We start from the raw sequence: 72,089 nt of genomic DNA on the forward strand, positions 1-72,089 counted from the left end.
ATCACCGCTCACACGCCGATATTGTCTGATCCAACCATATGTCAGACTAGAGCGATCAACCCCAAAGCAGATACTCGAACCAACACCCCAAAAGGTAACGACGTGTACACATCGACATTGACTGATCAAGCTAGATTCATCAAGTCTCAAATTAGAGGGAATACAACTGCGATGCCAGTTGTCGTGATTGTCATTCACCACTCTACCAACCTACACACACATATAGCTAGCCAGTCGAAGGAGAAATCGACAGAAGTGAAGGCGCCATCACATCGCTTCAAACCATCTCCTTGCCATCATCTCACTGATGGTTGTCATGCAGGACACAATAGTGCCTCACGGTCATTGCCGCCGATAAACCACTCCGCAAGGGTTCACCAGTTGTGAGGGAGAAGGCGAGATGCCTCACACATCTCCCCGCCAAACCGAGCCAACACCCGATGCATCGCACCATATCTGCATATGATCCCCGTCAGCACACCATATTAGTCTTTTGGTTGCAGAGCATGCACTTCTACAGGGGCGCGTTGCAAAGGCCGGCTGAGGGAGTCCTGGATTAGGGGGTGTTCGGATAGCCGAACTATACCTTCAAGCCGGACTCCTGGACTATGAAGATACAAGATTGAAGACTCCGTCCCGTGTCCGGAAGGGACTTTCCTTGGCGTGGAAGGCAAGCTTGGCAATACGGATGTTCAGATCTCCTACCATTGTAACCGACTCTATGTAACCCTAACCCTCTCCGGTGTCTATATAAACCGGAGGGTTCTAGTCCGTAGGACGACATACACATCAACAATCATACCATAGGCTAGCTTCTAGGGTTTAGCCTCTCTGATCTCATGGTAGATCAACTCTTGTAATACCCATATCATCAATATTAATCAAGCAGGACGTAGGGTTTTACCTCCATCGAGAGGGCCCGAATCTGGGTAAAACTTCGTGTCCCTTGCCTCCTGTTACCATCCGGCCTAGACGCATAGTTCGGGACCCCCTACCCGAGATCCGCCGGTTTTGACACCGACATTGGTGCTTTCATTGAGAGTTCCTCTGTGTCATCGCCGTCAGGCCCGATGGCTCCTACGATCATCAATGGCGATGCAGTCCAGGGTGAGACCTTCCTCCCCGGACAGATCTTCGTCTTTGGCGGCTTTGCACTGCGGGCCGATTCACTCGGCCATCTAGAGCAGATCGAAAGCTATGCCCCTGGCCGTCAGGTCAGATTCGGAAGTTCAAACTACACGGCCGACATCCGCGGGGACTTGATCTTCGACGGATTCGAACCACTACCGAGCGCGCCGCACTGTCACGACGAGCATGATCTAGCTCTACTGCCGAACAGAGCCCTGGAGGCCGCACCTGCATCGGCTCCGACCCCTAGTTCGGAGCCGACCGCGCTGATCGAGGATGGGCGGTTGGACGCCACCTCGGGGGTTGCGATCCCAACGGCGGTTGAGCCGAACACCAGCCCCGTACTCTGCAAGACTCGTGACTCCATGGAGCCGGATTCTTCTCCGGACTCCTAACCCTCCGCGCCCCTGCCGAACGAATCCGATTGGGCGCCGATCATGGAGTTCATGGCCGCGGACGTCTTTCAGCACTCGCCTTTCGGCGATATCCTGAAATCACTGAAGTCTCTCTCTTTGTCAGGAGAGCCCTGGCCGGACTATGGTCAGCAAGGTTGGGGTACGGACGATGAAGAAATTCAAAACCCACCCACCACCCACTTTGTAGCCACTGTCAACAACTTAACCGACATGCTCGACTTCGACTCCGAAGACATCGACGGTATGGACACCGATGAAGGAGATGATGAAGAACCAGCGCCCACTAGGCCCTAGAAAGCCACCTCGTCATATGACATATACATGGTGGACACCCCAAAAGAGGGAGAGGGCGATGCAACAGTGGAGGATGACCCCTCCAAGAAATAGCAAAAGCGCCGGCGTTAGCGGCGCCGCTCAAAATCCCGCCAACACAAAAACGGCGATTCCAGCACGGGAGATAATAATACCCCGAAAAGCGCCGAAGAACATTCCCCCGAGCAAGATTTAGCACAGGAGGATGGAGAAACCAGCCCTCATGAGAGAGCGGCCGACAGAGAGGTCAAGGACAATAATTGTATGCCTCCGTCCGAAGACGAGGCAAGCCTCGACGACGACGAATTCACCGTGCCAGAGGATCCCGTTGAACAAGAGCGTTTTCAACGTAGGCTTATGGCCACGACAAGAAGCCTCAAGAAAAAACAGCAACAGCTTAAAGCTGATCAAGATCGGCTAGTCGATAGATGGACTGAAGTCCTTGCGGCCGAAGAGCATAAACCCGAACGCCCCTCCAAGTGCTACCCGAAGCGCAGGTTGCTACCCCGATTAGAGGAGGAAGCACTCGACGCGGCCGACAGGCCACCTCGTGGCCGCGACAGAGAGGCCTCATGGCCCTCCACCCAAGCCGCACCCTGTACCAAGGCACAGGAATATGCGCCGGACTTACGAGGCATGTTGGAGGACAAGGCAAGGCAAACAAGATCGATCTACGGATAGCGTAGGCACCCCACGGCTCGAGACGACAACCGTCACGCCGGCCACAAATTCGGCAGGGCCGAACACAGTAGACAAAGCTCATTGGAGCTACGTCATGATATCGCCCAGTACAGAGGCGCCGCACACCCATTGTGCTTCACAGACGAAATAATGGATCATCAAATCCCTGAGGGTTTCAAACCCGTAAACATTGAATCATATGATGGCTCAACAGATCCCGCGGTATGGATCGAGGATTATCTCCTTCATATCCACATGGCCCGCGGCGATGATTTCCACGCCATCAAATACCTCCCACTCAAGCTTAAAGGACCAGCCTGGCAGTGGCTTAACAGCCTGCCAACAGGGTCAATCAGCTGTTGGGAGGACCTGGAAGCCGCATTCCTCGACAATTTCCAGGGCACTTATGTGCGACGCCCAGACGCTGACGACCTAAGCCACATAATTCAGCAGCCAGACGAATCGGCCAGGCAATTCTGGACATGGTTCCTATCAAAGAAAAATCAAATACTCGACTGTCCGGATGCAGAGGCCTTAGCAGCCTTCAAGCATAATATCCGTGACGAGTGGCTTGCCCGGCACCTAGGACAGGAGAAGCCGAAATCTATGCCAGCACTCACGGCACTCATGACCCGCTTTTGCGCGGGAGAAGACAGCTGGCTTGCTCATAGCAACAATATGACCAAGAACCCTGGTCGTTCAGACACCAGGGATATTAGTGGCAGGTCGCATCGCAACCAACAGAAGCGCCGCATCAACGGCGACAATGCTAAGGATACGGCAGTTAATGCCGGATTCAGAGGCTCTAAATCCGGTCAGCGGAAAAAGTCATTCAAAAGGAATCCCGGGGGCCCGTCCAGCTTGGACCGAATACTCGACCGCCTATGCCAAATACATGGCACCCCCGAAAAGCCGGCCAATCACACCAACAGGGACTGTTGGGTGTTCAAGCAGGCAGGCAGATTAAGCGCCGACAATGAAGACAAGGGGTTGCATAGCGATGATGACGAGGAGCCCCGGCCGCCGAACAACAATGGACAGAAGGGTTTTCCCCCACAAGTGCGAACGGTGAACATGATATACGCCACCCACGTCCCCAAAAGGGAGCGGAAGCGCGCGTTAAGGGACGTATACGCGGTAGAGTCAGTCGCCCCAAAGTTCAACCCATGGTCCTCCTGCCCGATCACCTTTGATCGAAGAGACCATCCCACTAGCATCCGTCATGGCGGATTCGCCGCATTGGTTCTCGACCCAATTATTGACGGATTTCATCTCACTAGAGTCCTTATGGACGGCGGCAGTAGCCTGAACCTGCTTTACCAGGATACAGTGCGGAAAATGGGCATAGATCCCTTGAGGATCAAGCCCACCAAAACGACCTTTAAAGGCGTAATACCAGGTGTAGAGGCCAGCTGCACAGGCTCAGTCACACTTGAAGTGGTCTTCGGATCTCCGGATAATTTCCAAACCGAGGATTTAATCTTCGACATAGTCCCGTTCCGCAGTGGTTATCATGCACTGCTCGGGCAAACCGCATTCGCCAAGTTCAATGCGGTCCCGCACTACGCATACCTTAAGCTCAAGATGCCAGGCCCTCGAGGAGTAATTACGGTCAATGGAAACACCGAACGCTCCCTCCGAACGGAGGAGCACACGGTGGCCCTTGCAGCGGAAGTACAAAGCAGCCTCTCCAGGCAGTTCTCCAGTCCGGCCATTAACCGTCCGGACACCGTCAAGCGCGCCCGGAGTAACCTACAAGAAGACCGCCTGGCACGTTCCGAGCAGGCGTAGCAATGCAGCCCCAACCCCAACCCTCGCAAAAAGGCGACGCCAGTACTTCGCGTCCATAACTACGCTCTGGATATACCATGGGCATAGGGGGAGGGGCACCATCATGGCACGCCCAAAACACGGCTTAAACCGCACCAGGGGCTGCCGATTTTTTACTTTTCTCTTACTTTCAGGACTCTACTCTTCGGAAGGCCTGTTCGGCAGTTCAACTGCCGCATAAAACGATGCAAGAACCAGAGAAGCAGACAAGCCATGCCGCATTACGGAAATCCTAGGTGGTCTCTATCACGAGCAGTATACCTGTTCCGCATACTATTCCGCAGCTTGCCCCTGGAGCAGACATGTTAAATAGTCCAACTTTTTGTTTATCGCATTACTTGTATCGTTTTGCTTTAATCGCAGCTATTTTAATGAACAATGCATAGCTTTTGTCCATTTTTTGCATTACCTTTATATATATATATATGTTCCTTAATGACATGTTGCACCCGTACACTTTGGTACGGCCAAAATACGCCAGGGGCTTCAGTACCTCTCAACATGGTGTAAGAAGTCCGAACACTTTAACAAGTGTGGCACCCCGAACTTATAGCATTATATGCATCGGCTCCGAATCATGTCTTGGGTCAATAGTTGGGTTTGCCCGGCTCCTATGTTTTGGTGCCTTACGTTCCGCTATATCGGCTAAGGTAGCACTAGGAGAACCACTACGATTGTGCCCCGGTTGAGCTGGGTCAAGCACCTCAGTGGAGAAAGCTAAAACTGACCGTCATGATGAGGCGAGAGCTGGTCGCTGTTCGAGAGGTCTTTTCAAGTCCTTAAAGACTTATGCCACTTAGGGCGAGGAGTCGGATCTGTCCGGCCAAGGCGTGGATAGCGCCCCGAACTCGGTCTTCCGAATACTAGGGGCTTCGCCGAAATTTAAAATTATAGAATTCTATGGCTAAGTGAGAGTGTTCACGCATTATAGTCCGATTGCCTCGTTCGTTGGGCTGAGCGCCTCCCTCGAAGGACCCAAATATGGGAAAAAGAGCGCCCAGGTTTATCCCCGAACACCCCAGCACTAGCGGCAAGGGGGCAGAAGCCGACGACTCGCCATCTCTTAGTATTGATAAACAGCCGCACAGAAGGTAATATTTTAAATTCAAGCAGCATTGCTTAGCGCATATGAACAAGTTTTCAGCGCACAGGATAACACGAGCGGGTTTTACTCAAAAAATACATCCTTGGTACATTCATCCGCAACAAGGCGGGCACCCTTTAGAACATCCATATAATAATTCTCGGGCTTGCGATGCTCTTTCCCCGGCGGTGGCCCGTCCTTCACAAGCTTCTCCGCATCCAGCTTGCCCCAGTGCACCTTAGCACGGGCAAGGGCCCTACGGGCACCTTCAATGCAGATGGAGCGCTTGATGTCTTCAAGCCTCGGACAGGCCTCCACCAGCCGCCGCACCAGCCCGAAGTAGCTCCCAGGCAGAGCCTCTCTAGGCCACAGCCAAACTAGGAGGCCCTTCATGGCCTGTTCGGCCGCCTTGTGGAGCTCGACCAGTTGCTTCAGCTGGTCGCTCAGGGGCACGGGGTGTCCGGCCTCAGCGTACTGAGACCAGAACACCTTCTCCATCGAGCTTCCCTCCTCGGCTCGATAGAATGCGGCGGCATCGGATGCACTCCGGGGAAGATCTGCGAACGCTCCTGGAGAGCTCCGGATTCGGGTAAGTAACAGGTAACTCACGTTTATGTGTTTGCTTTGCATAAAAAATGCCTTACCCGCCGCTATTCTCTTCACCTCATCCAACTCCTGGAGGGTCTTCTAGGATTCGGCCTTGGCAAACTTGGCATTTTCAATAGCCGCCGCGAGCTCGGACGCTCGCGTCTTCGAGTCAAGCTCCAAACTCTCATGTTTCTTCATGAGAACCTGGAGCTCTTGCCGCACCTTGCCAACCTCGTCCTCATACCTCTCCCGCTCGGTGCGCTCCGCGGCCGCACTCTTCTCGGCCTTGAGCAGTGCCTGCTTAAGGGTCGCCACCTCAGATGTGGCCCCTACAAAATAGCCATGTTAATCATGTCATCTCTTGCAATTGCACCTTTTTTATATACACATTCAACCAAGGTATTTCTTACCTTCCTTCTTCTCGAGCTGCTTCTTGGCACGCCCGAGCTCTTGCTCGGACTTCTCGAGGCTCTGCTTCAGCACGTCCACTTCCGTAGTTAGTGCGGCGGACGCTAGCAGAGAAGCCTGCATACGCATATTGACTCCTTTTGTTAGACTCCTGCGAATTCTTTGATCCTCTATTCGGCTTTTCTTCCCGAACGCCCAACAGAGCATCAGGGGCTACTGTCTATGCGGTAATATTATTTGAACATTCTTTACTTACCTTAAAGCCTGTTAAAAGGCTTGTACAAGCTTCAGTCAGTCCGCTTTTGGCGGACTGAACCTTCTGGATCACCGCACTCATAATAGTGTGGTGCCCCTTGTCGATGGAGGCACCTTGGAGCGCCTCCAACATATTGTCCAGCGCCTCCGGTTGGACGGAGGTCACCGGCACAGTAGGCTTGCTCCTCTTGGAAGGAGGTCGCCCGCCGGACTCTGGAACCTTTGAAGATTCTGGAGCTGTGTCCGGCCTTAAGCCGGACTTGGAGCCCTGGGGGGTTTCCTCCCCTTTACTCCTGGAGTCCGGGAGGTCGCCTTGCGGCGCCTCCAGGGCCACCTCCTCCCTGCTTGGGACCTGTTGGGACAACACTTCGGTGTCGCCCATAGGGCGGGGGGGAGCCGTCCGAAGCGAGTTCACCTCCGACGAGTCCAGTGAGCCGCTCGACGACGCGTCGAGCCGGTCTTTGGGTGGGCTGCATAAACACATTCGACATAAGGGAAAGCTGTGCAATAAACAAATACTATGAGTCACTCCGGTATCCGGATACTTACGATTTCGCCAGGGGCTTGGCCCTGGGCTGCCAGTCCTCTTCGTCGTCGGCGGCGTCGGTGGAGTAGTCCGAAGGAAGGGTTTTCCCCTTCTTGGACCCTCCGGCCTCCTCAGAGAGGGCGGCCTTCCTTTTCTTCTCTCCTCCCGCTGGAGGGGGAGAGGACTCTTCTTCTTCCTCCTCGTCTTCACGAGAGGAAGGCGCTTCGGGACCGTCGGATGACGAATCCGACACCTCCTGGCGCCGGGCACTCTTTCGAGTCCCCGTGGCCCTTTTCGTGGCCTTCTTCTCCGGCACCACATAGGGCGCCGGAACCAGCAGCTTCGCCAAGCGAGCGTCCGCTGGGCCTTCGGGCAGAGGATCCGGACAGTTGATCTGTCCGGACGTCACCACCCAATCCTGTCAAAGATAAGGGAACTCAGATCCCGCATAGAGTCAAACTATGAAAAACTGATACACTGCAAAGGGACAAAAGCAGCCTACCGCATGAGCGTGATGCTGATTACTGAATCCGCGATCCTCGGCAGCGGATGCGGGAGCCTCGGCGCCCTTGAAAAGCATCCTCCAGGAATCTTCGTACGTCGTGTCGAAGAGCCTGTTTAGAGTTTGATGCTGCGCTGGATCGAACTCCCACAGATTGAAGGCCCGTCGTTGACACGGGAGGATCAGGCGGATGAGCATAACCTGGACTACGTTGACAAGTTTGAGCTTCTTGTCCACCAGGGTTTGGATGCACGTCTGGAGTCTGGTCGGTTCTCCTTTTTTACCCCACGACAGGCCGGTCTCCTTCCAGGAGGTGAGCCGCGTAGGGGGGCCGGACCGAAACTCGGGGGCTGCGACCCATTCGGGGTCGCATGGTTCGGTGATGTAAAACCACCCTGATTGCCACCCCTTCAGGGTCTCCACAAAGGAGCCCTCAAGCCACAGGACATTGGCCATCTTGCCAACCATGGCACCGCCGCACTCCGCCTGGCTGCCGCACACCACCTTCGGCTTGACGTTGAAGGTCTTTAGCCATAAGCCGAAATGAGGGCGGATGCAGAGGAAAGCCTCGCACACGACGATAAACGCCGAGATGTTAAGGACGAAGTACGGGGCCAGATCATGGAAATCCAGGCCGTAGTAGAACATGAGCCCCCGGACAAATGGATGCAGAGGGAAGCCCAGTCCGTGGAGGAAATGGGGGAGAAATACCACCCTCTCATGGGGCCTAGGAGTGGGGATGAGCTGCCCCTTCTCGGGGAGTCTGTGCACGATGTCGCTGGCCAGATATCCGGCCTTCCTCAGCTTTTTTATGTGTCCCTCCGTGACGGAGGAGACCATCCACTAGCCTCCCGCTCCGGACATGACTGGAGAAGGTCGAGGTGGTCGTGCGGACTTGGGCGCTGGAGCTCGAGTGCGCAAGAATGGATAGGCAGAGGAGGAAGAAGGCGTGGGTGAAAAGGTGGATCCTTATCCCCTTATATGGGTGGACGCGGTTATGTGTCCCCACCAGCCTGGTAAAACTTGCTTATCTCCAAGCGCCGTAATCAAAGGCGCGGTTGGGTTTGTTGGGGATCGTAGCAGAAATTCAAAATTTTCTACGCATCACCAAGATCAATCTATGGAGTAATCTAGCAACGAGGGGAAGGAGAGTGCATCTACATACCCTTGTAGATCGCTAAGCGGAAGCGTTCAAGTGAACGGGGTTGATGGAGTCGTACTCGTCGTGATCCAAATCACCGATGATCCTAGCACCGAACGGACGGCACCTCCGTGTTCAACACACGTACGGTTTGGAGACGTCTCCTCCTTCTTGATCCAGCAAGGTGAGAGGAGAAGTTGAGGGAAAAATCCGACAGCACGACGGCGTGGTGGTGATGGAGCTCGTGGTTCTCCGGCAGGGCTTCGCCAAGCACTACGGAGGAGGATGAGGTGTTGGAGGAGGAAGAGGGCTGCGCCAGGGGAAGGGTGCGGCTGCCCTCTATCTCCCTCACTATATATAGTGGGAAGGGAGGAGGGGGAGGCGCCCTAGGGTTCCCTAGGGGAGGGGCGGCGGCCACAGGGGAAACCCTAGATGGGTTTGAGCGCCCCACCCCTTAGGAAACTTGCCCCCCAAGCCGGGAGGGGCGGCTGCCCTAGGGGTGGCGCCCCCACCTCTCCTGGTTACATGAGATGGGGTGGGAGGGACGCTCAGCCCCTTAGTGGGCTGATGTGCCCTCTCCCCTTGGCCCATAAGGCCCCCCAACGCTTGCCGGGGCCTCCGAAACCCCTTTCGGACACGCTGGTCATCACCTGGTACCCCCGGAACAATTCCGGACTCCAACACCCTTCGTCCAATATACCGATCTTCACCTCCGGACCATTCCGGAGCTCCTCGTCATGTCCGGGATCTCATCCGGGACTCCTAACAACCTTCGGTAACCACATACTATTTCCCATAACAATTCTAGCGTCACCAAACCTTAAGTGTGTAGACCCTACGGGTTCGGGAACCATGCAGACATGACCGATACAACTCTCCGGCCAATAACCAACAGTGGGATCTGGATACCCATGTTGGCTCCCACATGTTCCACGATGATCTCATCGGATGAACCACGATGTCGAGGATTCAATCAATCCCGTATACAATTCCCTTTGTCCAGTGGTATTGTACTTGCCCGAGATTCGATCGTCAGTATCCGTTACCTTGTTCAATCTCGTTACCGGCAAGTCTCTTTACTCGTTCTGTAACACATCATCCCGTGATCAACTCCTTGGTCACATTGTGCACATTATGATGATGTCCTACCGAGTGGGCCCAGAGATACCTCTCCGTTTACACGGAGTGACAAATCCCAGTCTCGATTCGTGCCAACCCAACAGACACTTTCGGAGATACCTGTAGTGAACCTTTATAGCCACCCAGTTACGTTGTGAAGTTTGGCACACCCAAAGCACTCCTATGGTATCCGGGAGTTGCACAATCTCATGGTCTAAGGAAATGATACTTGACATTAGAAAGGCTTTAGCAAACGAACTTCACGATCTTGTGCTAGGCTTAGGATTGGGTCTTGTCCATCACATCATTCTCCTAATGATGTGATCCCGTTATCAATGACATCCAATGTCCATGGTCAGGAAACCGTAACCATCTATTGATCAACGAGCTAGTCAACTAGAGGCTTACTAGGGGCATGGTGTTGTCTATTTATCCACACATGTATCTGAGTTTCCTATCAATACAATTCTAGCATGGATAATAAACGATTATCATGAACAATGAAATATGATATAATAATAACTAATTTATTATTGCCTCTAGGGCATATTTCCAACAGTCTCCCACTTGCACTAGAGTCAATAATCTAGTTCACATCGCCATGTGGTTAACACTCACAGGTCACATCGCCATGTGACCAACATCCAAAGAGTTTACTAGACTCAATAATCTAGTTCACATCACTATGTGATTAACACTCAATGAGTTCTGGGTTTGATCATGTTATGCTTGTGAGAGAGGTTGTAGTCAACGGGTCTTGCCATATTCAGATCCCTATGTATTTCGCAAAACTTTATGTCATATCGTAGATGCTGCTACCATGTTCCACTTGGAGCTATTCCAAATTGTTGCTCCATTATACGTATCCGGTATCTCTACCCAGAGTTATCCGGATAGGTGTTAAGCTTGCATCGACGTAACTCTTTACGTCGAACTCTTTATCACCTCCATAACCGAGAAATATTTCCTTATTCCTCTAAGGACAATTTTGACCGCTATCTGGTGATCCAGTCCTAGATCACCTTTGTACCCTCTTGCCAGACATGTGGCAAGGCACACATCAGGTGTGGTACTTAGCATGGCATACCGTATAGAGCCTATGACAAGAGCATAGGGGACGACCTTCGTCCTTCCTCTTTCTTCCGTCGTGGTCAAGCTTTGAGTCTTACTCAACTTCACACCTTACAACTCAGGTAAGAACCCCCTTCTTTGACTGATCTATTTTGAACTCCTTCAAAAACATGTCAAGGTGTGCGTTCTTTGAAAGTATCATCAGGCGTTTTGATCTATCTCTATAGATCTTGATGCCCAATATGTAAGCAGCTTTATCCAGGTCTTCCTTTGAAAATCACTCTTCAAACAACCGTTTATGCTTTCCAGAAATTCTACATTATTTCGAATCAGAAATATGTCATCCACATATACTTATCAGAAATGTTATAGTGCTCCCACTCACTTTCTTGTAAATACAAGTTTCTAGCAAACATTGTATAAACCTAAAAGCTTGATCAATCCATCAAAACATATATTCCGATTCCGAGATGCTTGCTCTAGTCCATAGAAGGATTGCTGGAGCCAGCATACCTTTTAGCATCATTAGGATCGACAAAACCTTTTATTGTATCACATACAACTTTTCTTACGAAAACTTGGTAAGAAAACTTGTTTTGACATCCATCTGTAAGATTTCATAATCGAAAAATACAGCTAATGCTAACATGATTCCGACGGACTTAAGCATCGCTACGGGTGAGAAATTCTCATCATAGTCAACTCCTTGAACTTGTGAAAAGATTGTTTTCCACAAGTCGAGCTTCATAGACGGTCACATTACCGCCCACGTCCGTCTTCTTCTTAAAGATCCATTTATCTCAATGGCTTGCCGATCATCGGGCAAGTCAACCAAAGTCCATACTTTGTTCTGATACATGGATCCTATCTCGGATTTCATGGCTTCTAACCATTTGTCGGAATACGAGCCCACCATTGCTTCACCATAGCTCGTAGGTTCATTGTTGTCTAACAACATGATATCTAAGACAGGATTACCGTACCACTCAGGAGTAGTACATATCCTTGTCGACCTACGAGGTTCGATAGCAACTTGATCCGAAGCTTCATGATCACTATCATTAACTTCCTATTCAATAGACGTAGGCGCCACAGAAAACATCTTTCTGTGTTGCATCACTCTCTGGTTGAAGTAAAGGTTCGACAACCTCACCAAGTTCTATCTTCCTCCCACTCAATTCTTTCGAGAGAAACTCCTTATCGAGAAAGGACCCATTCCTAGTGACAAACAATTTGCCCTCGGATCTGAGATAGAAGGTATACCCAACTGTCACCTTTGGGTATCCTATGAAGATGTGTTTGTCCGCTTTGGGTTCGAGCTTCTCCGGCTGAAGCCTTAAGCATCGCAGCCCCAAACATTAAGAAACGACAACTTTGGTTTCTTGCCAAACCAATGTTCATATGACGTCATCTCAACGGACTTAGATGGTGTCCTATCTAAAGTGAATGCAGCTGTCTCTAACGCATAACCTCAAAATGAAAACGGTAGATTGATAAGAGACATCATAGATCGCACCATATCTCATAGTGTTCGATTACGACGTCCGGACACACCATTACCTTGTGGTGTTCCAGGTGGCTTCAACTGTGAAACAATTCCACAATGTCTTAAGTGATTGCCAAACTCATAACTCAGAAAATCCCCTTTTGATCAGATCATAGGAACATGATCTCATTGTTATGATGATTCTTAACTTCACTCTGAAATCGCTTGAACTTTTCAAATGTTTCAGACTTGTGCTTCATTAAGTAAATATACCTATATCTACCCAAATCATCAGTGAAGATGAGAAAATAGCGATATCCACTGCACGCTTCAATTCTCATTGGATCACACATATCAGCATGCATGATTTCCAACAAGTCACTTGCCCGTTTCATTGTACCTGAAAACGGGGTCTTAGTCATCCTGCCCATGAGGCATGGCTCGCATGTGTCAAGCGATTCAAAATCAAGTGACTCCAAACATCCATCGACATGGAGTTTCTTCATGCATCTTATGCCAATATGACTTAAGCGGCAGTGCCACGAGAAAGTGGTACTATCATTATTAACTCTACATCTTTTGGCATGAACATGTGTATTACCACGACCGAGATTCAATGAACCATTCACATAGGGTGCATGACCATGAAAGGTATCATTCATGTAAAACAGAATAACCATTATTCTCTAACTTAAATGAATGACCGTATTGCAATGAACATGATCTAATCATATTCATGCTCAACGTAGACACCTGATAACATGTATTTAGGTTCAATACTAATCTCGAAGGCAGATGGAGCGTGCGATGGTGATATCATCAACTTTGGAAACACTTCCAATACACATCGTCACCTCGCCCTTAGCCAGTCTCCGTTTAGTCCATAGCTTTTGCTTCAAGTCACCAGTAATAGCAACTGAACCGGTATCCAATACCCAGGTGCTACCAGGAGTACTAGTGAGGTACACATTAATAACACGTATATACTTTGAAGTTGCCAGCCTTCTTATCTACCATGCATTTGGGGTAATTCCGCTACCAGTGACCGTTCCCCTTACAATAGAAGCACTTAGTCTCGGGTTTGGGTTCAACCATGGGTTCCTTCACTGGAGCAGCAACTGGTTTGCCATCCATGAAGTTTCCCTTCTAGCCCTTGCCCTTCTTGAAACCAATGGTCTTGTTAAACCATCAACACTTGATGCTCCTTCTTGATTTCTACCTTTTGCGGTCTTAAGCACCGTGAACAGCTCCGGGATCAACTCCATCCCTTGCATGTCATAGTTCATCACGAAGATCTAGTAGCTTAGTGATAGTGGCTAGAGAACTCTATCAATCACTATCTTATCTGGAAGTTTAACTCCCACTTGATTTAAGTGATTGTAGCACCCAGACATTCTGAGCACATGCTCACTAGCTGAGCTATTCTCCTCCATCTTGTTGGCAAAAGAACTTGTCAGAGGTCTCACACCTCTCAACACGGGCATGAGCCTGAAATCCCAATTTCAGCTCTTGGAACATCTCATATGTTCTATGGCGTTCAAAACGTCATTGGAATCCCGATTCTAAGCCGTAAAGTATGGTGCACTAAACTATCAAGTAGTCATCAGGATGTGTCTGTCAGGTGTTCACAACATCCACAGACGACGTTGTAGGGGTTTGCACATCGAGCGGTGCATCAAAGACGTAAGCCTTCTGTGTAGCAGTGAGGACACTCCTCGGACTACGGACCTAGTCCGCATCATTGCTTACAATATCTTTCAACTTAATCTTTCTCTAGGAACGTATTGAAACAGGGAGCTACAACGTGAGCTATTTATCTACAACATATTTGCAAAGACAATTTAGACTATGTTCATGATAATTGAGTTCATCTAATCAAATTATTTAATGAACTCCCACTCAGATAGACATCCCTCTAGTCATCTATGTGAAACCTGATCCGAATCGACTAGGTCGTGTCCGATCATCACGTGAGACGGACTAGTCAACATTGATGAACATCTTCATGTTGATCGTATCTTCTATACGACTCATGCTCGACCTTTCGGTCTTCCGTGTTCCGAGGCCATGTCTGTACATGCTAGGCTCGTCAAGTCAACCTAAGTGTATTGCGTGTGTAAATATGGCTTACACCCATTGTATTCGAATGTTAGAATCTATCACACCCGATCATCACGTGGTGCTTCGAAACAACGAACCTTCGCAACGGTGCACAGTTAGGGGGAACACTTTCTTGAAATTATTACGAGGGATCATCTTATTTAAGCTACCGTCATTCTAAGCAAATAAGATGTAAAACATGATAAACATCACATGCAATCAAATAGTGACATGATATGGCCAATATCATTTTGCTCCTTTTGATCTCCATCTTCGGGGCTCCATGATCATCGTTGTCACCAGCATGACACCATGATCTCCATCATCATGATCTCCATCATCGTGTCTTCTTGAAGTTGTCTCGTCATCTATTACTTCTACTACTATGGCTAACGCTTTAGCAATAAAGTAAAGTAATTACATGACGTTTATGTTGACATGCAGGTCATAAATAAATTAAGACAACTCCTATGGCTCCTGCCGGTTGTCATACTCATCGACATGCAAGTCGTGATTCCTATTACAAGAACATGATCAATCTCATACATCACATATATCATTCATCACATCCTTTTGGCCATATCACATCACAAGGTATATGCTGCAAAAGCAAGTTAGACGTCCTCTAATTGTTGTTGCAAGTTTTTACGTGGCTGCTATAGGTTTCTAGCAAGAACGTTTCTTACCTACGTGAAAACCACAACGTGATATGCCAATTTCTATTTACCCTTCATAAGGACCCTTTTCATCGAATCCGATCCGACTAAAGTGGGAGAGACAGACACCCGCTAGCCACCTTATGCAACTAGTGCATGTCAGTCGGTGGAACCAGTCTCACGTAAGAGTATGTGTAAGGTCGGTCCGGGCCGCTTCATCCCACGATGCCGCCGAATCAAGATAAGACTAGTAACGGCAAGTAAATTGACAAAATCGACGCCCACAACTGCTTTGTGTTCTACTCGTGCATAGTAACTACGCATAGACCTAGCTCATGATGCCACTGTTGGGGATCGTAGCAGAAATTCAAAATTTTCTACGCATCACCAAGATCAATCTATGGAGTAATCTAGCAACAAGGGGAAGGAGAATGCATCTAAATGCCCTTGTAGATCGCTAAGCGGAAGCGTTCAAGTGAACGGGGTTGATGGAGTCGTACTCGTCGTGATCCAAATCACCGATGATCCTAGCGCCGAACGGACGGCACCTCCGTGTTCAACACACGTACAGTTTGGAGACGTCTCCTCCTTCTTGATCCAGCAAGGTGAGAGGAGAAGTTGAGGGAAAACTCCGACAGCACGACGGCGTGGTGGTGATGGAGCTCGTGGTTCTCCGGCAGGGCTTCGCCAAGCACTACGGAGGAGGATGAGGTGTTGGAGGAGGAAGAGGGATGTGCCAGGGGAAGGGTGCGGCTGCCCTCTCTCTCCCTCACTATATATAGGGGGAAGGGAGGAGGGGGAGGCGCCCTAGGGTTCCCTAGGGGAGGGGCGGCGGCCACAGGGGAAACCCTAGATGGGTTTGAGCACCCCACCCCTTAGGAAACTTGCCCCCCAAGCCGGGAGGGGCGGCTGCCTAGGGGTGGCGCCCCCACCTCTCCTGGTTACGTGAGATGGGGTGGGAGGGACGCTCAGCCCCTTAGTGGGCTGATCTGTCCTCTCCCCTTGGCCCATAAGGCCCCCCAACGCTTGCCGGGGCCTCCGAAACCCCTTTCGGACACGCTGGTCATCATCTGGTACCCCCGGAACAATTCCGGACTCCAATACCCTTCATCCAATATACCGATCTTCACCTCCGGACCATTCCGGAGTTCCTCGTCATGTCCGGGATCTCATCCGGGACTCCGAACAACCTTCGGTAACCACATACTATTTTCCATAACAACTCTAGCGTCACCGAACCTTAAGTGTGTAGATCCTACGGGTTCGGGAACCATGCAGACATGACCGAGACAACTCTCCAGCCAATAACCAACAGCGGGATCTGGATACCCATGTTGGCTCCCACATGTTCCATGATGATCTCATCGGATGAACCACGATGTCGAGGATTCAATCAATCCCGTATACAATTCTCTTTGTCCAGCGGTATTGTACTTGCCCGAGATTCGATCATCGGTATCCGTTACCTTGTTCAATCTCGTTACCGGCAAGTCTCTTTACTCGTTCCGTAACACATCTGAAGGAAATATGCCCTAGAGGCAATAATAAAGTTATTATTTATTTCCTTATAATCATGATAAATATTTATTATTCATGCTAGAATTGTATTAACCGGAAACATAATACATGTGTGAATACATAGACAAACAAAGTGTCACTAGTATGCCTCTACTTGACTAGCTCGTTAATCAAAGATGGTTATGTTTCCTGACCATGAACAATGAGTTGTTATTTGATTAACGAGGTCACATCATTAGTTGAATGATCTGATTGACATGACCCATTCCATTAGCTTAGCACCCGATCATTTAGTATGTTGCTATTGCTTTCTTCATGACTTATACATGTTCCTATGACTATGAGATTATGCAACTCCCGTTTGCCGGAGGAACACTTTGGGTGCTACCAAACATCACAACGTAACTGGGTGATTATAAAGGAGCATTACAGGTGTCTCCAAAGGTAGATGTTGGGTTGGCGTATTTCGAGATTAGGATTTGTCACTCCGATTGTCGGAGAGGTATCTCTGGGTCCTCTCGGTAATACACATCACATAAGCCTTGCAAGCATTACAACTAATATGTTAGTTGTGAGATGATGTATTACGGAACGAGTAAAGAGACTTGCCGGTAACGAGATTGAACTAGGTATTGGATACCGACGATCGAATCTCGGGCAAGTAACATACCGATGACAAAGGGAACAACGTATGTTGTTATGCGGTCTGACCGATAAAGATCTTCGTAGAATATGTAGGAGCCAATATGGGCATCCAGGTCCCGCTATTGGTTATTGACCGGAGACGTGTCTCGGTCATGTCTACATTGTTCTCGAACCCGTAGGGTCCGCACGCTTAAGGTTACGATGACAGTTATATTATGAGTTTATGCATTTTGATGTACCGAAGGTTGTTCGGAGTCCCGGATGTGATCACGGACATGACGAGGAGTCTCGAAATGGTCGAGACGTAAAGATTGATATATTGGAAGCCTATGTTTGGATATCGGAAGTGTTCCGGGTAAAATCGGGATTTTACCGGAGTACCGGGAGGGTTACCGGAACCCCCCGGGAGCTATATGGGCCATAGTGGGCCTTAGTGGAAAAGAGAAGGGGCTGCCCTAGATGGGCTGCACGCCTCCCCCTTCCCCTAGTCCTATTAGGACTAGGAGAGGTGGCCGGCCCCCTCCTCCTCTTTTCCCCCTCCGCGAATCCTATTCCAACTAGGATTGGGGGGGGGGAATCCTACTCCCAGAGGGAGTAGGACTCTCCTGGCGCGCCAAGCTTGGCCGGCCAGCCTCCCCCCTCTACTCCTTTATATACTGAGGCAGAGGCACCCCAGAAACACACAAGTTGATCCACGTGATCTATTCCTTAGCCGTGTGCGGTGCCCCCTGCCACCATATTCCTCGATAATACTGTAACGGAGTTTAGGCGAAGCCCTGCTGCTGTAGTTCATCAAGATCGTCACCACGCCATCGTGCTGACGGAACTCTTCCCCGACACTTTGCTGGATCGGAGTCCGGGGATCGTCATCGAGCTGAACGTGTGCTCGAACTCGGAGGTGCCGTAGTTTCGGTGCTTGATCGGTTGGATCGTGAAGACGTACGACTACTTCCTCTACGTCGTGTCAGCGCTTCCGCAGTCGGTCTGCGTTGGGTACGTAGACAACACTCTCCCCTCTCGTTGCTATGCATCACATGATCTTGCGTGTGCGTAGGAATTTTTTTGAAATTACTACGAAACCCGACAGTGGCATCCGAGCCTAGGTTATTTATGTTGATGTTATATGCATGAGTAGAACACAAGTGAGTTGTGGACGATACAAGTCATACTGCCTACCAGCATGTCATACTTTGGTTCGGCGGTATTGTTGGACGAGACGACCCAGACCAACCTTACGCGTACGCTTACGCGAGACCGGTTCCCTCGACGTGCTTTGCACATAGATGGCTTGCGGGCGACTGTCTCTCCAACTTTAGTTGAACCAAGTATGGCTACGCCCGGTCCTTGCGAAGGTTAAAACGGAGTCTATTTGACAAACTATTGTTGTGGTTTTGATGCGTAGGTGAGATTGGTTCTTACTTAAGCCCGTAGCAGCCACGTAAAACTTGCAACAACAAAGTAGAGGACGTCTAACTTGTTTTTGCAGGGCATGTTGTGATGTGATATGGTCAAGGCATGATGCTGAATTTTATTGTATGAGATGATCATGTTTTGTAACCGAGTTATCGGCAACTGGCAGGAGCCATATGGTTGTCGCTTTATTGTATGCAATGCAATCGCGATGTAATGCTTTACTTTATTACTAAACGGTAGTGATAGTCGTGGAAGCATAAGATTGGCGAGACGACAACGATGCTACGATGGAGATCAAGGTGTCGCGCCGGTGACGATGGTGATCATGACGGTGCTTCGGAGATGGAGATCACAAGCACAAGATGATGATGGCCATATCATATCACTTAAATTGATTGCATGTGATGTTTATCTTTTTATGCATCTTATCTTGCTTTGATTGACGGTAGCATTATAAGATGATCTCTCACTAAATTATCAAGAAGTGTTCTCCCTGAGTATGCACCGTTGCCAAAGTTCGTCGTGCCCAGACACCACGTGATGATCGGCTGTGATAAGCTCTACGTCCATCTACAACGGGTGCAAGCCAGTTTTTGCACAAGCAGAATACTCAGGTTAAACTTGACGAGCCTAGCATATGCAGATATGGCCTCGGAACACGGAGACCGAAAGGTCGAGCGTGAATCATATAGTAGATATGATCAACATAAACGATGTTCACCATTGAAAACTACTCCATCTCACGTGATGATCGGTTATGGTTTAGTTGATTTGGATCACGTAATCACTTAGAAGATTAGAGGGATGTCTATCTAAGTGGGAGTTCTTTAGTAATATGATTAATTGAACTTAAATTTATCATGAACTTAGTCCCTGATAGTATCTTGCTTGTTTATGTTGATTGTAGATAGATGGCTCGTGCTGTTGTTCCATTGAATTTTAATGCGTTCCTTGAGAAAGCAAAGTTGAAAGATGATGGTAGCAATTACACGGACTGGGTCCGTAACTTGAGGATTATCCTCATTGCTGCTCAGAAGAATTACGTCCTGGAAGCACCGCTGGGTGCCAGGCCTGCTGCTGGAGCAACGCCAGATGTTATGAACGTCTGGCAGAGCAAAGCTGATGACTACTCGATAGTTCAGTGTGCCATGCTTTACGGCTTAGAATCGGGACTTCAACGATGTTTTGAACGTCATGGAGCATATGAGATGTTCCAGGAGTTGAAGTTAATATTTCAAGTAAATGCCCGGATTGAGAGATATGAAGTCTCCAATAAGTTCTATAGCTGCAAGATGGAGGAGAACAGTTCTGTCAGTGAGCATATACTCAAAATGTCTGGGTATAATAATCACTTGATTCAATTGGGAGTTAATCTTCCGGATGATTGCGTCATTGACAGAATTCTCCAATCACTGCCACCAAGCTACAAGAGCTTCGTGATGAACTATAATATGCAAGGGATGAACAAGACTATTCCCGAGCTCTTCGCAATGTTGAAAGCTGCGGAGGTAGAAATCAAGAAGGAGCATCAAGTGTTGATGGTTAACAAGACCACTAGTTTCAAGAAAAAGGGCAAAGGGAAGAAGAAGGGGAACTTCAAGAAGAACGACAAGCAAGTTGCTGCTCAGGAGAAGAAACCCAAGTCTGGACCTAAGCCTGAAATTGAGTGCTTCTACTGCAAGCAGACTGGTCACTGGAAGTGGAACTGCCCCAAGTATTCGGCGGATAAGAAGGATGGCAAGGTGAACAAAGGTATATGTGATATACATGTTATTGATGTGTACCTTACTAGAGCTCGCAGTAGCACCTGGGTATTTGATACTGGTTCTGTTGCTAATATTTGCAACTCAAAACAGGGACTACGGAATAAGCGGGCACTGGCAAAGGACGAGGTGACGATGCGCGTGGGAAACGGTTCCAAAGTCGATGTGATCGCGGTCGGCACGCTACCTCTACATCTACCTTCGGGATTAATATTAGACCTAAATAATTGTTATTTGGTGCCAGCGTTGAGCATGAACATTATATCTGGATCTTGTTTAATGCGAGACGGTTATTCATTTAAATCAGAGAATAATGGTTGTTCTATTTATATGAGTAATATCTTTTATGGTCATGCACCCTTGAAGAGTGGTCTATTTTTATTGAATCTCGATAGTAGTAATACACATATTCATAATCTTGAAGCCAAAAGATGCAGAGTTGATAATGAAAGTGCAACTTATTTGTGGCACTGTCGTTTAGGTCATATCGGTGTAAAGCGCATGAAGAAACTCCATACCGATGGACTTTTGGAACCACTTGATTATGAATCACTTGGTACTTGCGAACCGTGCCTCATGGGCAAGATGACTAAAACACCGTTCTCCGGTACTATGAAGAGAGCAACAGATTTGTTGGAAATCATACATACCGATATATGTGGTCCGATGAGTATTGAGGCTCGTGGCGGATATCGTTATTTTCTCACCTTCACAGATGATTTAAGCAGATATGGATATATCTACTTAATGAAACATAAGTCTGAAACATTTGAAAAGTTCAAAGAATTTCAGAGTGAAGTTGAAAATCATCGTAACAAGAAAATAAAGTTTCTACGATCTGATCGTGGAGGAGAATATTTGAGTTACGAGTTTGGTGTACATTTGAAAAACTGTGGAATAGTTTCGCAACTCACGCCACCCGGAACACCACAGCGTAATGGTGTGTCCGAACGTCGTAATCGTACTTTACTAGATATGGTGCGATCTATGATGTCTCTTACTGATTTACCGCTATCGTTTTGGGGTTATGCTCTAGAGACGGCTGCATTCACGTTAAATAGGGCACCATCAAAATCCGTTGAGACGACGCCTTATGAACTGTGGTTTGGCAAGAAACCAAAGTTGTCGTTTCTTAAAGTTTGGGGCTGCGATGCTTATGTGAAAAAGCTTCAACCTGATAAGCTCGAACCCAAATCAGAGAAATGTGTCTTCATAGGATACCCAAAGGAAACTGTTGGGTACACCTTCTATCACAGATCCGAAGGCAAGACATTCGTTGCCAAGAATGGATCCTTTCTAGAGAAGGAGTTTCTCTCGAAAGAAGTGAGTGGGAGGAAAGTAGAACTTGACGAGGTAACTGTACCTGCTCCCTTACTGGAAAGTAGTTCATCACAGAAAACTGTTTCAGTGACACCTACACCAGTTAGTGAGGAAGCCAATGATAATGATCATGAAACTTCAGATCAAGATACTACTGAACCTCGTAGATCAACCAGAGTAAGATCCGCACCAGAGTGGTACGGTAATCCTGTTCTGGAAGTCATGCTACTAGATCATGATGAACCTACGAACTATGAAGAAGCGATGGTGAGCCCAGATTCCGCAAAGTGGCTTGAAGCCATGAAATCTGAGATGGGATCCATGTATGAGAACAAAGTATGGACTTTGGTTGACTTGCCCGATGATCGGCAAGCAATTGAGAATAAATGGATCTTTAAGAAGAAGACTGACGCTGATGGTAATGTTACTGTCTACAAAGCTTGACTTGTCGCAAAAGGTTTTCGGCAAGTTCAAGGGATTGACTACGATGAGACCTTCTCACCCGTAGCGATGCTCAAGTCCGTCCGAATCATGTTAGCGATTGCCGCATTTTATGATTATGAAATTTGGCAGATGGATGTCAAAACTGCATTCCTGAATGGATTTCTGGAAGAAGAGTTGTATATGATGCAACCGGAAGGTTTTGTCGATCCAAAGGGAGCTAACAAAGTGTGCAAGCTCCAGCGATCCATTTATGGACTGGTGCAAGCCTCTCGGAGTTGGAATAAACATTTTGATAGTGTGATCAAAGCATTTGGTTTTATACAGACTTTTGGAGAAGCCTGTATTTACAAGAAAGTGAGTGGGAGCTCTGTAGCATTTCTAATATTATATGAGGATGGCATATTGCTGATTGGAAATGATATAGAATTTCTGGATAGCATAAAGGGATACTTGAATAAGAGTTTTTCTATGAAATACCTCGGTGAAGCTGCTTACATATTAGGCATTAAGATCTATAGAGATAGATCAAGACGCTTAATTGGACTTTCACAAAGCACATACCTTGATAAAATTTTGAAGAAGTTCAAAATGGATCAAGCAAAGAAAGGGTTCTTGCCTGTGTTACAAGGTGTGAAGTTGAGTAAGACTCAATGCCCGACCACTACAGAAGATAGAGAGAATATGAAAGATGTTCCCTATGCATCAGCCATAGGATCTATCATGTATGCAATGCTGTGTACCAGACCTGATGTGTGCCTTGCTATAAGTTTAGCAGGGAGGTACCAAAGTAATCCAGGAGTGGATCACTGGACAGCGGTCAAGAACATCCTGAAATACCTGAAAAGGACTAAGGATATGTTTATCGTATATGGAGGTGACAAAGAGCTCACCGTAAAAGGTTACGTTGATGCAAGCTTTGACACTGATCCGGACGATTCTAAATCGCAAACCGGATACGTGTTTACATTAAACGGTGGAGCTGTCAGTTGGTGCAATTCTAAACAAAGCGTCGTAGCGGGATCTACATGTGAATCGGAGTACATAGCTGCTTCGGAAGCAGCAAACGAAGGAGTCTGGATGAAGGAGTTCATATCCGATCTAGGTGTCATACCTAATGCATCGGGTCCAATGAAAATCTTTTGTGACAATACTGGTGCAATTGCCTTGGCAAAGGAATTCAGATTTCACAAAAGAACCAAACACATCAAGAGACGCTTCAACTCCATCCGGGATCTAGTCCAGGTGGGAGACATAGAGATTTGCAAGATACATACGGATCTGAATGTTGCAGACCCGTTGACTAAGCCTCTTCCACGAGCAAAACATGATCAGCACCAAGGCTCCATGGGTGTTAGAATCATTACAGTGTAATCTAGATTATTGACTCTAGTGCAAGTGGGAGACTGAAGGAAATATGCCCTAGAGGCAATAATAAAGTTATTATTTATTTCCTTATAATCATGATAAATATTTATTATTCATGCTAGAATTGTATTAACCGGAAACATAATACATGTGTGAATACATAGACAAACAAAGTTCACTAGTATGCCTCTACTTGACCAGCTCGTTAATCAAAGATGGTTATGTTTCCTGACCATGAACAATGAGTTGTTATTTGATTAACGAGGTCACATCATTAGTTGAATGATCTGATTGACATGACCCATTCCATTAGCTTACACCCGATCGTTTAGTATGTTGCTATTGCTTTCTTCATGACTTATACATGTTCCTATGACTATGAGATTATGCAACTCCCGTTTACCGGAGGAACACTTTGGGTGCTACCAAACGTCACAACGTAACTGGGTGATTATAAAGGAGCATTACAGGTGTCTCCAAAGGTAGATGTTGGGTTGGCGTATTTCGAGATTAGGATTTGTCACTCCGATTGTCGGAGAGGTATCTCTGGGCCCTCTCGGTAATACACATCACATAAGCCTTGCAAGCATTACAACTAATATGTTAGTTGTGAGATGATGTATTACGGAACGAGTAAAGAGACTTGCCGGTAATGAGATTGAACTAGGTATTGGATACCGACGATCGAATCTCGGGCAAGTAACATACCGATGACAAAGGGAACAACGTATGTTGTTATGCGGTCTGACCGATAAAGATCTTCGTAGAATATGTAGGAGCCAATATGGGCATCCAGGTCCCGCTATTGGTTATTGACCGGAGACGTGTCTCGGTCATGTCTACATTGTTCTCGAACCCGTAGGGTCCGCACGCTTAAGGTTACGATGACAGTTATATTATGAGTTTATGCATTTTGATGTACCGAAGGTTGTTCGGAGTCCCGGATGTGATCACGGACATGACGAGGAGTCTCGAAATGGTCGAGACGTAAAGATTGATATATTGGAAGCCTATGTTTGGATATCGGAAGTGTTCCGGGTAAAATCGGGATTTTACCGGAGTACCGGGAGGGTTACCGGAACCCCCCCGGGAGCTATATGGGCCATAGTGGGCCTTAGTGGAAAAGAGAAGGGGCTGCCCTAGATGGGCTGCGCGCCTCCCCCTTCCCCTAGTCCTATTAGGACTAGGAGAGGTGGCCGGCCCCCTCCTCCTCTTTTCCCCCTCCGCGAATCCTATTCCAACTAGGATTGGGGGGGGGGGAATCCTACTTCCAGAGGGAGTAGGACTCTCCTGGCGCGCCAAGCTTGGCCGACCAGCCTCCCCCCTCTACTCCTTTATATACTGAGGCAGAGGCACCCCAGAAACACACAAGTTGATCCACGTGATCTATTCCTTAGCCGTGTGCGGTGCCCCCTGCCACCATATTCCTCGATAATACTATAGCGGAGTTTAGGCGAAGCCCTGCTGTTGTAGTTCATCAAGATCGTCACCACGCCGTCGTGCTGACGGAACTCTTCCCCGACACTTTGCTGGATCGGAATCCGGGGATCGTCATCGAGCTGAACGTGTGCTCGAACTCGGAGGTGCCGTAGTTTTGGTGCTTGATCGGTTGGATCATGAAGACGTACGACTACTTCCTCTACGTCGTGTCAGCGCTTCCGCAGTCGGTCTGCGTTGGGTACGTAGACAACACTCTCCCCTCTCGTTGCTATGCATCACATGATCTTGCGTGTGCGTAGGAAATTTTTTGAAATTACTACGAAACCCAACAACATCATCCCGTGATCAACTCCTTGGTCACATTGTGCACATTATGATGATGTCCTACCAAGTGGGCCCAGAGATACCTCTCCGTTTACACGGAGTGACAAATCCCAGTCTCGATTCGTGCCAACCGAACAGACACTTTCAGAGATACCTGTAGTGAACCTTTATAGCCACCCAGTTACGTTGTGACGTTTGGCAAACCCAAAGCACTCATACGGTATCCGGGAGTTGCACAATCTCATGGTCTAAGAAAATGATACTTGACATTAGAAAAGCTTTAGCAAACGAACTACACGATCTTGTGCTAGGCTTAGGATTAGGTCTTGTCCATCACATCATTCTTCTAATGATGTGATCCCGTTATCAATGACATCCAATGTCCATGGTCAGGAAACCGTAACCATCTATTGATCAACGAGCTAGTCAACTAGAGGCTTACTAGGGACATGGTGTTGTCTATTTATCCACACATGTATCTGAGTTTCCTATCAATACAATTCTAGTATGGATAATAAACGATTATCATGAACAATGAAATATGATATAATAATAACTAATTTATTATTGCCTCTAGGGCATATTTCCAACAGGGTTACCCACGTCAGTATTGATGAGAATCCCGAAATGAGGGGACACGATCTCTGCTTCAACAAGACGTGTCAAGGAAACCGTCTCGCACAACGCGCTGAGGTGGGATAATTAAATGGATAAAGGCTTGGCCGTAGCGTGTCGCACCACGGAATACGTCAGCATGTTAGATTTGTGTTAATATTATTATTCTCTCTATGGCAATATGTGAAAACTTATTTTGCAGAGCTGGACACTATCTTTGTGTTCAAAATCTTCTATGAAGTACTTGGAGGAGGAACCCGCCTTGCAATGCCGAAGACAATCTGTGCGCCGGACTTGTCGTCATTGAAGCCTGGTTCAGGGGCTACTGAGGGAGTCCTGGATTAGAGGGTGTTCGGATAGCCGAACTATACCTTCAAGCCGGACTCCTGGACTATGAAGATACAAGATTGAAGACTCCGTCCCATGTCCGGAAGGGACTTTCTTGGCGTGGAAGGCAAGCTTGGCGATACAGATGTTCAGATCTCCTATCATTGTAACCGACTCTATGTAACCTTAACCCTCTCCGGTGTCTATATAAACCGGAGGGTTCTAGTCCGTAGGACGATATACACATCAACAATCATACCATAGGCTAGCTTCTAGGGTTTAGGCTGTCTGATCTCATGGTAGATCAACTCTTATAATACTCATATCATCAATATTAATCAAGCAGGACGTAGGGTTTTACCTCCATCGAGAGGGCCCGAACCTGGGTAAAACTTCGTGTCCCCTGCCTCCTGTTACCATCCGGCCTAAACGCACAGTTCGGGACCCCCTACCCGAGATCCGCCGGTTTTGACACCGACATCGGCAGTAACACCTGCGAGAAGACGAGGGCAAAAAGGGACAAGCTGGGGGGTGCTAGGGTTTCCCCCAGAGTCGCGTAAGCAGCAATCAGATAAGATCTGTTAGAGATGCTCCTGACATCTAACTTGCCCCAAATCTCTTGGCTCCTCCGTGTACCCCTGTCGTGCGTATCCCGTAACGAACCCCAGTGGGACGCCAGCAGTCCAGCACTCGTTCGTGCGTCCTGTTCTCCACGGACCTACACCTGGCTGCCGCTGTGGCTTCCACCAGCCAACATCACGAGTTCACGACGACCTCGACGTGCCATGCCATGAGTACACCACACATGGAGGCCCTCTCCTCACCAGCAACGAGTTGACAAAAGGCCACGCCCAGCCTGGCGCAGCATCCTTGCCGTACTCAACGGATTCAAAAATCAAAACGACCACTCGCGATCGTCTTAATCGAGCGATCGGAACGGAGAGAAACACCAATCAACCGGCCCAGATGATGAAGGCGCGGCATCAATGCGGAGCAAAGCAAGAGGCCAAACCCGACCGAGCCTCCTCTCCCCGTGCGCCGGCCCACCCCGCTGTCCTACTCTACGCTACGGTGGGATGGAGATACGGAGGGGCCATGAATACGCCTCGCTCGCGAAATGGCGTATTCCGAAAGTTAATCGCGGGTTTAATTAGTAATCCATCTCTCACCGCTCCCCGTTCTCTCTCTCTAGTCGCCTCCCACCTCGCCCCCCGTTGCGTCCCTCCCCTCCTGCCTTCTCGCTCCGCCCTCCAATCCCCTACACGCCAGGCGAGGCGAGGCCAGCTCCCCCGCATCCCCGCCCGCCGCGCGAGAATCCCGAGGAGGGATCGGAGGACGGCCGCCTGCCCCTCCGCCAGCCAGCCAGCCACCCGGACTCGCCGCTCCCTCCCTCCCTCCCAGGTGAGCGACGCCGACGCCGACACCCCTTCCCCTCGGCCCGAGCTCCGGCGGGCGTCGGGCGCTAATGCTCCCAACGCTTCTTCCGCGTGCCGTGGTTTCTCCCCTCCCCTCCCCTCCGCTTTCTAGTACGAGTTTTGGATTTCTCTCCGTAATTTCGACGCGTTTTTTTCCTCTCTTCGTTTCGTGTTGCTGTTCGTACCTGACGGTGGATGAATTCGGCGGGTACTCATGCGTGACGCGGAATGCGGTTCGCCGGATTCCAGGGAGAAAAAATTGGGGGCACGGATTTCCTCGTCGTTTTTTTGGATTTATTTACTATTGATCTTATTTCGCTCGCGAGATCACGGCCTCTGATCCCTCACCCCCCCGCAATTCGCAGGTCGAATTCGCCCCGGCGGCGTAGGAATCCCCGCAGGAATTCGCCCGAGATTTGATCGGGAGGAGACTCCAATGCGGGCCTCCGCGTAGCCGGAACCGGACCCCGCGCGTCGACAGGGCAGCAGGCCGCCGAGATGGCCCGTGCGCGGAAGCGCGACCGCCTGCGATGGAGCAAGCTCTACACCTTCTCCTGCTTCGGCCACCCACACACCGACGAGGCCGCCGGCCCCGCCGCCGTCAGCGGCAGCCCCGTCGGCGGCCCGGGCTTCTCGCGCATCGTGCACTGCAACAACTCCATCCTCCACCGCCGGAAGCCGCTCAAGTACCCCACCAACTACATCTCCACCACCAAGTACAACGTCCTCACCTTCCTCCCCAAGGCCATCTTCGAGCAGTTCCGCCGCGTCGCCAACCTCTACTTCCTCCTCACCGCCATCCTCTCGCTCACCCCGGTCTGCCCCTTCTCCCCCGTCAGCATGATCGCCCCCTTGGCCTTTGTGGTAGGGCTCAGTATGATCAAGGAGGCCCTGGAGGACTGGCGAAGGTTCATGCAGGACATGAAGGTGAACAGCCGCAAGGTCAGCGTGCACAAGGGTGAAGGTGAATTTGAGTTCCGGCATTGGGAGGACCTTTGTGTTGGTGATGTGGTCAGGGTTGAGAAGGACCAGTTCTTCCCTGCTGATTTGTTGCTCTTGTCGTCGAGCTATGAGGATGGCATTTGCTACGTTGAGACAATGAACCTGGATGGCGAGACAAACCTGAAGCTCAAGAGGTCGCTGGAGGTTACGCTGCCATTGGAAGAGGATGAGACGTTTAAGGATTTCCGGGGAATCATAAGGTGTGAGGACCCAAACGCAAGCTTGTACACATTCATTGGTAACTTGGAATACGAGAGGCAGGTGTATGCCCTCGATCCGTCACAGATACTTCTCAGGGACTCAAAGCTGAGGAACACAGCCTTTATCTATGCAGTGGTCGTTTTTACAGGGCATGACAGTAAGGTGATGCAGAATTCAACCGAGTCGCCATCAAAGAGGAGCAGGATTGAGAAGAAGATGGATTTGATCATATACATTTTGTTCACTGTTCTGGTTTTAATATCGCTCATCAGTTCGATTGGTTTTGCTGTGAGGATCAAGCTTGATCTGCCCAGGTGGTGGTACTTGCAGCCTCAGAACTCCAACAAATTGGACGATCCAACACGCCCTGCTCTTTCTGGGATTTTCCATCTCATTACAGCACTCATTCTCTACGGGTATTTGATTCCGATCTCGCTCTATGTCTCAATTGAAGTTGTGAAGGTGGCACAGGCACATTTCATTAATCAGGACATTCATATGTTTGATGAGGAGACTGGCAATACTGCTCAGGCCCGAACTTCAAACTTGAATGAGGAGCTTGGCCAAGTTCATACGATTTTGTCAGATAAAACCGGCACTTTGACCTGTAATCAGATGGATTTCTTGAAGTGTTCAATTGCTGGGGTTTCTTATGGTGTGCGTGCGAGTGAAGTTGAAAGGGCTGCTGCAAAGCAGATGGCATCAGGCGCTGCTGACCATGATAATCCTGTGGAAGATGTATGGGAGAGTAATGAGGATGAAATCCAGTTAGTGGAAGGAGTTACCTTCAGCGTGGGAAAGACCCAAAAATCCTCGATAAAAGGCTTTAGTTTTGAGGATGACCGTCTTATGCAAGGGCACTGGACAAATGAACCAAATTCCTCCACGATTCTTCTGTTCTTCCGGATACTTGCTATTTGTCACACTGCAATCCCCGAGGTGAATGAGGCAACAGGTGCTCTTACTTATGAAGCAGAATCACCTGACGAGGGGGCTTTTCTTGTGGCAGCCAGAGAATTTGGATTTGAATTTTTCAAGAGAACACAAGCGAGTGTCTTCCTCAAAGAGAAATACACTTCCTCTAATGGCACAACTGAGAGGTTGTATATGTATTTCAAATTGCTGTTGTCCTTAGCTTTTCTATCTTCAGCTCAGAGTATTTAGCTTTCTGATTGCTATTTATTCATGTATCTTCATCTTCGATTGGGCTTTCTTAGGGAGTTCAAGATTCTCAATTTATTGGAGTTCAACAGCAAAAGAAAGCGAATGACGGTAATTATGAGGGATGAAGATAACCGTATTGTTCTTCTTTGCAAAGGAGCAGATACGTAAGATTCTATTCCAAACCCTGTTCAAGAATTCATCCGATTAACCAGTTAACTTGCCGATTAATCCCTACTCATAGGGTCACCGAGTAGCCGATAAACTGATAAATCGTCCGATTAATTGATTAAATGGCCGATTAACTTGCCGATTAGCCTATTAATCCCCTACTCGCCAGCCAACCGAGCAGTTACCAGTTAATGATTTCCTCAACAATGATTCCAAATATTTTTTGTTTTCTTATGCTTATGTTGTCAGTTAGTACATCAACATGTGCTGTCATCTGTGTTACAGTCTGCTACTTTATTGATCATAGACTAAAAAGATGAAAATAAGAAAATGCTGCCAAAAGAGTAGCGTGTACACTCACACTCTGCTACTTTGTTGATCATAAACTAAAAAGATGAAAAATAAAAAAGTGCCACCAAAAGAGTAGCGTGTACTCTTGATTTCTGATTAGGTATTCTCCACATGGGCTGCTCATGCTTTAACTTGACTATCTTGTGTTGTTTTTTATCCAACCGAGCAGCATTATATTTGATAGACTAGCAAAAAATGGAAGGTTGTATGAGCCAGATACAACCAAGCATCTCAATGAATATGGTGAGGCAGGCTTGCGGACGTTAGCGCTATCATACAGAATGCTTGAGGAATCAGAATATGAATCTTGGAATGCTGAGTTTCTTAAAGCGAAGACATCCATTGGACCTGATAGGGAATTGCAACTTGAGCGAGTCGCAGATTTGATTGAGAAGGAGCTGATCCTTGTTGGTGCAACAGCGGTTGAGGACAAACTACAAACAGGGGTAACGATGATCTGTTGATATGAGTTGTTATGTCGCTGATCCTGCTATCACGCTAGTAGCTGTTTTGACTTGTTGTGTTATTTCTCATATTGTATCAGGTTCCTCAGTGCATTGATCGCTTGGCACAAGCAGGTCTCAAAATCTGGGTTCTGACGGGCGATAAGATGGAAACTGCAATCAACATAGGGTAAGCTCTTTTGTAAAAGAGTTACTCTTAACAGTAATATTTGTAACCCTACGTGTGACAATGCGTCTTTCTTCTGAACATTTTGTTCATTTCTTCTTTGCAGATACGCATGCAGTTTACTTAGGCAAGGAATGAAACAGATATCCTTGTCCACAACCGCTGGTGACCAAGTAGCCCAGGATGCACAAAAGGTACCTTTGCACAGCATTTTCTCATATACTCCCTCTGTCCCTAAATATAAGTCTTTTTAGATATTCCAATGCGGACTACATACGGAGCAAAATGAGTGAATCTGCACTCTAAAATATGTCTATATACATCCGAATGTAGTCCTTATTGAAATCTCCAAAGAGACTTATTTTTAGGAATGGAGGGAGTACTATAGATGGATATGGTCTATATGGTAGTCATCTTTGCTTTGCATTCATCTTTGGAACCTGAGCAGGCTGCGAAAGAGAGTCTTATGTTGCAAATCGCCAATGCTTCACAAATGGTAAAGCTAGAGAAGGATCCTGACGCAGCATTTGCTCTTGTTATTGATGGAAAAGCTCTTACATTTGCTTTGGAAGATGACATGAAGCATATGTTCTTGAATCTAGCAGTAGAGTGTGCTTCTGTCATATGTTGCCGTGTGTCTCCAAGACAGAAAGCACTGGTAACCTCATCTATCACCAATCCATGATCTGGGTTTTATACATAAGCCAATGCTGAGTTTGCTCGTTTTCACGTTGCAGGTGACCCGACTGGTCAAAGAAGGCCTTGGAAAAACCACTTTAGCAGTAGGTGACGGTGCAAATGATGTGGGCATGATTCAAGAAGCTGATATTGGTGTTGGTATTAGTGGGGTCGAAGGCATGCAGGTCTGTCTAGATTATTACTATTCTCTTGGGAACTGGTGCATTGTGAGGAGATGTATTAATAGTTTAATTGTAACTGACGATGGCTTCTTTCTTTTGTCCAGGCTGTGATGGCGAGTGACTTTTCTATTTCCCAATTTCGGTTCCTTGAGCGACTTCTTGTTGTACATGGCCATTGGTGCTACAAGAGAATTGCCCAAATGGTGCCACTCAAAACGCTTCATTTGTTTGTTACATTCTGTTGAACTATATTGTTTCGAATATGTGGTATAATGTTTTCTGAGTCCTCTTCCATTGAATTGCAGATCTGCTACTTCTTTTACAAGAATATTACCTTTGGACTTACAATATTTTACTTCGAGGCATTCGCTGGATTTTCCGGGCAATCAGTCTATGATGATTGGTTTATGCTGCTTTTCAACGTTGTTCTTACCTCTCTACCTGTTATATCACTTGGAGTATTTGAGCAAGATGTTTCTGCTGAAATCTGCTTGCAGGTATGTGACAGAATATTCGACTTAAGCCTGTGACATACTCCCTCCGTCCGGAAATACTTGTCCTAGAAATTGTTGTATCTAGACCTATTTTAGTTATAGATACCATTTTATCCGTTTCTAGGACAAGTATTTTCGGACGGAGGGAGTATATGGCTTATATGAAATATAAACATGCTCGGAAAGGAAACACCATAAAGTGTACTTCTGGGATGTGTTGTAATGGTGTGTTGCATTTTGTTACGCTGTATGTGGTGTGTTTTTTTTGGGTGGGTGGGTGCTAAGAGCCTGTGACTGTTGCAGAAGATTCTCTTTATTTTGTGTATTTGCTTCATCCATATCAGTACGCTTCCGAAGTTGAAGCTAACAAAGGAGATATGAATAGTGTGTCGAACTTTGTTTCATCAGCCACTACAATCGCAATTGATCCCGAATATAGTCCCATTTTGGGGTTAGGTAGTATTGCGCCACTGCCTAGTACCAGAATAACAACATTATGCTCATTACATTGCTATGCATGTTTAAGAGAAGTAACAAAGAAATTGTGAATACTCTAAAATTTACTCCATAAGTACTATCCATGCTTTTTCATGTTTGGGTTACACTTACACATAAGTTTCTATCCTCTTTCAGTATGCTTGTTCATTTAATTCATGTGTGTGAATTTACCTTCCCTTTCCGTTGATATAGAATGTTGGAATTTTAGAAATATAGTTTGGTTTAATGTGCATTGAATTCCATTTCTTCATTCTTTATTCAATAATAACATGAATTCACAGTTCTATGAATATCTACTTCCAAGTATTTATGGATGAGTGATCCTAATGAAAGGCACAAGTCATTCTATGTACTTCCATTTAAATTTCTGTATGTGTTGGCCCTTTGCACCATAGGACTTCATCTGGATATCCACCAACTGATATGGCATAATTTTCACTTTGCAGTTCCCAGCGCTATATCAGCAAGGACCAAATAACCTTTTCTTTGACTGGTACCGGATTTTAGGATGGATGGCAAATGGCCTCTACTCATCTCTGGCGATATTCTTTCTCAACATCTGTATATTCTATGATCAAGCAATCCGCTCTGGTGGACAGACTGCCGACATGGCTTCAGTGGGAACCACCATGTTCTCCTGCATCATCTGGGCTGTCAATATACAGATTGCTCTGACAATGAGCCATTTCACGTGGATTCAACATCTGTTTGTGTGGGGCAGCATAGGGACTTGGTATGTCTTCATTATCACATACGGGATGGCTTTGAAGTCCAGAGACAACTTCCAGATTATGACAGAAGTTCTCGGGCCTGCTCCCATTTACTGGGCAGCGACCCTTCTGGTGACTGCTGCTTGCAACATCCCCTACCTGATTCACATATCCTACCAGAGATCATGCAATCCACTTGATCACCATGTGATTCAGGAGATCAAGTACCTACGGAAAGACGTCGAAGACGAAACAATGTGGAAGAGGGAACGGTCTAAGGCGAGACAGAGGACCAAGATTGGTTTCACCGCAAGGGTAGACGCAAAGATTAAGCAGCTCAAGGGGAGGTTGCATAAGAAAAGCCCGTCGTTAACCATCCATACTGTAGCGTAGAACACCTCTGAGTCATCTGGTAGTCTCGTCGACAGTAGTTGTCGTCTTACTTGCTCCTGCAAGGCAGCGGTTTTTGGCTTCACCGAGTGATAAGGCGATTTTTTCTCTTTGTCCAGCCTAATTTTTTCTTTCAATTTGTTGCTGTTCTTTTTCTTGTCCATTTGTGTAAGAAATGTTGGGTTGTAATTGGTGGCCTTACCCCCCAAGTAGAAGTTCTGAAGCCAGCCGTGTAAAAAGTATAGCTCCTTTCAGTTGGAAGAGACAAACCTACCGAGATAGCTGACAGTATATGTATATCTGCAATTTTGACTATCCTTGTGACTGTTATCTGCAATGCTATCCTACCGAGATAGCATTGCCCCTCCGTACTGAACAGAACCGAGCATTGTATTCTTCTTCTTTTTTTGACTTGCGAGCACTGTATTCTTGGTTGTTCATTGTACTAGACTTTCCTATACGACAGTGTTAGTTAGCATTCATACAAATAGCAGAAATCGTATCTAACATGGTGCGGAAAATCACTACGCGCAGCATAATTTGGAAAAAGACAGTCTTCTCTCTTCCACATCGAGTTGCTGATGCAGTTTGCTTCCATTGCTAATGATCCATTTACATTATCTATCCATAATGTTGGCCAGTGATAACATATTTAGCGGCTACAGTATGTGCGTGTGTCATTTGTGTATATATATGTATCATATACAATAATCATCCTAAGAGTGGAAGTAGTGCGGTTGTGTGGATCGGCACATAATTGGAGACACTCTCTACTTACATGCAGTATGGCGAGGAGTGTTTGGGCACTTTCTAAAGGGATTTAAAAGATGACATGGTAGAGTACATGAGCCTCAACCAAGACAGGAACGCGAAGCAGTGGCTGTTTGCGGTGAATGAGACACTTCAGATGATTTCCTCTGGCTAATTGTGACTCTATGGGCCATCTGGGCGGCTAGACAGAAGGTAGTCCGTGAAAATATTTTTCAAGGCGAGTCAGTAAAAAAGCAAACTCGCTCCCGTGCGGCTCCTGCGGCCGCACCGGGGCGCCCAGATCCAGCCGCCGGGGGACCTCCCCTGCCTCCCCACCTCCCCTCGCCGCCGCCGGAGGTCGTCGCCGGGCAAAGCCCGGTGGCGACGGCGGCGGTGGGGCTGTTTCTGTGGCGCGGTAGCTGCGGGCGTGGAGGGGGCTCGGCTGCGAGCTTCGGCGGCGGGGTCGCGTCTTGGCGTGCCGGGGGTGCGCGGTCCTGCAGGGGCCGCTCAAGGTGTGAGACGATGCAGGCGAGGTGGCGGACGAGGAGCTGGACGCGACGGTGCTGACTGGTGGTGGTTGCGGTCTGCAGAGCTGGGCGGCGACGGATCTGGGAGTTCTTTGCCCAGATTTGGCACTGGTGGTGCTCGGGGCTGTGAATCGGGGCAGAGGCCCAGCTAGGCATGTTCACGGATGCGCGTTAGGAGGTACGTGGACGCCGGGGCGGCGGCCCCGGGATGGCGGCAATGGCATGGAGCTCGTCGTGGCTTGAGGTGCTACGTTCAGGTTCGTGCAGTGGTGGTGGTTGGCGGCAGCTGGTGGTGGAGGTGTGTTCTCCAGTGATCCCGACGCCATCCGGTGCTCTGGATCCGCAAGTTCTGTTATATGGCGAGGAGCTCCGGCGAAAGCACTGCCTTGACCAAGGTCAGGCCGACGACGGCGGCGCTACTGGCGTCGTCTACCTTCTTGGAGGCGTCGTTGTGGAGCTCCGTCGACATCATGACGGATTTGGCTCTCCGGATGAAATTTTTTGCCTCGGTCTTCCGAAGCGGGCGGCGGCGGCGTCTACGTCGTGACCTCCTTGGAGGCGTCGTTTGGGAGAGACTGTCGCGAGCGATCTCTTCACCACCAAGGTTAGTGGATGTTGGGGCAGCGGCCATGAATTTGTGCGTCGAGACGGCGGTCTCGGAAACCAATGCGGTGCCAACTCCATGAGGTAGGGTTGCTGCTCAGCATGGCTTGGGTGGCGATCTTGAGCGGCGAGGGCGGCAGGGTCGTCGGCTCGGTTGACGCGTTCAAGAGTGGACGGTTGGACGATATGTCGGGGCAGCGGCCCCGGAAGTGGTGCGACGGCTGTGGTCTGCGGGCAGTCACCCTGTGCAGCGTGGGTTGCGGGTGGCTGCGTCGTGCGGCGTTGTAGCTCAAGGGTGAGCGGTGGTATGTCGGGGCAGCGGCCCCGGAAGTGGTGCGACGGCCGTGGTCTACGGGCAGTCACCCTGTGCAGCGTGGGTTGCGGGTGGCTGCATCATGCAACGTTGTAGCTCGAGGGTGAGGGGTGGTATGTCGGGGCAGCGGCCCCGGAAGGTGGTGTCGGTGGACCGCACAGGGTGCAACGGAGCGGTGGATGTCGGGGCGGCGGCTCCGAGACTTTGCAGCATTGAGAACTTCAGCTTCGTGTTGTCTGGGCGACGAGGTTGCCTTCGATGTTGCTCGTTGTCATATCAGGGAAGCGGGTCATGTGGAGTGCATGCTCTTCATTTCTACGGGAGGGTCTCGTGGCTGCTCCTCTCATAGTAGTCATGGATTCTTCTCTCCGGCAGCGGTGGAAGTTGTGTGTTCGACATGTTGTTGGCAAAAGTAGGCTTAGTCATGTGTGCGTGATTGTGTGGGAGTGGGCTTGGCCCTTGTTGTATCGGTTTTCGCCCAGTTTTTCACTAATTAACTAAGCAATTCTCTTGTGCTTAATTAATAGACGAGGCAAAGCTTTTGCCTTCGTTTCAAAAAAAATATTTTTCAAACGCTATATGGAACACACTGTTTCATCAACTCTTACATCGACGAGATCAAGGTCCTCCAGAAACCAACCACTACAGCCGCTGGCTCTTCAGAAACCCCGAGGCCACGGCATTGGCTTTCTCCTGCGGTTGGGCACTCCAAAGCGAACATCGACGCAGCTGTATCAAGGGCCGGTGGCAAAGGAGCCGTGGCTGCAATCTGTAGAAGCCATTCAGGAGTGTATGAGAGGGCGTCGGCGTGATTTTCAACTACATTGATGAACCAACAGTACTCAAGACACTGGCGATCAGAGAAGCGTTGGCCTTGGCAAATGACTTGTACATCACGGCGATTTGGTGCCCGAGCCCAGATGATCCTGAAATCTTCGGCGCCAGTTCCAGGCTCGGGATCCGAATAATTCGTTCTGACGCGTCTGACATCGAGCGTGGAAAAAAGGACGTACGGTGAAATACGGTACGAAAGAGTGGCTATTTCTGGGCCCAAAGCGTATGGTTCGGACGGCGCTCGCGCACGGGAACTCTGGTCCGTGGACCAGATCGTTACTAGTCCAACCGAGCCAGGGATCAGATAGGTGTGCTGCGACGGAAGTGGACGACTGAGTCGTTTGTCCCTCTCCCCCCACCTCTGTCTCCGTTCTGAGTAGGTCCTTGCGGCGGCGCTCGTTCTGCACCGGCGGGCACGGGGAAATGGAAGATGGTGGGGTTGAGTTCCTGCTTGATGTCATTGGCAGGTAAGTGGCCTCAGATCTGCAAATAGTTTTTTGAGGATTTGCTCTTCAGGCTGTTTTTCCTTGAAGAAGAGACCTAACGAACGGGCCTTAGTGGCGGCCATTGATATCTTCTTGCAGGTTCCCATTACGAGAGGAGTTCGCGGACAACCTCGAGCACCCAGATCCGGTTCCCCTGGTCTTGTTGCCAAACAGCGGAGCCGGCCTTGCCGTTCCTGCGGACTCAAATACTGGGTCTGTTTGCGCTCAACAGCTCGGCGGCGATGGGAATGATATGGCAGGAGTTGGAGTCCGCCGTCGTGCGGATGCATCACCGACGAGGTTGACTCAGTCTACTGACAGAGTCAATCCAGAGGCACCTGGGAGGACAAAAAGGTGTGAACCCAAATCCTCCCGCTGTTGGTCTGTCACTGTATGTTCGTCACAACTGCACAGGATTTTGTCGGAATTTGTTTACTTCTGTAATCGTTAGAAAAAAAGTCCATATACACCAGAAAGTAAGCTTGGCCATTGCATCCCATCCTTAGTAGTGCCTTGTTTAACAGTCAGAACCACATTCATAGTACTGTTAGTATTCTTGTAGTACAACTATTAGACTGAATATTGTTTTAGTGGTAGAACTCGTAGACTGAATGTGTACGTTGCCAAATTACAGGTTATGGCTGGGCAGTGAGCCACCAGATGACGATGGACTCTAAAGTCATGGGCTATAGAGTTGATTGGCTAAAGAAGGTAAACGGAATAACTGGAACAAGTCGAGCATCGGTTATCCACATGCTCCTAATTTTCTGATTTTCTCTGTGTTGTTGAAAATCAACTTTCAGTTCATGTTCCCGGTGCATTTCATGGATTGCTGGTCATTATATATCTTGGATACCGATAAGAAGATTGTGATGGTGCTTGACCCAAAGGAGACAAATCTGTCGGATGAGATGAAAATCAAACATGGGCCTCTAGCAAGGAAGTTTCAGCAAAAGTTATGCACCCTATTCAGTGACATGTTCGGAGCCGGTTTGGTTGAGACCACTGGATGGTCGTTTGTGTACCCTTTGGTGGCGCAGCACGAGCCATGCAGTAGGCGTGTCTGAGTACCCTAGCTAGAACATACCTAGGCATTTCAGGTTGATAAAAGAAAATTGCCTGCAAAATTCCTAAGTTCAATGTTGTTTCCTCGCAGGGAAGACAGTGGCGTATATGTTGCTCACTACGTCCTGGAGTTCACCGGTCTATACCTTAGATCAACTATAACCCAGGTATGGAACCGCCTAACCTATTTCTTGACTAGCTGAAACTGATAGGCATGTTTGATGAAAGTAATTAATAGTTTTCTCCCATTTTTGCTTCATCACAGGGTCAGATCGAGCACCTGCGCAAGAAGATTGCATACGAGATAGTGATCATGAAGGGAAACTAGGGAGATATCCCGGAGTTCCTGTACGAGGAGATCATTGACTGACGAGAAAGACATTAGCAATTCCAGTTTGCATGCAGCCCAGCAATATCTTTTGGCTATGCGTGTACTCATCGTTAGATGGGCACGTTTAAGTTCTAGTGTCATTTCGCATTAGAAAACCCTACGAGCATTGTGCATCTGGAAAGCTATGGGCATGGGATGTATCCTAATGGAGATCTAATTAGAGTAATTTGAACTATGTAGTACGTGTTAGAGATTATGTGAACAGATGACTGATCTGTCTGAATTTAAATACAGTATGCTGCAACTACTTGTGGTTATTTGATTCACTGCTTAACATACCTGAAGTGGCTGATTGTGACCAGATGACACGGAAAAGAGAATAATGGGTGAGTTCCAGAGATATACTGTACTCCTCTCATCCCATAATGTAGTGTCAAAAATGTTCTTATATTATGGGACTAGTGTCAAAAACGTTCTTATATTATGGGACGGAGGGAGTAGTATTTAACACGGGCTCGTCTGGTAGCGGTCTGTGAGTCCGGCATGGTGAACGGCTCAGGCTGGCTCAGAAATATGGCTGAACCGGTGCCTCAACTGCCTGTTCCGTGTGTACAGTGTGACATGCGGTTGCATTCATTGCGCTAGTGAGCAGGGCTAAATATGGAGATATACAGTGGTGAAATACAGCAGTGGGCGCAGACCCACATGACAGCCTGCGGTATAGATTTTGGGAGCATCTGAGCTCGAGCTCAGAAACCAATATTCGTTAGATCTAGTAGTTTTATTTTCTGTTTATTTAAATATGAGTTTAGGACCTCAAATATCAAGGTTCACAATCTCTCTAAGCATGCACTGACATTGGGGGAGGACCGCCATACTTGGTTAGGCCACCCCGGTGACCTTTTGTTCGTCCCAGTTTCTATGGTGACGGAGTAATAAAGCTAGCGAGTTTACCTAAAAAACAAATGAATCTTTGCAGGAGGTTTGATTAGAGGGAAAAAAATCCTATGAAATATAGTGTGAATGACTCCTTAAAAAAATCCTATAAGATTCAATCATACAATTAAAAAATTCACATAGGAAAAAATTCTAATGATTCTGGTTCTCGAGTTTTTTTGTGAAAATCCTTTTAATCAAAGAGGCTTGCATAGAGCCACGGGAGAACAAAGATCACCACGTGAACCAAATGAAGCAATCCACTAGCACGACAGTTCATGGTTACATGTGTTGACACTGCATGCAATTTGCTTTTCAAACTTGTTCCATTGTGTTTCAACTATATATTATATTTGTTCAATTTTGGTTATATATTTTTTGACATTTTTGTTAGTTTGCTTTATAATTTCCTTTCAAATTTATTGTGATTTGATTTCAAATATGTTCAATTTGAACTAAATATCATGTTTGCTTTCTATTCTCATTTTCTCTCCTTTAAGTTTAGCATTTTACCGTCAGTGCAAGATTAATTTATTTGTTCCTCTGTCTTCTATCTATAATTGTGAATGTTGGAAATGGAAGGGAAGTATGTGGCCTGGTTAGCAAAATCAAAACTCATATAAGTATGTGGCCTCATAAAAAATGCAAAAGAAAATTAGGTCGATCGAGACACAATGTAATATATGGGCGGTTTTTGTGATCCCTCGGACATCAACATTATTGTTAGAATGTGAGAAGTGTTTGTCTTGCACATGCCTAACCATTTCGGACCTTTTGTCATCCGTTCAAATGTATTTAACCGACTCCATGTTACTGTTGCAACTTTATTGGGGTCAGTTGCTACACCTTCAGCATAAATGATGTGTCCCCTCAATAGTAGGTGAACCAAAGGTGCATTCAGACTTCTTGAGAAAAAGTCGTCAAATAATTTCCATAACATTTATCAGGCAATATTGTTTATGATCTTCAAGAGTTTTACAGTATATGAAAATGTCACAAAAAATACTAGTACAAGCTTCATGAGATATGGAGGGAAAATCTTGTTCATTGATACTTGAAATACTGCAGGGGCATTAGTAAGACCAAATGACATTACCAGGTATTCAAAATGCCCAAGATATGTCTTGTGCACACCATCGGGACCCATTCTAATTTGGTGATATACACAAATAGGGATTTGTTCTTGACTGATTGTGAACCTCGGCGTACCCCCCCTCCCCCCCCCACACACACATTGGACCTTTATATTCCACGTTTTTTCTAACCAACATAGGGGGGAGGTATAAGGACTTTTAGTAGGCCGTAGAACTGCATACTTTAATAATGCCAAGAGAAATTTGATGATCACTATCCCTAGCACCGTTTGTACTATTGCAAATCTGTTTATTCCAAAGCAAGGTCAACTTTACCTTCTTCGGGAGCTTGAGCTAGTTGGAACTTTTTGTTCACTTGTGAAAGGATCGATATAGTTGACTAGAGGGGGGGGGGGTGAATAGGCAACTAACAATTTTAGCTTTTCTTTACCAATTTAAGCTTTGCATCAAAGTAGGTTGTCTAGATATGCAACTAGGTGAGCAACCTATATGATGCAATAACAATAAGTACACAAGCAAGCAAGGGAAACAATACAAAAGCTTGCACAAGTAAAGGCACGAGATAACCAAGAGTGGAGCCGGTGAAGACGAGGATCTGTTACCGAAGTTCCTTCCTTTTGAAGGGAAGTACGTCTCCGTTGGAGCGGTGTGGAGGCACAATGCTCCCCAAGAAGCCACTAGGGCCACCGTATTCTCCGCACGCCCTCACACAATGCGATATGCCGTGATTCCACTATTGGTGCCATTGGAGGCGGCGACCGGACCTTTACAAACAAGGTTGGGGCTCTCTCCACAACCGAATTGGAGGCTCCCAACGAAACCATGGAGCTTCACCACAATGGAATATGGCTCTGAGGTGACCTCAACCGTCTAGGGTGCTCAAACACCCAAGAGTAACAAGATCCGCAAGGGATGAGTGGGGGGAATCAAATTTCTCTTGGTGGAAGTGTAGATCTGGGCCTTCTCAACCAATCCCTAGACAATCAACAAGTTTGATTGGCTAGGGAGAGAGATCGGGCGAAAATGAGCTTTGGAGTAACAATGGAGCTTGGGGGAAACGAGGTAAGTCAACTTGGAGAAAAAGACCTCCTATTATAAGGGGGGAGACAATCCAACCGTTACCCCCGCTCAGCCCCGCACAGGGCGGTACTACCGTTGTGGCCAGCGGTACTATCATTCCACCTCGCGGTACCGCCGTGCAGTGAGAAGAGAGCGAGAAGCAGAGTATGACCTGGACCCAGGGCGGTACTACCGTGGTGATAAGGGCGGCACTACCGCCTATGAGCGGTACTACTGCCACAACAAGTGCCGCAGAACCCGACACGGGAGGAGAACCCTCGAATCGAGGCGGTAGGAGCACGGAGCCGCAGCGGTACTACGGCTGAGAGCTTCAAGCGGTACTACCACTGGTGTTCGCGGTACTACCGTTGGGACCAGATCTCAGGGAGAAGGCCGCAAGGGAGCCTTCAACGAAGGGGAAAAGCTCAGAGGGTGCAAAGGGGATGTGTACGTGTTGATTCCACCCTAGCCTAACCAATGCAGATCCCCTCTTGATAGTACGGTGACTCTTACGACACAAGACCACCAAAACTGAATCGAAAGGGCTACACCGTCTTTGCTTCAAACTCTGAGGGGAGGGAATCGTCTCGCCAAAGGATGAATCTCTGAAATACTCAACGCACATGATTAGTCCACAAATATGTTGTCATCAATCACCAAAACTACTTAGAGAGAAACATGCCTTAACAATCTCCCCCTTTTTGGTGGATTGATGACGACACGGGATTTGCACAAGAAGGTAAGACAAGAAAGTAGATGAACCCCAGAATTACAAAATGTAGACGGATCTCCCCCTGAATGTGTGCACCTAAGAAGAGGAGACAAAGTAAAGCAAAGCACATACATTGAGATCAATGCTCCCCCTATATTTTGTAGTCTGACAACATTAGCAACAGGTAATGGAACATATAGAGCTAGGAAGCATAAGGTACTTGACAAACTAGATAATACAAGGAAAAGGGAGCATATGTCTCACACCATATGAAATGGTACCGGTTCTCACAAACATAAACCAAACAAGCGCCAAACACGAGAAAAGAGTTTGCGAGAAAGACAGGCAAGGCAAACACGCCACGCAAACACAACACGCTCGCAACTCGACACGACAAATCCCTAAGCTCTCTCCCCCTTTGGCATCGAGACAGCAAAAAGGCAAAGAGCGCTGCTCCATGTGATAGCAAACTGAGGGGCTCCATCATCACATCCCGGCGGGATCGTCTGCACTGCCATCCTCAGTCGGAAACTGCTCGGTGTCTGAATCGGTCCACTGACAGTGCTGCTGAATCCACTCCTCCTCATCAGTGATCTTGCCCTCAGATCCGCTGGCAACGGTCGCACCCAACTGACGCATGAGCTCCTTGTGACGACTCCTGGCCTGCTTCTCAGCCACATTAGTCATGTACTGACCATGAGACTCCATGCAGAAGAGTTTCTTCATCTTACTCTTGAGCTTCTTCGCCCAAGAGGGCTCTGCTCCAGAAGGCTCATAGTCATCATCAGCATCAGCCTCGGTCTCCATGTCAGCAGCTCCAGGCGGAACGCCAGAACTCGGAGCTGCGGTGCCCTAGTTCTCCTTCTTCCTCAGACGCTTGATCTCATGAGAAACTAGATCCCCAGTCTCCAACAACACCTTATGATGAGCACGCTCCCAGGCCTTCTCAATGAGCAACATGATAAACGGTCCATAGATAGGGCACTTGCGCTCACAGATGGCGGAAACCAACTCAGACCACATGACATGAGAGATATCCAAAGAGTCTCCAATGTTTTCTTCCTTCTCATGAGAAGCCCCCAGGTATATTGAGCGCGGTTAGCGCGTCAAGATTGTGTAACCAAGACACAAGTGTAGCCCTTTAGGGCCTCAAAGAGAAAAACGAGAAAGAAAGAGAGAAAAAACAGATGTGTAAAAAATTGATGGAGGCGAGGAGACGCACATAGAGTCCAGCGCTAGGCGTAGAATCTTCGTAGTCTGGCCGCGTTCCATGGGTTTGCCTCGAGTCAATTATCCGATGCATCCCGCAGACGGTACGCTCCACTGGTCAGAACCTGGTCGATAATGAAGGGACCTTCCCATTTGGGCTTGAGCTTGTTCTTTTTCTTCTCTGGTAGGCGTAGAACTAGTTCCTAATGTTATAGGTTTTGGCCCGCACTTCTCTGCTTTGATACCTTCGAGCCTGTTGCTGATAGAATGCGGAACAGGCTTTTGCCACGTCGCGCTCCTCCTCCAGGGCATCCAAATTGTCCTGCCGATTGAGCTCGGCCTCTCTTTCTTCGTACATGCGCACTCGAGGTGAGTCATGAATTATGTCGCAAGGCAGCACCGCCTCAGCGCCGTACACCATAAAAAACGGTGTGTATCCGGTAGTGCGATTCGACGTGGTCTGCAGCCCCCAAAGTACGGAGTCGAGCTCCTCTACCCAATGAGTGTCTGATTCCTTTAAAGATCAAACTAATCTGGGTTTAATACCGCTCATGATAAGACCATTCGCTCGTTCGACTTGACCGTTAGTTTGCGGATGATAGACATAAGCATAATCGAGCTTGATGCCCATGTTGCTGCACCAAAGCTTCACCTCGTCGGCTGTAAAGTTCGTGCCGTTGTCAGTGATGATGCTGTGGGGGATGCCATAACGGTGTACAACCCCAGATATGAAGTCTATCACCGGTCCGGATTCAGCCGTTTTGACAGGTTTGGCTTCTATCCATTTGGTGAATTTATCCACCATGACTAGTAAGTATTTTTTTCTTATGGGTTCCCCCTTTGAGGGGTCCGACCATATCGAGCCCCCATACCGCAAAGGGACAAGTAATGAGGATTGTTTGGAGGGCAGTAGGTGGCATGTGGCTTTGGTTTGCAAAAAGCTGGCACCCGACACAATGTTGTACCAGATGTTGTGCATCTGCCCGGGCCGTCGGCCAATAAAAACCTGTACGGAAGGCCTTGCTTACAAGGGCCCGGGCTGCGGCGTGGTGGCCGCCGAGTCCGGCATGGATTTCTGCCAAAAGCTTCCGCCCTTCCTCTTCGGAGATGCACCTTTGAAGGACTCCGGTTGTGCTTTTCTTATAAAGCTCTCCCTCATGGACCTTGTAGGCTTTAGATCGCCGCACTATGCAGCGGGCCTCATTTTAGTCCTCGGGTAATTCCTGTCTAGTTAGGTAGGCCAGGAATGGTTCTGTCCACGGGGCGATGACGGCCATTATCACGTGGGCTGAAGGTGTTATTTCGGTGGCAGAGCCTCCGATTGTGTCAGAGTATTCGGTATCTGGGGTTGTGGCCGGGTCCGGACTATTTTTGCCGGTGTCCCCTTCCCATACCACAGATGGTTTAAACAGTCTTTCCAGGAAGATGTTCGGTGGGACAGGGGTCGCGTTTGGCACCGATACGGGCTAGGATGTCCGCCGTATGGTTGTTTTCCCGAGCCACATGGTGGAATTCAAGCCCCTTGAACCGAGCTGACATTTTGAGGACGGCATTGCGATATGCCGCCATTTTCGGATCCTTGGCATCGAAGTCTCCATTTATTTGGGATATTGCGAGGTTCGAGTCCCCACGCACCTCTAGGCGTTGGATGCCCATGGAGACTGCCATCCGGAGGCCGTGTAATAGGGCCTCGTATTCGGCTACATTGTTGGAGTCTGTATATAGTATTTGGAGCACGTATTACACCGTATCTCCAGTGGGGGACGTCAGGACGACGCCAGCCCCCAGACCAGCCAGCATTTTAGAGCCGTCGAAGTGCATGATCCAATTGGAGTATGCGCCGTACTCTTTAGGGAGTTCGCCTTCTGTCCATTCGGCTACGAAATCGGCCAGTACTTGCGACTTAATGGCCCGTCGTGGCTTATATGTTATGTCGAACGGGAGGAGCTCGATGGCCCATTTGGCAATCCAGCCCGTGGCATCGCGGTTGTTTATTATGTCATTGAGTGGTCTTCGGAGGCCACCATAATCGAACACTCTTGAAAGTAGTGTCGTAATTTCTGGGATGCCATAAATACCGCGTATGCTATCTTTTGGTAATGTGGGTACCGTGATTTGCATGGAGTGAGGATGGTGGATACATAATATACCGGCTTTTGAAGTGGGAATTTATGTCCGTCCATCTCTCGTTCGACGCCAAGCACTGCGCTTACAACTTGGTGAGTTGCCGCTATATATAATAGCATTGGTTTGCCAACAGTTGGCGCGGCCAAGATTGGGTTGGTGGCCAGGATGGCTTTTATTTCTTCCAGTCCGGCCGTGGTTGCGTCCGTCCTTTCAAAGTGTTCGGTGCACCGAAGAAGGCGATAAAGGGGAAGTGCCTTTTCTCCTAATCGGGAGATAAAGCGGCTTAAAGCTGCCACACATCCAGTCAATTTCTGGATTTGCTTGAGGTCAGTTCGGATAGCCAACTGCGACAGAGCTCGGATTTTAGCCGGATTTGCTTCAATTCCTCTGCTGGAGACGATGAAGAGCTTTCCGGCGGGAACGCCAAAAACGCATTTCTCCGGATTGAGCTTAATGTCGTATGTTCGGAGATTGGTGAACGTGAGCCTCAAGTCTTCTATTAAAGAGTCAACGTGTCTGGTTTTAATGACCACATCGTCTACATATGCCTCCACAGTCTTACCAATCTGCTTTTCCAGACATGTCTCGATCATGTGTTGATATGTTGCGCCGCCTTTTTTGAGCCCGAAGGGCATTGTGTTAAAACAGAAGGGGCCGTATGGCGTGATAAATGCCGTTGCGGCTTGATCAGACTCCGCCATCTTGATCTGGTGGTAACTGGAGTATGCGTCGAGGAAGCACAATGATTCGTGTCCTGCGGTAGCGTCGATGATTTGATCGATGCGAGGGAGTGGGAAGGGATCCTTTGGGCAAGCCTTATTAAGGTCTTTGAAGTCGACACATAGGCGCCAGGATTTGTCCTTCTTTGGAACCATCACTAGGTTTTCTAGCCAATCCGGATGTTTCATTTCTTTAATAAATCCGGCTTCCAGTAGCTTGGCCAGCTCCTCTCCCATGGCTTGTCGCTTAGGTTCAGAGAAACGCCGAAGAGTCTGCTTGACTGGCTTGAATCCTTTTAGAATATTAAGGCTATGCTCGGCCAATCTGCGTGGGATTCCTGGCATGTCTGAAGGGTGCCAGGCGAATATATCCCAATTCTCGTGCAGAAACTCCCATAGTGCGGCGTCTACAGCGGGGTCTAACTATGCCCCCATGGATGCTGTTTTTGTAGGGTCCGTTGGATGGACTTGGAATTTAACTATTCCGTCTGCTAGTTTAAAGGAGGTGGACTTGGATCTTTGTCTAGTATCACGTCGTCCCTGTCCACCATGGAGCACAGCGCGGTTAACTCCTCCGCCACAAGGGCTTCGGATAATGCCTCGAGGGCTAGTGCGGCTGTTTTGTTCTCGGCGCAGAGTGCTATGTCCGGATCACTAGCTAGAGTGATGATTCCGTTGGGTCCGGGCATTTTGAGCTTCATGTACCCGTAATGGGGTATGGCTTAAAAAATCGTGAAGGCCTCCCGCCCTAGAAGGGCGTGGTATCCGCTACTAAACGGGGCCACTTGGAATGTAATTCCTTCGGACCTGTAATTCTCCGGAGTGCCGAATACCACATCAAGTGTGATTTTCCCAGCGCAACGTACCTCCCGACTAGGGATGATTCCTCGGAAGGTCGTACTGCTTTGCTCAATACGGTTGCTGTCTATTTCCATTTTTTGGAGAGTTTCCTCATAAATGAGGTTTAATCCGCTGCCGCCGTACATGAGCACCTTAGTGAGCCGAAAGCCGTCCACAATTGGACTGAGAACCAAAGCGGCTGGTGCTCGGGCTGTTTGGAATTTAGGTTCGTCACTGGCATTGAAGGTGATAGTCGTGTCGCTCCATGCATTTATTGCTGCCACGTGGCAGACTTCGGCAAGGCTGCGGAATGCTCGCTTACGCCTATTATTTGAGGCGAAGGTCTCGAAGACCGTTAATACTGTATTGTTATCCGTGGGAAGGTGCTCTGAGGTATTTTGGGTGAGAAGATCCTCACCGCTTTTTGGCCACCTGCCGGAGTACCCAACATGCACTAAGGTTGTGTGTTGATATGGTATCCGTTGTACTATGGATTTTGCAGGGCTCGTTAAGCCATCCCTCCAATATGGTTCCACGCCCTGTAGTGGGCTTTTGCTTCTTTGTAATTGAGTCGGGTGACTTATGAGAGTGCACCCTTTTAGTTCGGACTGGGGGTTTTGTCAGAGCTGGATTATCCCAAAATTGCGTTTGGGTTTTCCAGGCACTTTCCATCGCATAGTATTTCCGTACTATGGCCGCCAAGTCAGCGAAGTGTGCTACGTCACAGCGACTTATGGTGTTGAGGACTCCCTTGTCTGTGCAATTGTTGCAAAAGAACGAAATTGCATCTTCCTCGCGACAGTCCTTGACCTTGTTCATTACAAGGAGGAATCTAGCCCAATAGTGATGTAATGTCTCTTGGGGCTCTTGCCTAATGTGGGAAAGATCGTTTGTATCTGGGTGGGTGGGTGGATTTAAGTCCAGACCTTGACCCAATCTATGATCCCGGGGCGGGGGAGTTTCCGATCTTGGAAGTTCGGGCTCCGGATGTTGCCCTGTGGGTTCGGTATGCGGCCTGATTCTGGATTCAGGGTTAGGGCGGTGTCCTCCCGTGAGCGAGTATCCAGCTCGGGGAGCTCGGGAATCCGGACATAGTTTGTCCTCAGGATAGAGGGAGAATCACCGCATTGCTCCTACACCACCGCTATCTGATGGGTGACCGGCGGAGAGTTAATCTCCCTTTGGTCGGGTTTAAGCCCGATCCGATCATAGTCCGTAGTGACTCCCAGAGCGGCGATGCGATCCAAGAGCTCGTTCAAAGAGGAGAGCTCCATTGGATCCATCTGCTCCGCAAATTTCGAGCTGATGTGGAGGCTATTTTCGATGACCCGAGAAGTCATCGTCGGCGCCGCGGCCAAGTGGGCGGTCATGATGAAGCCGCCTAGTTGGAGAGTTTGGCCTACAGCTAGGGCTCCCCCAGAGGTGATGTTGTTCTTGACAACGAGGTGAGCCATCCTCCTTATGATGATGACATAGTGGAACTCTTAATGAAAGCACTAATGTCAGTGTCAAAACCGGCGAATCTCGGGTAGGGGGTCCCGAACTGTGCATCTAAGGAGGATGGTAATAGGAGGCAAGGGACACGATGTTTACCCAGGTTTGGGCCCTCTTGATGGAGGTAATACCCTACGTCCTGCTTGATTTGTTCTTGATGATATGAGTATTACAAGAGTTGATCTACCACGAGATCAAAGAGGCTAAACCCTAGAAGCTAGCCTATGGTATGATTGTATGTTGTCCTACGGACTAAAACCCTTCGGTTTATATAGACACCGGAGGGGGCTAGGGTTACACAAGGTCAGTTACAAAGGAGGAGATATACATATCCGTATTGCCTAGCTTTCCTTCCACGCTAAGTAGAGTCCTATCCAGACACGAGACGAAGTCTTTAATCTTGTATCTTCATAGTCCAACAGTCCGGCCAAAGGATATAATCCGGCTGTCCGGAGACCCCCTAATCCAGGACTCCCTCAACCGTGCTACTATTGGATATACTCTTGATGATCTTAAGGGCATTAGTCCCACTCTATGTCAACACAAAATAAATTTGGAGGAAGACGCCAAACCAGTTATTGATCACCAACGACGGCTGAATCCTAAGATGAAAGAAGTGGTAAGAAAGGAAATATTAAAGCTCCTTGAGGCAGGTATAATTTATCCCGTTGCTGATAGTAAGTGGGTAAGTCCTGTCCATTGTGTCCCTAAGAAGGGAGGAATTACTGTTGTTCCTAATGATAAAGATGAATTGATCCCACAAAGAATTATTACAGGTTATAGGAAGGTAATTGATTTCCGCAAATTAAATAAGGCTACTAAAAAGATCATTACCCTTTGCCTTTTATTGATCAAATGCTAGAAAGATTATCCAAACATACACATTTTTGCTTTCTAGATGGTTACTCTGGCTTCTCTCAAATACCTGTGTCAACTGATGATCAATCAAAGACCACTTTTACTTGCCCTTTCGGTACTTTTGCTTATAGATGTATGCCTTTTGGTTTATGTAATGCACCTGCTACCTTTCAAAGATGCATGATGGCTATATTCTCTGACTTTTGTGAAAAGATGTGTGAGGTTTTCATGGACGATTTCTCCGTTTATGGATCCTCTTTTGATGATTGCTTAAGAAACCTTGATCGTGTTTTGTAGAGATGTGAATAAACTAATCTTGTCTTGAATTGGGAGAAGTGTCACTTTATGGTTAATGAAGGTATTGTCTTGGGGCATAAAATTTCTGAAAGAGGTATTGAAGTTGACAAATCTAAAGTTGATGCTATTGAAAAGATGTCGTGTCCCAAGGACATCAAAGGTATAAGAAGTTTTCTGGGTCATGCCGGTTTTTATAGGAGGTTCATTAAGGACTTCTCAAAAATTTCTCGGCCGCTGACTAACCTATTACAAAAGGATATTCCTTTTGTCTTTGATGATGATTGTGTAGAAGCATTTGAAATACTTAAGAAAGCATTGATTTCTGCACCTATTGTTCAGCCACCCGATTGGAACTACCATTTGAAATTATGTGTGGTGCTAGTGATTATGCTGTAGGGGTTGTTCTAGGGTAAAGAGTTGATAAGAAATTAAATGTTATTCAATATGCTAGTAAAACTCTAGACAATGCCTAGAGAAATTATGCTACCACTGAAAAAGAATTCTTAGCAGTTGTATTGCTTGTGATAAGTTCAGACCTTATATTGTTGATTCTAAAGTAACTATTCACACTGATCATGCTGCTATTAAATATCTTATGGAAACAAAAGATGCTAAACCTAGACTTATTAGATGGGTTCTCTTGCTACAAGAATTTGATCTGCATATTATTGATAGAAAGGGAGCTGAGAACCCCGTTGCAGACAACTTGTCTAGGTTAGAAAATGTTCTTGATGACCCACTACCTATTGATGATAGCTTTCCTGAAAAACAAGTAAATGTCATAAATGCTTCTCGTACTACTCCATGGTATGTTGATTATGCTAATTATATTGTTGCTAAATTTATACCACCTAGTTTCACATACCAGCAAAAGAAAAAGTTCTTCTATGATTTGAGACATTACTTTTGGGATGACCCCCATCTTTATAAAGGAGTGGATGGTATTATTAGACGTTGTGTACCTGAGCATGAACAGGAACATATCCTATGCAAGTGTCACTCTGAAGCCTATGGAGGACACCATGTTGGAGATAGAACTGCACACAAGGTATTGCAATCCAGTTTTTATTGGCCTACTCTCTTCAAGGATGCCCGTAAGTTTGTATTGTCTTGTGATGAATGTCAAAGAATTGGTAATATTAGTAGACGTCAAGAAATGCCTATGAATTATTCACTTGTTATTGAACCATTTGATGTTTGGGGCTTTGATTATATGGGACCTTTTCCTTCCTCTAATGGGTATACACATATTTTAGTTGATGTTGATTACGTTACTAAGTGGGTAGAAGCTATTCCAACTAGTAGTGCTGATCATAACACCTCTATTAAGATGCTTAAAGAAGTTATTTTTCCGAGGTTTGGAGTCCCTAGATATTTAATGACTGATGGTGGTTCACACTTTATTCATGGTGCCTTTCGTAAAATGTTTGCTAAGTACGATGTTAATCATAGAACTGCTACTCCTTATCACCCACAGTCTAGTGGTCAAGTAGAATTAAATAACAGAGAGCTGAAATTAATTTTGCAAAAGACTGTTAACAGATCTAGAAAGAATTGGTCCAAGAAACTTGATGATGCATTATGGGCTTATAGAACTGCATATAAAAATCCTATGGGTATGTCTCCGTATAAAATGGTTTATGGCAAAGCATGTCACTTACCTCTTGAATTAGAACATAAGGCATATTGGGCCATTAAAGAGCTCAACTATGACTTCAAACTTGCCGGTGAGAAGAGGTTATTTGACATTAGGTCACTTGATGAATGGAGAACCCAAGCCTATGAAAATGCCAAGCTATTTAAAGAAAAAGTTAAAAGATGGCATGATAAAAGGATACAAAAGCGTGAGTTCAATGTAGGTGATTATGTATTGCTATACAACTCTCGTTTAAGATTTTTTGCAGGCAAACTTCTCTCTAAATGGGAAGGTCCTTACGCTATCGAGGAGGTCTATTGTTCCGGTGGCATAAAAATCAACAACTTCGAAGGCACAAATCCGAAGGTGGTGAACGGTCAAAGAATTAAACATTATATCTCAGGTAATCCCATAAATGTTGAAACTAATGTTATTGAAACCGTAACCCCGGAGGAATACATAAGGGACACTTTTCGGAACGTCTCAGACTCCAAAAAGGAATAGGTACGTGGTACGGTAAGTAAACCGACTCCAAAACAGTTCTAATGGCAATATTTCTTCATTTTGGAATATTTAGAAAAATAGGAAAATAAGAAGCAGTCTGGGAAGGACATGTAATGCCCACGATGCGGCTATAGCTCCCACGTGTCGAAGCACGACTTAGAGGCATAACCGCATTGTAAGCAATGTCGCAAGTGGGGTAATCCTCACACAACCCATGTAATGAATAAGGAAAAGAGATACATAGCATAAATATCATTACATTCATCCAGATACAATCAAGGTCCGACTACGGAACCAAAATAAAGAACAACCCCAAATGCAACAAAGCCCCCGATCGCCCCAACTGGGCACCATTACTGATCGTCTCGAAAGGAAACGTAGCATCGTCCTGAGTCCTCATCGAACTCCCACTTGAGCTCAGTCGAATCTTCTGGAATGGCATCATCAGTCCCTGCATCTGGTTTTGGAAGTAATCTGTGAGTCACGGGGACTCAGCAATCTCACACCCTCGCGATCAAGACTATTTAAGCTTATAGGAAGGGAAAAGGTATGAGGTGGAGCTGCAGCAAGCACTAGCATATATGGTGGCTAACATACGCAAATGAGAGCGAGAAGAGAAGGCAAAGGCACGGTCGATAAACTATGATCAAGAAGTGATCCTAGAACAACCTATGTTCAAGCATAACACGAGACCGCGTTCTCTTCCCGGACTCCACCGAAAAGAGACCATCACGGCCACACACTCTGTTGATTCATTTTAATTAAGTTAAGTTTCAGGTTATCTACAACCGGACATTAACAAATTCCCATCTGCCCATAACTGCGGGCACAGCTTTCAAAAGTTCAAATCCCTGCAGGGGTGTCCCAACTTAGCCCATCACAAGCTCTCACGGTCAACGAAGGATATTCCTTCTCCCAAGACAATCCGATCAGACTCAGAATCCCGGTTACAAGACATCTCGACAATGGTAAAACTAAACCAGCAAAGCCGCCCGAATGTGCCGACAAATCCCGATAGGAGCTGCACATATCTCGTTCTCAGGGCACACTCAGATGAGCGCTCCGTACAACTAAAACCAAACCTTGAGTTCCCCCGAGGGGGCGCTGCAAAGGGCTCTAGTTTGGACCAACACTCAGAGGAGCACTGGCCCGGGGGTTTAAAATAAAGATGACCCTTGAGTCCGCGAAACCCAAGGGAAAAGACTAGGTGGCGAATGGTAAAACCAATGCTGGGCATTGCTGGAAGAGTTTTATTCAAGGCGAACTGTCAAGGGGTTCCCATTATAACCCAACCATGTAAGGAACGCAAATTCAAGGAACATAACACCGGTATGACGGAAACTAGGGCCGCAAGAGTGGAAGAAAACACCAGACATAAGGCCGAGCCTTCCACCCTTTACCAGGTATATAGGTGCATTAAAATATAGACAAGATATAATAATGATATCCCAACAATAAACATGTTCCAACAAGGAACAAACTCCAATCTTCACCTGCAACTAGCAACGCTATAAGAGGGGCTGAGCAAAGCGGTAACATAGCCAAACAACGGTTTGCTAGGACAAGGAGGGTTAGAGGTTGGACATGTCAATATGGGAGGCATGATAATCAAGAGTTAGGTATCGTAGCATAGGCATAGCAAAAGAGCGAGCATCTAGCAAGCAAAGATAGAAGTGATTTCGAGGGTATGGTCATCTTGCCTGCAAAGTTCTCTAAGTTGACGTTAGCTTGATCCTCGTAAGCATACTCAACGGGCTCCTCGATAACGTACTCGTCTCCCGGCTCTACCCAAAGCAAGAACACAAGCAAAGGAAGACACAATCAACCACGTGCACTGCACAAGCAACATGATGCAAAACATGGCATGATATGCGGGATGCGGTGCATATGCATGCTTCGGAACGGAATGGTTGAACCTGGCCTCAACTTGGAAAACCAAGAGTGCCACTGGAAAGAGGAGTTGATTTCGGTCGAAATCGATGTAAAGATCACCGGAATCGGATGCACGGTTTGCAAATGGCAAGCAAAACAAATATGGCACCAGTCTGCGATTAACAGCACGAGGCCCTCCAAATGCATCAAGAACAACAAGCTACTGCACTCTAGTATAGCAACAAATGCATGGCAGGGATCCACTCAAGATGCTTGACAAAATATGAACATTAAGCTATGGCTAATTCACTCAATAGCGGTTTCAAACAAGCATGGCAAAAGTGCAAAAGATATCAGGTTACAGACTTAGTGAAATTAACAACATGCCAGGAATTTAACATCAGGAAGCAATGTTCAGAGCATGATATCAACATGCTACAGGAACATATCATGGCAAAGCAAGGCATGGCATGAAGCTACTCAAAGCATACAACAAAAGTCCCTTACTGACCATAAGCCAAAAGGGATAAGAAAATACAATGGCAACCATGTGAACATAGCAATTATCGTTGACAGATTCAGACTTTGTAGAAAATTGGAACATGGCAAAACAGATATTAAGTAGGCATGTTTACGAGTCGATGCACTCCCCACAAAGCATTGCATGACAAACTAAGCATACACCCAGCAAGTTGACATGGCATAGAAGCTAAACATGGCAAGAGCAACAACATAGCATGCATGGATCAACTACAACAACCTCGGCCAAATTGCTTAACATGTAAACAATCTGCCAGGAACATTTTATAGCAAAAGTAGAGCTCGATTGAGTCAAGCTAGAGTCCTCCCTAATTGCAAACAAAGACATGGATGGAAAGATCACAACAATATCTACAAAACATCCTTACTGATCATGCTCAAAAGAGGCATGGATCACTCTGTAGCAACATGAACACATGGCATAAAAATATTGACAGGGCAAAGACTTAGAATATTTCCAAGTCCCTGAAATCAGCAACATTACGAGAGCTACTTTGCATGCTTGTGCCAGCCACCACAGAGATCACAAAAATACATGGCATTCACCCCTGTAAAGATGGCATGGCATACTTCAAAACTCATGTAGGGCTTAAGTTCATAGGAGGCACACATCAATCATGGCAAAAATGACAAATGTGCATTTGCTGATAAGAATCTGAAACTAATATAAACTAGCACTCTTGCAATAGAATTTAGGGCATCAAGATGAACTCAAATGAACATGGTCCAATGGAATGAAATGAAGTACTCGTCGAGAAGAACAATTTGATATGCTACACGCCCAAAACGGAGCCACGGATGCAGAGTTATGCCATGATGAAAAATGCCAAAAATTACGGGGAGAGAGGGAAAAGTCAACCGCTAGATCTAGGGTTCATCATGGCACGCGAATCGAGGTCAGATCCGAGCTCGTCGGAGCTCTTGCCAGCGTCGACGGGCGGTGGCGGACGGAGTGCGCCGCGGGGAGGAGGAAGAGGAGGCCGGCCGGGCTTCATCGTCGGCCGGACGGAGTGGGGCGATGAGGGACGCGCACGGCGGCCGGAGCGCGACAGGGTGCACGGAAGCCGAGGCGTCGGTGGCGGTCACCGGCGTCGGGAAGCGCGGCGGAGGGCACGGCATCGACGAGGAGGGGGCGAAGGAGGCAGGCGGCGGCGGACGCGGGATGGGCCGCGGGGGCCAGAGGCGGGCCCGGTGGGCCGGCGGCGCGGGGGTGGCGGACGCGCCACGTGTCGCATGCTGGTAGGTTGGGCGCGGCGGTGGGATTCGTCCGGTGGCGGCGGGGCGATTTTTGCTAGGGTTTCGTCCGGATTTTGGGGGAGAGGAACCTTTTTATAGGTAGGAGGAGCTAGGAGGCTCCAAATTGAGCACGGTTTTCGGCCACGCGATCGTGATCGAATGGCCTAGATGATGGAGGGGGTTTAGGTGGGTTTTGGGCCACTTTGGAGGGGTGTTGGGCTGCAACACACACGAGGCCTTTTCGGTCCCTCGGTTAACCGCTGGAGTATCAAACGAAGTCCAAATGGCACGAAACTTGACAGGCGGTCTACCGGTAGTAAACCAAGGCCGCTTGGCAAGTCTCTGTCCAATCCGAAAACGTTTAACACCCGCACACGAAAAGAGGTAGAAAGGGACACCAGAGGACATAGGAGCGCCAGAATGCAAACGGACAACGGGGAAAATGCTCGGATGCATGAGACGAACACGTATGCAAATGCAATGCACATAATGACATGATATGAGATGCATGACAAAGGCAAAACAACATGAAGACAAAAACCCGACAACGAGGAAATAACATAACTTAGTGCCGGAAATGGCAAGAGTTGGAATACGAATATGGCAAGTTACATACTGGGTGTTACAACACTCCACCACTACGAAAGGATCTCGTCCCAAGACCTAGGACTTGAAAAACTCCGGGTACTCAGAACGGAGGTGATCCTCGCGTTCCCAGGTGACTTCACGGTCGGAATGATGTGACCACTTGACTTTCAGGAATTTGATAGACTTGTTGCGAGTCTTGCGCTCAGTTTCTTCAAGAATAGCAATGGGGTGCTCATGATAAGACAAGTCTTCCTGGAGATCAATCTCTTCGAAGTTGACGGTGCGGTCAGGAGTCTTGAAACACTTGCGGAGCTGAGAGACATGAAACACGTCGTGCACATTTGCAAAGTTGGAGGGAAGCTCAAGTTGATAGGCGAGATCGCCTCTTTTACCAATGATCTTGAAATGACCCACGTATCTAGGGCAAGCTTCCCTTTGATACCGAAGCGACGAGTACCTTTCATTGGAGAGACGTGGAGGTAGACATGGTCTCCGATCTCGAAAGCCAAGTCACGATGCTTGCTATCATAGTAACTCTTCTGGCGCGATTGCGCGGCTTTGAGATTATCATGAATGACTTTGCACATTTCTTCAGCCTCTGTGATCAAGTCATTGCCAAGAAGTTGACGTTCACCAGTCTCTAACCAGTTAAGAGGAGTACGGCACTTCCTGCCATAGAGAATCTCAAATGGGGCCTTGCCCGAACTCGCTTGGAAGCTGTTGTTGTAGGAGAACTCAGCATATGGAAGACAATCTTCCCACTTCATACCGAAAGAGATGACCCAAGCCCTGAGCATATCTTTTATACATCTTATTTTGCTTAGTTTGACGGTAGCATTTTAAGATGATCTCTCACTAATTATCAAGAAGTGTTCTCCCTGAGTATGCACCGTTGCGAAAGTTCTTCGTGCTGAGACACCACGTGATGATCGGGTGTGATAGGCTCTACGTTCAAATACAACGGGTGCAAAATAGTTGCACACGCGGAATACTCAGGTTAAACTTGACGAGCCTAGGATATACAGATATGGCCTCGGAACACGGAGACCAAAAGGTCGAGCGTGAATCATATAGTAGATATGATCAACATAGTGATGTTCACCAATGAAACTGCTCCATCTCACGTGATGATCGGACATGGTTTAGTTGATTTGGATCACGTGATCACTTAGAGGATTAGAGGGATGTCTATCTAAGTGGGAGTTCTTAAGTAATATGATTAATTGAACTTAAATTTATCATGAACTTAGTCCTGGTAGTATTTTGCAAATTATGTTGTAGATCAATAGCCCGCGTTGTTGCTTCCCTGTGTTTATTTTGATATGTTCCTAGAGAAATTTGTGTTGAAAGATGTTAGTAGCAATGATGCGGATTGGATCCGTGATCTGAGGTTTATCCTCATTGCTGCACAGAATAATTATGTCCTTGATGCACCGCTAGGTGACAGACCTATTGCAGGAGCAGATGCAGACGTTATGAACGTTTGGCTAGCTCAATATGATGACTACTTGATAGTTTAGTGCACCATGCTTAACGGCTTAGAATCGGGACTTCAAAGACGTTTTGAACGTCATGGACCATATGAGATGTTCCAGGAGTTGAAGTTAATATTTCAAGCAAATACCCGAGTTGAGAGATATGAAGTCTCCAACAAGTTCTATAGCTAAAAGATGGAGGAGAATCGCTCAACTAGTGAGCATGTGCTCAGATTGTCTGGGTACTACAATCGCTTGAATCAAGTGGGAGTTAATCTTCCAGATAAAATAGTGATTGACAGAATTCTCTAGTCACCATCACCAAGTTAGTAGAACTTCGTGATGAACTATAGTATGCAAGGGATGACGAAAACAACTCCCGAGCTTTTCATGATGATGAAATCAATGAAGGTAGAAATCAAGAAAAACATCAAGTGTTGATGGTTGACAAGACCACTAGTTTCAAGAAAAGGGCAAAAGGAAAAGGGGAACTTCAAGAAAAACAACAAGCAAGTTGCTGCTCAAGTGAAGAAGCCCAAGTCTAGTCCTAAGCCTGAGACTAAGTGCTTCTACTGCAAAGGGACTGGTCACTGGAAGCGGAACTACCCCAAGTGATTGGCGGACAAGAAAGATGGCAAAGTGAACATAAGTATATTTGATATACATGTTATTGATGTGTACTTTACTAGTGTTTATAGCAACCCCTCAGTATTTGATATAGTTCAGTTGCTAAGATTAGTAACTCGAAACGGGAGTTGCAGAATAAACAGAGACTAGTTAAGGGTGAAGTGACGATGTGTGTTGGAAGTGGTTCCAAGATTGATATGATCATCATTGCACACTCCCCATAATTTCGGGATTAGTGTTGAACCTAAATAAGTGTTATTTGGTGTTTGCGTTGAGCATGAATATGATTTGATCATGTTTATTGTAATACGGTTATTCATTTAAGTAAAAGAATAAATTGTTGTTCTGTTTACATGAATAAAACCTTATATGGTTACACACCCAATGAAAATAGTTCGTTGGATCTCGATCGTAGTGATACACATAATCATAATATTGAAACCAAAAGATGCAAAGTTAATAATGATAGTGCAACTTATTTGTGGCACTGCCGTTTAGGTCATATTGGTGTAAAGCGCATGAAGAAACTCCATGCTGATGGGATTTTGGAATCACTTGATTGTGAATCAATTGATGCTTGCGAACCATGCCTCATGGGCAAGATGACTAAGACTCTGTTCTTCAGAACAATGGAGCGAGCAACAGATTTGTTAGAAATCATACATACTGATGTATGTGGTCCGATGAATATTGAGGCTCGCGACAGGTATCATTATTTTCTGATCTTCACAGATGATTTGAGCAGATATGAGTATATCTACTTGATGAAACATAAGTCTGAAACATTTGAAAAGTTCAAAGAATTTCAGTGTGAAGTGAAAAATCATCGTAACAAGAAAATAAAGTTTCTACGATTTGATCGTAGAGAAGAGTATTTGAGTTACGAGTTTGGCCTTCAGTTAAAAACAATGTGAAATAGTTTCACTACTCACGCCACCTGGAACACCACAATGTATTGGCGTGTCCGAACGTCATAACCGTACTTTATTAGATATGGTGCGATCTAGGATGTCTCTTACCGATCTGCCACTATCGTTTTGGGGTTATGCATTAGAGACAGCTGCATTCACGTTAAATAGGGCACCATCTAAATCCGTTGAAACGACACCGTATGAACTATGGTTTGGCAAGAAACCTAAGCTGTCGTTTCTTAAAGTTTGAGGTTGCAATGATTATGTGAAAAAGTTTCAACCTGAGAAGCTCAAACGCAAATCGGAGAAGTGCGTCTTCATAGGATACCCAAAAGAATATGTTGGGTACACCTTCTATCACAGATCTGAAGGCAAGACATTCGTTGCTAAGAATGGATCCTTTCTAGAGAAGGAGTTTCTCTCGAAAGAAGTGAGTGGGAGGAAAGTAGAACTTGATGAGGTAACTGTACCTGCTCCCTTATTGGAAAGTAGTTCATCACAGAAATCTGTTCTTGTGACTACTACACCAATTAGTGAGGAAGCTAATGATGATGATCATGTAACTTCATATCAAGTTACTACCGAATCTCGTAGGTAAACCAGAGTGAGATCCGCACCAGAGTGGTACGGTAATCCTATTCTAGAAGTCATGTTACTAGACCATGACAAACTTGCGAACTACGAGGAAGCGATGATGAGCCCAGATTCCGCGAAATGGATTGAAGCCATGAAATCTGAGATATGATCCATGTATGAGAACAAAGTATGGACTTTGATGGATTTTCCCGATGATCGGCAAGCCATAGAAAATAAATGGATCTTCAAGAGGAAGACATACGCTGATAGTAGTGTTACTATCTACAAAGCTAGACTTGTCGAAAAAGGTTTTTGACAAAGTTCAAGGTGTTGACTACGATGAAATTTTCTCACTCGTAGCGATGCTTAAGTCTGTCCAAATCATGTTAGCAATTGACGCATTTTTATGAAATCTGGCAAATGGATAAACAAAACTGCATTCCTTAATGGATTTATTAAAGAAGAGTTGTATACGATGCAACTAGAAGGTTTTGTCGATCCTAAAGGTGTTAACTAAATATGCAAGCTCCAGTGATCCATCTATGGACTGGTGCAAGCATCTCGGAGTTGGAATATACGCTTTGATAAGTTGATCAAAGCATATAGTTTTATACAGACTTGCGGTGAAGCCTGTATTTACAAGAAAGTGAGTGGGAGCACTACAACATTTCTGATAAGTATATGTGAACGACATATTGTTGATCGGAAATATTGTATAATTTTCTGGAAAGCATAAAGGAATATTTGAAAGGAGTTTTTCAAAGAAAGACCTCGGTGAAGCTGCTTACATATTGAGCATCAAGATCTATAGAGATAGATCAAGACGCTTGATAAGTTTTTTCAATGAGTACATACGTTGACAAGATTTTGAAGTTGTTCAAAATGGAACAGTCAAAGAAAGAGTTCTTGCCTGTGTTGCAAGGTATGAAATTGAGTAAGACTCAAAGCCCGACCACGGCAGAAGATAGAAAGAGAATGAAAGTCATTCCCTATGCCTCAGCCATAGATTCTATAAAGTATGCCATGCTGTGTACCAGATCTGTTGTATACCCTACACTATGTTAAGCGAGGGAATACAATAGTGATCTAGGAAGTAGATCACTGGACAGCGGTCAAAATTATCCTTAGTGGAATAAGGATATGTTTCTCGATTATGGAGGTGACAAAAGGTTCGTCGTAAAGGTTACGTCGATGCAAACTTTGACATTGATCCAGATGATTCTAAGTCTCAATCTGGATGCATATTGAAAGTGGGAGCAATTAGCTAGAGTAGCTCCGTGCAGAGCATTGTTGACATAGAAATTTGCAAAATACATACGGATCTGAATATGGCAGACCCGTTGACTAAACTTCTCTCACAGGCAAAACATAATCACACCTTAGTACTCTTTGGGTGTTAATCACATAGCGATGTGAACTAGATTATTGACTCTAGTAAACCCTTTGAGTGTTGGTCACATAATGATGTGAACTATTGGTGTTAAATCACATGGCAACGTGAACTAGATTATTGACTCTAGTGCAAGTGGGAGGCTGAAGGAAATATGCCCTAGAGGCAATAATAATGTTATTATTTTATTTCCTTATATCATGATAAATGTTTATTATTCATGCTAGAATTGTATTATCCGGAAACATAATACTTGTGTGAATACATAGACAAACTAAACGTCACTAGTATGCCTCTACTTGACTAGCTCGTTAATCAAAGATGGTTATGTTTCCTAACCATAGACAAAGAGTTGTTATTTGATTAACGGGATCACATCATTAGGTGAATGATCTGATTGGCATGACCCATTCCATTAGCTCAGCACTCGATCGTTTAGTATGTTGCTATTGCTTTCTTCATGACTTATACATGTTCCTATGACTATGAGATTATGCAACTCCCGTTTACCGGAGGAACACTTTATGTGCTACCAAACGTCACAACGTAACTGGGTGATTATAAAGGTGCTCTACAGGTGTCTCCAAAGGTACATGTTGGGTTGGCGTATTTCGAGATTAGGATTTGTCACTCCGATTGTCGGAGAGGTATCTCTGGGCCCTCTCAGTAATGCACATCACATAAGCATTGCAAGCATTGCAACTAATGAGTTAGTTGCGAGATGATGTATTACGAACGAGTAAAGAGACTTGCCGGTAACGAGATTGAACTAGGTATTGAGATACCGACGATCGAATCTCGGGCAAGTAACATACCGATGACAAAGGGAACAACGTATGTTGTTATGCGGTCTGACCGATAAAGATCTTCGTAGAATATGTAGGAGCCAATATGAGCATCCAGGTTCCGCTATTGGTTATTGACCAGAGACGTGTCTCGGTCATGTCTACATTGTTCTCGAACCCGTAGGGTCCGCACGCTTAAGGTTTCGATGACAGTTATATTATGAGTTTATGAGTTTTGATGTACCGAAGGAGTTCGGAGTCCCGGATGGGATCGAGGACATGACGAGGAGTCTCGAAATGGTCGAGACATAAATATTGATATATTGGAAGCCTATATTTGGATATCGGAAGTGTTCCGGGTGAAATCGGGATTTTACCGGAGTACCGGGAGGTTAGCGGAACCCCCCGGGAGGTATATGGGCCTTAGTGGGCTTTAGTGGAAGAGAGGAGAGGTGGACAGGGCTGGGCCGCGCGCCCCTCCCCCCTAGTCCGAATAGGACAAGGAGAAGGGGGCGGCGCCCCCCTTCCTTCTCTCTCTCCTCTTTCCCCCTCCCGAATCCTATTCCAACTAGGAAAGGGGGGAATCCTACTCCCGGTGGGAGTAGGACTCCTCCTGGCGCGCCCTCCTCCTGGCCGGCCGCACCTCCCCCTGCTCCTTTATATACGGGGGCAGGGGGCACCCCTAGACACACAAGTTGATCCACGTGATCATATTCTTAGCCATGTGCGGTGCCCCCTTCCACCATAGTCCTCGATAATATTGTAGCGGTGCTTAGGCGAAGCCCTGCGACGGTAGTACATCAAGATCGTCACCACGCCGTCGTGCTGATGGAACTCTTCCCTGACACTTTGCTGGATCGGAGTCCGGGGATCGTCATCGAGTTGAACATGTGCTAGAACTCGGAGGTGCCGTAGTTTCGGTGCTTGATCGGTCGGGCCATGAAGACGTACGACTACATCAACCACGTTGTGCTAACGCTTCCGTTGTCGATCTACAAGGGTACGTAGATCACACTCTCCCCTCTCGTTGCTATGCATCACCATGATCTTGCGTGTGCGTAGGAAAATTTTGAAATTACTACGTTACCCAACACGAAGTCCATCTCAATATGGTCAAACTTCCATTATGGAATGGCAAGTGGTTGGAGGAGACCAGCTGGTCGTTGGTGTTCTGCTTTCACTCTTCTGTAGACATCACATTCATTCACGAATTGAGCAATCTCGTGCTTCATTCGAGTCCACCAATACGACTGCTTGAGGTCCCGGTACATCTTTGTACTTCCAGGGTGAATAGAGAGGAGTGAATTGTGAGCCTCGTTCATAATGACTTTACGAAGGTCACCTTTAGGAACAACAATGCGATCCTCGAAGAATAGAGTATCCTTGTCATCAAGACGATAGCACTTGTACTTGGGTTGACTCTTGGCAATCCCAATCTTCACCTTCTTCACCATAGCATCAAGAAGTTGAGCCTCACGAATCTGATCTTCCAAAGTAGGAGAGACTTGGAGGTTGGCAAGGAATCCTTGAGGAACAACTTGGAGATTGAGTTTGCGGAAAGCTTCACAAAGCTCTGGTTGGTAAGGCTTGAGAATCAAACTGTTGCAGTAATCCTTCCTGCTCAATGCCTCAGCAATTACACTGGCCTTGCCTGGAGTATATTCGATACTCGGATTATACTCTTGAATCATTTCGACCCAACGAGTCTGTCTGAGGTTGAGGTTTGGCTGAGTGAAGATGTACTTGAGACTCTTGTGATCAGTGAACATGTCCACTTTCCTTCCCAACAAGAGATGTCTCCATGTTAAAAGAGCATGGACAACTCCCGCCAACTCCAGGTCATGAGTGGGGTAGTTCTCTTCGTTGGGCTTCAACTGGCGAGAGGTATAGGCCACAACTTTCTTCTCTTGCATCAACACTGCACCAAGACCTTGAAGGGAAGCATCACAGAAGACCTCAAATGGTTTGGATTCATCAGGAGGAGTCAGAATTGGAGCAGTGACTAACTTCTCTTTCAGGGTGTTGAAAGCGATGTCACATTCAGGTGACCAGACATACTTCACATGCTTCTGGAGGAGGTTGGTGTTGGGGAACGTAGTAATTTCAAAAAAAATTCCTATGCACACACAAGATCATGGTGATGCTTAGCAACGAGAGGGGAGAGTGTTGTCTACGTACCCTCGTAGACCGGCAACGGAAGCGTTGACACAACATAGAGGAAGTAGTCGTACGTCTTCCCGATCCGACCGATCCAAGTATCGAACGTATGGCACCTCCGAGTTCTGAACATGTTCAACTCAGTGACGTCCCTCGAGCTCCGATCCAGCAAAGTGTTGAGGGAGAGTTTCGTCGGCACGACGGTGTGATGACGGTGATGATGTTCTACCAACACAGGGCTTCGCCTAAGCACCGCTACGATATGACCGAGGTGGAATATGGTGGAAGGGGGCACCGCACACGGCTAAGGAACGATCACGAAGATCAACTTGTGTGTCATGGGGTGCCCCCTTGCCCCGTATATAAAGGAGGGAGAGGGGGAGGTGCGGCCGTCCCAAGGGGTGCGCCTGGAGGAGTCCTACTCCCACCGCGAGTAGGACTCCCCCCTCTTGCCTTGTTGGAAAAGGAAGGGGGAAGGGAGAAAGTGGAAAGGGGGGGCGCCACCCCCCCCCTTCCTTGTCATACTCGTACTAGGGGGGAGGGGGCGCGCGGCCGGCCCTGGCCGGCCTTCCTCTTCTCCCTTAGGGCCCATGTAGGCCCAATAACCCCCGGGGGGGTTCCGGTAACCCCCCGGTACTCCGGTAAAATCCCGATTTCACCCGGAACGTTTCCGATATCCAAATATAGGCTTCCAATATATCAATCTTTATGTCTCGACCATTTCGAGACTCCTCGTCATGTCCGTGATCACATCCGGGACACCGAACAACCTTCGGTACATCGAAACACAAAACCCTAATTACGATCGTCACCGAACTTTAAGCGTGCGGACCCTACGGGTTCGAGAAATGTGTAGACATGACCGAGACACGTCTTCGGTCAATAACCAATAGCGGAACCTAGATGCTCATATTGGCTCCTACATATTCTACGAAGATCTTTATTGGTCAGACCGCATAACAATATACGTTGTTCCCTTTGTCATCGGTATGTTACTTGCCCGAGATTCGATGGTCGGTATCTCAATACCTAGTTCAATCTCGTTACCGGCAAGTCTCTTTACTCGTTCCGTAATACATCATCCCGCAACTAACTTATTAGTTGCAATGCTTGCAAGGCTTGAGTGATGTGTATTACCGAGAGGGCCCAGATATACCTCCCCGACAATCGGAGTGACAAATCCTAATCTCGAAATACGCCAACCCAACAAATACCTTCGGAGACACCTGTAGAGCACCTTTATAATCACCCAGTTACGTTGTGACGTTTGGTAGCACACAAAGTGTTCCTCCGGTAAACGGGAGTTGCATAATCTCATAGTCATAGGAACATATATAAGTTATGAAGAAAGCAATAGCAACAAACTAAACGATCAAGTGCTAAGCTAATGGAATGGGTCGAGTCAATCACATCATCCTCCTAATGATGTGATCCCGTTAACCAAATAACAACTCATGTCTATGGTTAGGAAACATAACCATCTTTGATCAACGAGCTAGTCAAGTAGAGGCATACTAGTGACACTCTGTTTGTCTATGTATTCACACATGTATTATGTTTCTGGTTAATACAATTCTAGCATGAATAATAAACATTTATCATGATACAAGGAAATAAATAATAACTTTATTATTGCCTCTAGGGCATATTTCCTTCAGTCTCCCACTTGCACTAGAGTCAATAATCTAGATTACACAGTAATGATTCTAACACCCATGGAGCCTTGGTGCTGATCATGTTTTGCTCGTGGAAGAGGCTTAGTCAGCGGGTCTGCAACATTCAGATCCGTATGTATCTTGCAAATTTCTATGTATCTCACTTGGACTAAATCCCGAATGGAATTGAAGCGTCTCTTGATGTGCTTGGTTCTCTTGTGAAATATGGATTCCTTTGCCAAGGCAATTGCACCAGTGTTGTCACAAAAGATTTTCATTGGACCCGATGCACTAGGTATGACACCTAGATCGGATATGAACTCCTTCATCCAGACTCCTTCATTTGTTGCTTCCGAAGCAGCTATGTACTCCGCTTCACATGTAGATCCCGCCACGACGCTTTGTTTAGAACTGCACCAACTGACAGCTCCATCGTTTAATGTAAACACTTATCCGGTTTGCGATTTAGAATCATCCGGATCAGTGTCAAAGCTTGCATCAACGTAACCATTTACTATGAGTTCTTTGTCACCTCCATATACGAGAAACATATCCTTAGTTCTTTTCAGGTACTTCAGGATGTTCTTGACCGCTGTCCAGTGATCCACTCCTGGATTACTTTGGTACCTCCCTGCTAGACTTATAGCAAGGCACACATCAGGTCTGGTACACAGCATTGCATACATGATAGAGCCTATGGCTGAAGCATAGGGAACATCTTTCATTTTCTCTCTATCTTCTGCAGTGGTCGGACATTGAGTCTTACTCAACTTCACACCTTGTAACACAGGCAAGAACCCTTTCTTTGCTTGATCCATTTTGAACTTCTTCAAAACTTTGTCAAGGTATGTGCTTTGTGAAAGTCCAATTAAGCGTCTTGATCTATCTCTATAGATCTTAATGCCCAATATGTAAGCAGCTTCACCGAGGTCTTTCATTGAAAAACTCTTATTCAGGTATCCCTTGATGCTATCCAGAAATTCTATATTATTTCCAATCAATAATATGTCATCCACATATAATATCAGAAATGCTACAGAGCTCCCACTCACTTTCTTGTAAATACAGGCTTCTCCAAAAGTCTGTATAAAACCAAATGCTTTGATCACACTATCAAAGCGTTTATTCCAACTCCGAGAGGCTTGCACCAGTCCATAAATGGATCGCTGGAGCTTGCACATTTTGTTAGCTCCCTTCGGATTGACAAAACCTTCTGGTTGCATCATATACAACTCTTCTTCCAGAAATCCATTCAGGAATGCAGTTTTGACATCCATTTGCCAAATTTCATAATCATAAAATGCGGCAATTGCTAACATGATTCGGACAGACTTAAGCATCGCTACGGGTGAGAAGGTCTCATCGTAGTCAATCCCTTGAACTTGTCAAAAACCTTTCGCAACAAGTCGAGCTTTGTAGACAGTAACATTACTATCAGTGTCAGTCTTCTTCTTGAAGATCCATTTATTCTCAATTGCTTGCCGATCAATGGGCAAGTCAACCAAAGTCCACACTTTGTTCTCATACATGGATCCCATCTCAGATTTCATGGCTTCTAGCCATTTTGCGGAATCTGGGCTCACCATCGCTTCTTCATAGTTCATAGGTTCATCATGATCTAGTAGCATGACTTCCAGAACAGGATTACCGTACCACTCTGGTGCGGATCTTACTCTGGTTGATCTACGAGGTTCGGTAGTAACTTGATCTGAAGTTTCATGATCATTATCATTAGCTTCCTCACTAATTGTTGTAGGTGTCACAGAAACTGGTTTCTGTGATGTACTACTTTCCAATAAGGGAGCAGGTACATTTACCTCATCAAGTTCTACTTTTCTCCCACTCACTTCTTTCGAGAGAAACTCCTTCTCTAGAAAAACTCTGAATTTAGCAACAAAAGTTTTGCCTTCAGATCTGTGATAGAAGGTGTACCCAACAGTCTCCTTTGGGTATCCTATGAAGACACATTTCTCCGATTTGGGTTCGAGCTTATCAGGTTGAAGCTTTTCCACATAAGCATCGCAGCCCCAAACTTTCAGAAACGACAACTTTGGTTTCTTGCCAAACCACAGTTCATAAGGCGTCATCTCAATGGATTTCGATGGTGTCCTATTTAACGTGAATGCAGCCGTCTCTAAAGCATAACCCCAAAACGATAGCAGTAAATCAGTAAGAGACATCATAGATCGCACCATATCTAATAAAGTACGATTACGACGTTCGGACACACCATTACGCTGTGGTGTTCCAGGTGGCGTGAGTTGCGAAACTATTCCGCATCGTTTCAAATGTAGACCAAACTCGTAACTCAAATATTCTCCTCCACGATCAGATCGTAGAAACTTTTTTTTCTTGTTACGATGATTTTCAACTTCACTCTGAAATTCTTTGAACTTTTCAAATGTTTCAGACTTATGTTTCATTAAGTAGATATACCCATATCTGCTTAAATCATCTGTGAAGGTGAGAGAATAACGATATCCGCCACAAGCCTCAACATTCATTGGACCACATACATCTGTATGTATGATTTCCAACAAATCCGTTGCTCTCTCCATAGTACGGGAGAACGGCGTTTTAGTCATCTTACCCATGAGGCACAGTTCGCAAGTACCAAGTGATTCATAATCAAGTGGTTCCAAAAGTCCATCAGTATGGAGTTTCTTCATGCGCTTTACACCGATATGACCTAAACGGCAGTGCCACAAATAAGTTGCACTACCATTATCAACTCTGCATCTTTTGATTTCAACATTATGAATATGTGTATCACTACTATCGAGATTCATCAAAAATAGACCACTTTTCAAGGGTGCATTGCCATAAAAGATATTACTCATATAAATAGAACAACCATTATTCTCTGATTTAAATGAATAACTATCTCGCATCAAACAAGATCCAGATATAATGTTCATGCTCAACGCTGGCACCAAATAACAATTATTTAGGTCTAATACTAATCCCGAAGGTAGATGTAGAGGTAGCGTGCCGACCGCGATGACATCTACTTTGGAACCACTTCCCACGCGCATCGTCACCTCGTCCTTTGCCAATCTTCGCTTAATCCGTAGCCCCTGTTTCGAGTTGCAAATGTTAGTAACAGAACCATTATCAAATACCCAGGTGCTACTGCGAGCATTAGTAAGGTACACATCAATAACATGTATATCACATATACCTTTATTCACTTTGCCATCCTTCTTATCCACCAAATACTTGGGCAGTTCCGCTTCCAGTGACCAGTCTGCTTGCAGTAGAAGCACTCAGTCTCAGGCTTAGGTCCAGACTTGGGTTTCTTCTCCTGAGCAGCAACTTGTTTGCTGTTCTTTTTGAAGTTCCCTTTCTTCTTCCCTTTGCCCTTTTTCTTGAAACTGGTGGTCTTATTGACCATCAACACTTGATGCTCCTTCTTGATTTCTACCTCCGCGTCTTTTAGCATCGCGAAGAGCTCAGGAATAGTCTTATTCATCCCTTGCATATTATAGTTCATCATGAAGCTTTTGTAGCTTGGTGGCAGTGATTGAAGAACTCTGTCAATGACACTATCAACAGGAAGATTAACCCCCAGTTGAGTCAAGTGATTATGATACCCAGACATTTTGAGTATATGTTCACTGACAGAACTATTCTCCTCCATCTTGCACCTATAGAATTTATTGGAGACTTCATATCTCTCAATCCGGGCATTTGCTTGAAATATTAACTTCAACTCCTGGAACATCTCATATGCTCCATGACGTTCAAAACGTCATTAAAGACCCGTAAAGCATGTCACACTGAACTATCGAGTAGTCATCAGCTTTGCTCTGCCAGACGTTCATAACATCTGGTGTTGCTCCTGCAGCAGGCTTGGCACTTAGCGGTGCTTCCAGGACGTAATTCTTCTGTGGAGCAATGAGGATAATCCTCAAGTTACGGACCCAGTCCGTGTAATTGCTACCATCATATTTAAACTTTGCTTTCTCAAGGAACGCATTAAAATTCAACGGAACAACAGCACGAGCCATCTATCTACAATCAAACATAGACAAGCAAGATACTATCAGGTACTAAGTTCATGATAAATTTAAGTTCAATTAATCATATTACTTAAGAACTCCCACTTAGAAAGATATCCCTCTAATCCTCTAAGTGATCACGTGATCCAAATCAACTAAACCATGTCCGATCATCACATGAGATGGAGTAGTATCAATGGTGAACATCAATATGTTAATCATATCTACTATATGATTCACGCTCGACCTTTCGGTCTCCGTGTTCCGAGGCCATATCTGTTATATGCTAGGCTCATCAAGTTTAACCTGAGTATTCCGCGTGTGCAACTATTTTGCACCCGTTGTATTTGAACGTAGAGCCTATCACACCCGATCATCACGTGGTGTCTCAGCATGAAGAACTTTCGCAACGGTGCATACTCAGGGAGAACACTTATACTTTGATAATTTAGTGAGGGGTCATCTTATAATGCTACCGTCAATCAAAGCAAGATAAGATGCATAAAAGATAAACATTACATGCAATCAATATAAGTGATATGATATGGCCATCATCATCTTGTACTTGTGATCTCCATCTCTGAAGTACCGCCATGATCACCATCGTCACCGGCGCGACACATTGTAGCATCGTTGTCGTCTCGCCAATCTTATGCTTCCACGACTATCGCTACCGCTTAGTGATAAAGTAAAGCATTACAGTGCGATTTTATTGCATACAATAAAGTGACAACCATATGGCTCCTGCCAGTTGCCGATAACTCGGTTACAAAACATGATCATCTCATACAATAAAATTTAGCATCATGTCTTGACCATATCACATCACAACATGCCCTGCAAAAACAAGTTAGACGTCCTCTACTTTGTTGTTGCAAGTTTTACGTGGCTAGTACGGGCTTAGCAAGAACCGTTCTTACCTACGCATCAAAACCACAGCGATAGTTTGTCAAGTTGGTGTTGTTTAACCTTCGCAAGGACCGGGCGTAGCCATACTTGGTTCAACTAAAGTTGGAGAAACTGACACCCGCCAGCCACCTGTGTGCAAAGCACGTCGGTAGAACCAGTCTCGCGTAAGCGTACGCGTAATGTCGGTCCGGGCTGCTTCATCCAACAATACCGCCGAACCAAAGTATGACATGCTGGTAAGCAGTATGACTTATATCGCCCACAACTCACTTGTGTTCTACTCGTGCATAACATCAACGCATAAAACCTGCTCAGATGCCACTGTTGGGGAACGTAGTAATTTCAAAAAAAATCCTACGCACACGCAAGATCATGGTGATGCTTAGCAACGAGAGGGGAGAGTGTTGTCTACGTACCCTCGTAGACCGGCAACGGAAGCGTTGACACAACGTAGAGGAAGTAGTCGTACGTCTTCCAGATCCGACCGATCCAAGTACCGAACATACGGCACCTCCGAGTTCTGCACACGTTCAACTCGGTGACGTCCCTCGAGCTCCGATCCAGCAAAGTGTTGAGGGAGATTTTCGTCAGCACGACGGCATGATGACGGTGAT

At 46.7% G+C, this 72,089-nt stretch overlaps 1 protein-coding gene across 1 annotated transcript; it reads left to right on the forward strand.

Annotated features, from left to right (window-relative positions):
• Positions 1 to 27,632: 27,632 nt before the first annotated feature.
• Positions 27,633 to 37,073, forward strand: LOC125524788 (probable phospholipid-transporting ATPase 4). Its single transcript, XM_048689818.1, has 11 exons — positions 27,633 to 27,878; positions 28,258 to 30,195; positions 30,313 to 30,423; positions 30,948 to 31,224; positions 31,323 to 31,411; positions 31,515 to 31,602; positions 31,857 to 32,066; positions 32,146 to 32,271; positions 32,373 to 32,471; positions 32,574 to 32,765; positions 33,707 to 37,073. Exons 2-11 carry the CDS (start codon positions 28,391 to 28,393, stop codon positions 34,361 to 34,363), a joined length of 3,654 nt encoding a protein of 1,217 aa, XP_048545775.1. The 5' UTR covers positions 27,633 to 27,878; positions 28,258 to 28,390; the 3' UTR covers positions 34,364 to 37,073.
• The last annotated feature ends 35,016 nt before the right edge of the window (positions 37,074 to 72,089 follow it).

Source organism: Triticum urartu, chromosome 7, assembly GCF_003073215.2.
Source record: "Triticum urartu cultivar G1812 chromosome 7, Tu2.1, whole genome shotgun sequence".
NCBI lineage: Eukaryota > Viridiplantae > Streptophyta > Magnoliopsida > Poales > Poaceae > Triticum > Triticum urartu.

Coding starts and splice junctions, on each gene's coding strand:
- LOC125524788 (XM_048689818.1), top strand. CDS start 28,391: ATGGCCCGTGCGCGGAAGCGCGACCGCCTGCGATGGAGCAAGCTCTAC. Junction 31,225..31,322: donor AGGACAAACTACAAACAGGG/GTAACGATGATC, acceptor ATATTGTATCAG/GTTCCTCAGTGCATTGATCG. Junction 31,412..31,514: donor GAAACTGCAATCAACATAGG/GTAAGCTCTTTT, acceptor TCTTCTTTGCAG/ATACGCATGCAGTTTACTTA.